This window comes from Solanum verrucosum, unplaced genomic scaffold, assembly GCF_900185275.1.
Source record: "Solanum verrucosum unplaced genomic scaffold, falcon-dt-bn FXZP01000194.1, whole genome shotgun sequence".
NCBI lineage: Eukaryota > Viridiplantae > Streptophyta > Magnoliopsida > Solanales > Solanaceae > Solanum > Solanum verrucosum.
The window spans coordinates 294,227-366,315 of NW_026020416.1; the positions used below are offsets into that span (position 1 = coordinate 294,227).

A 72,089-nucleotide genomic window follows, 5' to 3' on the forward strand; every position below is an offset into this window, starting at 1 on the left:
TTCCAACTCAAATTCTAGCAACAAGTCTTGAAATCGCAAATCGTGATCGGGCACAAACAACATTGTCTCTTTATTAAAAAAATTGTACTATTGGGACTCAATTTCAATTTATGAATACACATTAAAAATAAATTAAAATAAGTATAAAAATTAACTAAGTTAATTTTGCATTAAAACATTTATGTTGTAGTGTGGACAGGCCTAATATCGTCTATCCCAATTATTTTGACTCCAAAAAGTTCTCATCCATAACAAGTACTTGTGACTAGGGGTGTACAAGTCAAACCGTAAAGTCAAATTGAACCAACGAACCAAATCAAATCGAAAAAAAAAAACGATTTGTGGTTTGGTTTGGTCTGATATTAAAAGAAAAAAAGTTAAATCGAACCCAAACTAAACCGACATAATATGTATATATATATAATTTTATTTTATTTATAGATAAAAAATATTATTTATAATCTACTTTGTTAATATATTTTTAGTTAGTTTATAGTTTTCAATGTTTATATATTTTATTTCAAATTTGGGCTTGTAAAATTTTGTAAATATTATATATATATATATATATATATAAAATTTTATTTTATTTATATATAAAAAATATTATTTATAATCTACTTTGTTAATATATTTTTAGTTAGTTTATAGTTTTCAATGTTTATATATTTTATTTCAAATTTGGGCTTGTAAAATTTGTAAATATTTTATTTTGTATAAAGATCCGAAGTTACAATTATATTGTTATAGGTTTTCAAATTCGAAGTTAATAATTTACTTTGTAAATTTTTTGTTTTGTGTTCAGTTTGCCTCTAGCCTTTAATCTTATTGATTTAACATAATGAACGTTGATATTTCAAAAAAATATTTTGAATTTTACCATCTTTTCAAAAAATTCTATTCATTTAACAATTTTTAAGTTTAGCTTATTACACAGGTAAGTGAAAATATATTTGATCTCTTTTTCAAATACCGTATAGTTGTAAAAACCCCAAAAAAACCAAAAAATACCGAAAGAACCGACTAAAGCCGAAACCAAAAAACCAACTTTATGTGGTTTGATTTGGTTTTTAGATTTAATAAACTGACATAATTAATTTAGGATTTTTTTAATGAAAATCAAACCAAATCGACCTATGTACACCTTTACTTGTGACAATATTTGACTTTCATTTTAAACCTGAGTAAAGTTTAACATTATTGAGGCTTGAAAATTGAAAATGATGTTCAGAAAATTAAAAAGGAAAAAAAAATTAGGTGTGCAAATGCATTGAAAAAGACCATCATGAATTTAATTTAGAGAATAAAAAATTCAGATTTGAATTTTTAATAAGGGACATTATGGTCATTTGAACATGGAGAGCCACGAAGTAAATTTGACAAATAGTGTTTGTCCATACAATTTGTTATTGCTTGACAAATATTTTTGGCAGATAACTCAAATTCCCAAATACTAGAAAAAACTAGTATTTGGGCCAAATCTCATTAATTGGGATTTAAAAAAAATTCAAATTCTACACCAAATTTTTATCTTTTACATAAACACCCTCTTGTTCTATTACATATTTTTTTTTACGTGAACACCAAAGTTGTCACACCCCGAGCTACCCCCGAGACGCGGACACGGGATCTAGGACCACAAGTGATCCCAAGTTAACCCTGCTGGCATGATCATGAGCATACTAAAGATAATAAACTGATGCGGAAGCTAAATCATAAATAAATCTAAAAAGATGGGGAATACCCATATACTATAACTGAATATATCAAATCTGAGAGTTTAATACAAAAGAAATATCAAACTCAAAACACTAAGCTGAATCTAACTATGTCTGAAATAAGCCTCTAAACTGACTAGAAATGTTAGGACATGCCCCAACTAGATCTAGCAAAACTGAAACTAAAGACTAAAAGCGATAAAGATAAACATGTCACTAGTCCTCAAAGAATGAGGACTCACCACGGATGCTGCTGAACTTAAGATCGGGAATCGATCTAAGCGTGATCTGGATGCTGAGAACCTAAACCTACATCACGAGAAGATGTAGCGCACGTATGCGTCAGTACTTGAATGGTACTGAGCATGCATGATAGAGTAAAGTTGAAGAACAAAGCAATAAATCAATGAAATAATCTGAACATGATATAGATACTGAAAATACTGAATACTGAGCTAACTGATGCAATGACCAAATTTATAACATGCTGAGACTGAATACTGACTGTACTGAAATATGGTCAATGCAATAGAGTCTGACTGAACTGTGGGAGCTACTAATAACCGACATAAAACCACATGAGCTAAATGTGGAGTCTGATGTATACGCCCCATCGAGAGGACCCAATATACCCTGCCAGAGGTATAGAGGCATGCTGGCGTGATCACTAAACTGATGTTGCCCACAGAGGGGACTTACACCTACGTGGCTCGTAGTTCTGGGACTATATGGGTACGCTGAACCCTAGTCCAACTCGGTATTATGCTACTCCCAATGAATTAAGTGGTTAACTGGTTATGACTGAATTTCTATAAATACTGGATAGCTCGAAACTGAACATGTAAACTGAGAATGCAACAATTAATCTGATAATGATGCATTCATAAACTGAGGCATGTATAATTGAATATATTATGACTGGAATACTAAATAGCTCAAAATACTGACATGTAGATACTCATACTTGAAAACTCCTTTTTAGAAAACAATTCAACATCATATTATATCGATGACTTGGGAAGTCATACTACATAAACATTGATGGTATATCTAGATACCATACTATTCATACATTGATGACCTACTCAATTGTCATACTAATCATGTTTTAGAAGCTCTTTCTCAAAACTCATCTAAACTTTCTCAAAAACTCAGTTTAAAACTCAAGTGTTGTCTTAAAGAAAAGCTTCTCATGATTTATAACTCAAAATAGGGTTTGTGCTGAAATATACTGCTAATGTGGTATAAAACTGGAGCATGTATATCTGAATAACTGAAATATCTGACCTAGCGTGTGTAATTCAAGAACTAATGAAATACATAGCTAGGGTTCTGAAATTTATGTAAGAAACTAAGCAATAACATGATAATATGATTTGGAACATTTAAATAACTAATTCATGATGATCTGTTGAAATTCTAGAAACCCTAGGTCTGTTCATGGAATCAAGAATCTGACTGAATTCTAGGGACCTAATGGGCGAAAGGAACCCACTAGTGAAATCCCACATACCTGGTGACGAATTCCACGGAGAAATTTTTCGATTTCGGGGTTGGAACTAATGGACCCTTGCTGCGTTCTTGAACTAGGGTTCTTGACCTTTTTCTCCTCTCTTGATTCTAATTTTCTAAGTTTTGATTAAATGTTTTGACTAAGGTAAGTTCTAATTATGTTTCTAGGCTTAAACTGACTAAAACCTCATGATTTAGGGTTTAAACGACGTATCTTAGGGGTTAAACGAAATAGGAAAAGACCAATAGACCCCTGCTTAACTGCTGTCGGAGTGATCGACGGATTGGACTGACGGGCCGTTATTCAATCGACGGTCCGTAGATTGGGTCCGTCGATTGAGTCTGCCCAACAGGGCTTCACTAAAATGAGCATAATTTTTTACTCGGAGGTCGGATTTTAGCAAACTCGGTGGCGTTGGAAAGATAATTCAATTATCTATCATATCATAGGTCATGGGGCACCTAATTCCTTTTGTGCTAAAAGGTATGACCATCTGAAGTTGACCTATCAGAATTTTCAGCTAACTGGCTGTTGGCCCTAACTTACGATTAGACCTATGGACCGTGTATCGATTGACAGTCCGTACTGGTCAACCGTCAATCGGGACTGAAGCTGGGCTTTTGGGGCATCGTTCCATGGACACGAACTACGGTCCGTGACCTGACCTACGGACCGTAAGTCCGGCCGTGGGTCAACACTTAGCCAAATTTTCTGGCTGAGTTCTGGGGAAGTTTTCTGTCACGAACCACGGACCTGCAGGACGGACCGTGAGTCCATCTACGGTCCGTGGATGGTGTTCGTGAGTTCTACCTGCAACACCAGAAATCTGCAATCTGGTCTATTTTCGGATACGGGGTGTTACAAAAGTAGGGATGAAATATTCAGTGAATATGAAAGTGATGATATGGTTGTTGATGAAAATGATGAACAATCGGCTCAGGTTAACAACGTCGTGTGCTTTGTCTACTTCACGTTGTATGGAACGATGCTTGTTGCACTCACTCCAAACTACCACATTGCTCCAGTGTCATGGACACTACTTGTTATTTGTTGCAACAAAAATCCAATTGACTTGTAATACAAATTTATGGTTAGTTTTGATAGTTTTTAAAACTTAATGAGTATAAATCATATTTTTTTTCATATGTTTTCCAAATACTATGGTCAGATGCATGGTGAAATTTTCAGCCAAATAATATTTGTTAAAAATATTTGAATATCTCTGACCAAACGCTAGCGAAATTTGAATTTGTGTAAAAAGTCTATATTGCACGACTCAATATGAAACCCAAGCCAACTTAGTAGGCAACTCTTTTTATTGAGGGAGAATAAAAAAATACTTGATGACTTTAAAAATGACTGATAGTTAGTTAGTTGTGTAGAGAAAGAGAGGAAGAAGTGCACCGCTAAAAATAGTGCAACGGAATGACAAAACTCCAAAGAGGTTGTTCTGTTTTGTATTCCAACAGAGACAAGACAGAGTATAAAGCAGACGAAAGAGAGAGTGTTTAAACAGGAAGCACCGCTATTCATTTTCTACACTAAGCTTCCAGGAAAGGTAAATTTCTCCCATCATAAACCCTAATTTCATGTGATTACAATAAATAATGACAACAGAATTGTAAAACACAATGGAAAAACTTGAATTGAGCTCGATTAGTTGATTTTTTTGCTGTTTCCGTATGAAATATAATAAAAAGTCTGCATGTGTTGATTCGTTGAATGAGCTGAATCTTTGCTTTGCTTTGCGTTCATTTGATTTGTTGTTTGGATAGTTCAATTTGAATTATCTTTTGTATGATGGAAATTCATTTATAGAAATGTTGACATATCATAATACCAAAATTCAGAAAATTTGCCGCTTGAGTTTATGTTCTCTACTTGTGGTTGCAGTTATCTAAAACCTGAGGTTTAATTGTGCATGTATTCGTTTCGTTTGGATCATGCATAAATATTAGCGACTATAGTTTATGCTGTTATTTGCTGATCCAATTTTTGTTAGTTGCATTGCATAATCAGGTCTTTCGATTTGGGGAGTTTGTGACAAGCAGCATCATGACGTCCTCCATACATGATCTTTCAGGTATTCTGCTGTATTATTTGCATTATTCATTGAATAGTGTTGTAGCTTTTAAGTCTGTAATTGTGGTACCTTTTTCATGTTAGCGTGATTAATTCTATCAATCTAATTGGGACTGTAACTGGATGGGTACTATGATATGGTATGTCTTTAATTAGCAAGTGACGCCAACAGACTTGCCTTCATCTAAGAAAAAAATTCCCTACAAGAACATCACTTTATCATATCACGTTGCTTTATTCTAAAACCATAGACAAAATTTGAGCCTGTTCCCTCTTTGGTTCTCTGATTTTATATCACTTTGCGCATTTCTTTTGTTTTGCTTCATAGAAACACTTGGTGTGCCTTTAATTTATTTGATGTGATTTACGATTGAACATCTTATAGTCTCACTAATTCTAGAAGGTTTATTTCAGAAGAGTGAAAAAGTTTGGTTTATTCTATTCCTCCATTAGAATGAAGTCATAAGGGAGATAAACACGTTGCAGGAATTGTTTGACTCATCTTTTCTGTTTTGGGGAAAGTACAATAAGTAGTTGCTTAGTAGTGTTAAAGGTAAAGGTAAATTAGTTCATAGGATGATCTTTAGTGAAATAGGATGATAGTGACAACTTAAAGGTCCTATGAAATAATTTACCTTTAAGTTAAATGAACTAGGATGATGGTGACAACTACTAGGTCAGAGTTACAAAAGAACTAGGACTGAAATAATAATGCACTAAAGAAAAATGGAACTAAGCACATGATTCATCGATCTAACAAGCTGCAATGGAGATTGAACAATGCTTCAATTAGTTTCCACAACTGGAGAGAACTCCAAATCACTATGCTGGAAAGCTAATATAAGTGCTATGAATTTTACAGCTCTTTGACAAGGTCAACTTGATTCCTTTCCAGAGGTATTTTTATTTCTGTTAATAAGGAGAGAGAGGCTTTTTCAATTGATTCTCTCTTTTGTATGGAGCCTCTACTTCTCAGTCCTTCCCTTCTGATCACTTACTGGATATGGTTAGTGCGGCTTTGGATGAATGGAATGTGTCTGTCATTTCTTGCCTGCTCTTTACTGAAGCTCTCTAGACTCCTTGTGAATTCTTCGGACCCATCAACTGATTTCCTCTACTAAAACAGTTTAACTGGGCCAAATTAAATACAAACAAGTAGTCTAGAATAATCAATAGCCTGCATCACATAAGACTTGGTTCATGGAAAGCTTTGGTGGATGAATGAAAACGACATTAGCCCCTGAAGATACTAATCATAGTAAAACAAGGAGGAGATGATATTAGAAGCAAGTTTACAGCGTAGTAATACCTTAATTCCCAGATTATTAAGATGAAATGAAGCCTTAACAATGATTTTTGAACATTTAAGAACATAAACTTCAAAACAATATTCCTTTGATAAGCAAATATCAACGCCAAAAGAACCAGAAGATACTTCACAAAAAATTGAATTTTTTTTTATACAATATGAAGACTCTGAGAGAGAGAGAGAGAGGAACAATTTGTCTCGTCTTTGGATTTGATTATCAAGCATTGTAAAACTAAAAAGCCAAAAGCACTTATGGATGGTTGATCTATTTCTTCTTCCTATTTTTTTCTCATCAATGAATAGATTGAATTTTGGTTCCAAGAAAACCATTTCTTCCATACCTTAGATTATTCGCTTCCTGTCCATTTCTCTATATAAATTATGTCAATGGAAAGGAAAGAAGTGTTCTAGCATCCTGATTAAAGGAGTTGAAATGAACAGAAAAGGAAAAAGGAATAATCAGCAAGAAGGGATCAAGACAGCAAAGTTCATGTTTAACCAATTGGTTAAAAACTTGGATCCACGTTCATAGTAGTACACAATGCTAGTAACTAAACTACTTTTTCTGCAGATCAGCTCAACTTTATCTCTCCTCACTGATCAACTAACTCATGATTTCAATCGTTGATAGAGGTTTCTGCTTATGGGAGTTTTTCTTTCTTGCATGAAAATCAGCTTTTATTCTTTAGCCTATCATAGATGAACTTGTATTATCTGTGGCTAATATAATATTTCCATGTGTTTGTTAAATAAATTTCAGATAATTGCGAGAATGAACAACCACAAAAGCAGTCAGAGATGCAAAGCCGATCTTCATCCCCTGCAGCTGAATTGTCTGTTCCTGGGACTGTGCCACCAGACATGCACTACTTGATACCTTCTCAACTTGGAAATGCTGATGCAATGGTATTCTTGCTGGTGGATGCAACACCCCCACCCTCTTATGTGATTCTTTAAGTTCTATAGCTGCCCTCGTTGTTCAGTATTAGAGTTCTTGTTAAATCTGGTACAAGAACTCAAAAGATGATGCATGTGAATGTATTGATGTTGGTTTAGGGAGTATTATCTTCATGCTGTTAGTTGTTACTTGCCTTCTTCATCTTCTTTTGTTTAAGTTGATACAGTGCATGCACAACATATGTTCTATAATTAGGTCATAAGAATGGAGAAGAAAGAGAAACAAAGTAAGTATATACATTGTGTCTTTGCATATATTATTTTAATTCACGTGGTCCTCTGAACTCTTCATCGGCTGCTATAACTGGAAGCAATTTTCCACAACCTTCTTCATCTTGAAATGCAGATTGAAATAAGTTTTGCTGGGAAGCATAGGAAACCAATAGTGCAGGGATGCAAGTCTAGAGATCAAATTTGTATTTTTTTTTCCGTACGATATCAAATTAATAAGCATCTAATCTTCTCCTCCCTTTGTGTTTTTTTTTTTAAAAAAATAAAAATAAAAATTCTACAAGTATCTTGGTCATTAGTTTCAAGATTTTCAAACAGTTGAAATGTGAACAATGATATGATGTTTGCCTTTTCCTGTAAATGTCATATGTCATCCACTATTTAGAATGTTCATCTGCCACTACTATTTTTAGACTAATTCCTCAATCATCAAGGTTAAGTTTTTTCATATAAAATGGGACTAAGAATTTACAGTCATTTTTCATGTATTGCAGGCGCAAACAGCTTACCCTTATCCAGATCCTTACTACAGGAGCATTTTTGCACCCTATGACGCACAACCTTACCCTGCACAACCTTATCCAGCACAGTCAATGGTAATGATTTTCTGATTAGTTATATTTTTCATTTGGTATCTGGTGAAGTGTCGACAAAGTTTATAAGCTTAACTGATCCATGGTTTGTCAGGTTCGACTTCAGTTGATGGGAATTCAACAAGCTGGTGTTCCTCTACCATCAGATGTTGCGGAGGAACCTGTTTTCGTTAATGCAAAACAGTATCATGGCATCTTGAGGCGCCGACAATCTCGTGCAAAAGCTGAATCAGAAAATAAACTTCTAAAATCTAGGAAGGTATTTTGTACAAAATGCATTTTGCCATCATTTTACCTAGTTGCTACATTTGACAGCTTATTGGTTCAATGACTGATTTATATTTCCCAGTTCATTAGCCTACCAGAAAATAAACGTCCTAAAGCTAGGAAGGTATCTTGTACAAAATGCATTTTGCTATCATTTTACCTAGTTGCTACATTTGACAGCTTATTGGTTCAATGACTGATTTATATTTCCCAGTTCATTAGCCTACCAGTTTTACCAACCTGTAGAATTTTTATTGGGGTCCTTCTATTTTGAGGTCAGTACACAATGGTAACACGTTAAACCCCAACATTTTTTTATTTATAATGTACTGTATCACAACAATAACTAGCAGAGAATAAAAACGTCAGTAGAGAAAATTGTCAAAAAGCAGTTCTATTCCATCTGTTTAAGGTGTAGTGACAGTTTATGCCTCAAAACTCTCTTGGTGCACATAAAATTCTTAGGTTTTTTGTGCCAAGGTTTTTGCTGCACCATAAGGTGTTAAAATTAAAAACGGTATGTTGATGAAATCGTGATCAAACTCCAATCTAAGAGACGAGAGGTATTCAGTATCAACTAGATGTATTCAAAATCAGGATGTTTTTGGTTCCTCAAAAGGAATTATCTATCATTGGTAGAGATTACCCTCGTTGAGTATCTTCAAACGGAAATTAATCTCTTTGGTTAACTTTATATGTAGCATTAAAAGAAGTTGCAGGCCTAATGTGCTATGAGCTAGATTGTACCTAAAGTTTTTAGGTACAATTTTGACTTTTAGCTATTTACTAGGAAATAATTGATCAAGCCCAATCCTGATATTAGGATTGTACCTAAAGTTTGTTTATTATGCTGCTCCTTAGATATTGGAGGGACTAAATGTCCTCAAACTCAGGGACAAGTGCAATTGTACCTAACTTGTGTATACTTTCTAAACACTTCTGACTTTTTGGTTTTTGTGCCTCTCTGTTTCAGCCACAGAAATGTAGTCAGAAGTGGCTCCTGCTGCCTCTAATTTTTTGATGGTCCATGTATTATTTTTTTAGTTGTACAAGTGTCCAGAAGTTGAGAAATGCGATTGAAGAAATAAGATCATATGATTCTTGAAATTTCTTTCGAGTATGGAAGAATGATATATCAGGAACATCTTGAGCTTGATCAACAATATCTTTTATTTCCTAGTAAATAGGTATAGTCATTATGTCTAATTGCATAGTTTGTTGATAAGGTGGCCGGACTGCCTTATTAGAGTTGTAATCTCTTTTTGAGGATGTGTTTCAACTTTCAAGAACCAAGATCATGGGGGTCTTACTGTGCAAAATAATCTTGCAGCCCTACTTGCATGAATCTCGGCATTTGCATGCCCTGAGAAGAGCTAGAGGGTGTGGGGGTCGATTTATGACTGCAAAGGAAAAGGATGAATCTGATGATAAGTCGAAGGCAATCGCTAATACTGACTCCAACAAAATTGAGGTTACTTCTTCAGAAAATGCTTCTTGAATTATGGCGTTGCAAAGCTAGCAGCTGGATGTGTAATTCCAAGATGCTGTTCTGAGTCTTCTTTCTGAGTTTGGTTTTTTAGATTTATCGTTTTCCGGTTGTAATTACTTTTAGCTGTTTCTTTCGCTGAGACTTTAATAGACACTGAAGGTAATGGTCATTAGGTGTAGCATGTAAAAGTGTTTTTTTCTTCATAGTTATTAGGAAGATAATAAGTTAGCAGCAGTGCAGGTCAATTACATTTGACTCATTACTCACTGTATTTCAGAGTTGATATTATTTGTAGTTGGGCTATAAGTCGGGTTTGCCCCTTGTCTCCTGCTCAAAGTTTCGTGTAATAACTCGTTCATTTTTGTCCGTGGGATTTCCATATTTGTGTATGGACTTAGAGGTGGTTCATCCATGTCTACTTGTAACTGTCACCCCAATACCTGATTTGACCGAAATATACAAACAAACAATAGTTGCTATATTCAATAACAACAAATGTGCCTCAGACGAGAGGGAGTTGCTCGGATGGTAAGCACCCTTCACTTCCAACCCAAAGGTTGCGAGTTCGAGTCACCAAAGGAGTAAAATGGGTGGGAGCTCAAAAAATGTGCCTCAAGTTATCATCAACAATATAGTAATTTTTCATTTGAGCTTGTCTTAGTCTCAATCAAATTTGTAAGAATTGACAGAAACATGGAGTTTTTATAAAAAAAAAAATCATTACACTATATCTTTAACTTAAACGACATTCTTAAATTTCTTAACATAAAATATCCCCCAAGTATTTAGAACTTCACAACGTTCATTCTTTTATTAAAATTTGTCAAACAATTAACAAATTTCAGAAAAAAAAACATGTGCAATTCATACTACTCTCAGTAGCATTTTTCTCCATAATTTCATTATCCGTTGAAAAAAATCCCCCCCAAAAAAATTAAAATTATCTGAGACCTTTGTTTGTTGAAAAGAAATAAAGTTAGGACGGTGTGAACCTGCAAAGGGACATAATGTGCTCTTCTTTTCCTTAATCAACTGAACGAAGCTGGAGCTTAATTTCACACCATCTTCACCTTCTGCAAATTAAAATAAAAACGCAATTAGATCAATAAATTTTTGATGCAATCTAATAGTCGAAGTAATCAAGATTCTGATTTTCATATCTGACACTCGAGTTTCGTTTTTCATTATTAAAAAATGGATGAAATTTGTTTTTAGTTTTAAACACATGAGGGATGCTTTTTATTAAGAAGGATAGTTCATGATGTAATTTAAGTTGGGGTATAGTTTAGAAATGTTTTTGGCCAAAAACTCTAAAAACATGACTAATAATCTAATATAGTCAAACATAAAAATCATATTCTCAAGAAAGCCATTATTAATGGATAACCAAAATTAACCCGAATATTGGTTTGGGTGGCACTCGTAAGTGACCCTAACCTCTTTTTTTTCTCCCAACTCTCCCAAATCAAGTTTCTTCTCTCAAGGAAAAAATTGGGTTCCAAGCTTCAAGCTTGGGTTTCTACTCCATGTATGTGAGAACTTCAGCAATGGGTACCCATTCACCCATTGAGTTCCAAAGAAACCTAAATTTCTCAAGTTATAATTTCTACAAACCTAGGGTTTCTATGATTTTCATGGATTTTTATTGAATTTCATTTTCTTCTTCATAATTAGTCTTCAATTGCATGGTTTTGATAATAATTTCATGTTTTCGATGGTATTTTCATAATCCAATATCATGCAAGTATTTTTCATGATTTAGAATTATGTTAGTTCATATGCATGTCTTAGATTGTCAAATTTTCATGAAATATGATACTTTCAGATAAAGTAGCTTCCAGTATCTTTATTTAGATATCATAATTTAGATGCTTTCAGATTACATGCAGTTATCATAATTTATGAGCTACTCAGTATGATTCAGTATTATTAGATTATACTGTATCCATATTATGCATGTTTTCATTGGGAGTAATACTTGGCACAAAGCGAACTTTAGGGATTAAGGTTTTTTTTTAACGTTTGTGGATCTTTAGTAGCAATTCTTATGTCCCAGATTTACGTGTCATCATCGGATTAGTCAGTATAGACTTTAACTAGTGGATCTATCTTAGCTCAATTATCAGGTTCGTTACCTTGGCAAGTATTGGACACTCTCTTTTCGGTGTGGATGTAGTACACTGAAATCAATGTAGTAGCTCCCATGATTTATGTTGATTTTAGTACTTTTCACACTCAGTATATTTTCAATATTGCATGATCAAGTATTCTAATATTTCTGTTCAGTTTCACGTTATTTACTTGATCATTGCATCCTCATATTTATAGATTCAGTATGTTCAAATATCATGTTATTTTATTCATTCTCCTCATACTCAGTACATTCAAAATGTTGACCGCACACTTTCTGTCTTTATTGTTTGATAATATATGTTCGGACGTTTATCTTTTGGGACATGGTTAGTACAAATTTTGATCACCACAGTAGTACCTAGGTGAGATCTATTCGAGGACGACCCTTTATGTTTCTTTCAATATTGTTATATACTAGTTTTCATACATTTGGAGTTAACTAGGGGTTTGTCCTAACAACTCATATTAGTAGAGGCTTTCAGACAGTCAATTTAGATTTTGTGTATGTTTCAGTTTTGTTTAAATATACCTGATTCAATGTCTTCTGCATTCAGTACTATTAGTCTTATTATGTTACTCAGTGCCATGTCATGCCATGAGGTTAGCCTAGGGTCACTTATAACTCTAAGCATTGTGTCGCATCTAGGGGTAGTCTCAAGGGCATGACAAAAAGTCAGATTTTGTATTTGGGTGATCTCAACGAAACACATGTTGATGATTCTGAACATCTGTATCTGCATCACAAAACGATGCAGGTCGAATGACATCAATATTTTGAATGTACAATATGTAATAAGGTTGAGTGAACCCTAAGGTGGGAATTGTCCTAAAGTAGCCATAGCACAATTACTGAACTGAAGGGTTGAAATGTAATTCAACTAAAGTAAAGCATAAACATGAGATAAAAATCATTTAAGCTTCACAAATAAACTGCAATAAGAACAAATATTGAACTAAACTGGAAAAAAATAATAATAATATATATATATATATATATATATATATATATATATATATTCTTTACTATGGGGAATTTCTCTAACCGACAACCATCACTATGAGCCTCGTGATGATGCAATGTTTCACCCACGTTGTCAAAATTGCCCTATACTTGCCAGAGTATAGAACAAAACTCAACTCATGGATCCATATAAAAGGCCTTCTCAAGAGGCGTTGGTGCGATCCTATCCCATGTTGGTTACGTGGTATATAGGGTTGGGAGTTATCGAAACTCTCACCCAAATCAATGCTCATTAATAGGGGTGCACAAAACCGAACAAAAAATCAAACCAAACCATACACCGAGTCAAATCAAAAAAAAAATCCGACTAATGATTTGGTTTGGTATTAAAATAAAACCCGACTTTACTTGAGTTGGTTTGGTTTTAACTAAAAAAAGTCAACCCGAGACCAAACCAACCCGGCATTATATATATAATTTTTAAAATTTATTTTAAATATAAAAGTTTTTACTTTGATGTAATTTCTAAATATTACTTATACGTTTTCATAATTTTATCTTTTAACATATTTTTCAAGTTTTTTGAGACTAAGAATTTTAAATGGTCCAATAAAGGTTATAGTCCACAGATATTCGTAACTCTAATAAATTAATTCAATACTAAGAATGACAATAATGTTGAATATTTGTTCTTTATTGTTACATTGATTTAGAAATTTAAAATACATAACCTAATTTTTTTATAATGTTTATCCTGTAATTTTTACTTATTAGACTTAGTTTAGCATGATTTAGTACTTTTAAATTATGATCATTATCATTACGACTTATCAATTTGCAATATTTTATTTATATGATTTCATTATTATTTTTTATTAAATATTTTAGTGCCATTATTCATCTCATATTTTGTGTTATTTTTTCTAAGACACACCTTAAATAGTTGTATTTTGGTTGGACTAAAGAAATATTTGGAGCACAAGTTAATTATATTTGTATGAATACTTTATCGGAAAAATCCCAACAAATTGAGGTTTATTAGTTTGGTTTGGTTTAAAAATTTGACACAAATTGTTTGGTTTAGTATTTGGAAAACCTGAACTAACCCGAGGTTGAAAAAACCTGAGGTTGAAAAACCCCAAAAAACCCGAGTTATATTAATTTGGTTTCGTTTATAAATTTAAAAATTTATCACAAATGGTTTAGTTTGATATTTGAAAATCTGAACCAACCCGGTCATGTACACCCAAACTTAGCACTACTCCCAAAAACATATAACGGGATGCTAATGTAAAAGTAATCTATGAGTTGAGATAATTTTTCAAAAAGCTCTCTTCAAGAGGTAATTGAAGCTCTAAGACTCGAACCATCCTTCGTTGTGAGTAGTACTTTATCGAGGAATTTAAATTTTTCTTGAGTGTTAAGGTCACTAGATGTGGCACCTTGAGTTCCAAAAAGAACTAAAGAGAGTTCATTCAAGTCATTTCTAAGTTCTTCTAAGTTTTGGGTCAACTTCAAATGACCATTACTTTTAGCACAGGATGAGTTAGGTGGCCCATAAGATGTCAAATGAAAGATCTCTGAGTGCTCTTTCCAACGCCACCAAGTTTTCTAAATTTTGAGCTCATATGAGGGAGATATGACCATTTGAGTGCAGCCTCTCTAGATAGGGTCTTTCCACCCTAACTAAGGAGGGTATTTTGGTCTTTTCCTTACCTAATCAGATTTAATTCAATTTTAGTAAGGTTTTAGGAGTCTAAACTGATTTGGTTTAGATTTACAATCCTAATATATGCTTAGGGTTTTAGTTGAGAGTTCAAGAAGAGAAAAGAGGAGAGGTTCATGACGTTTGTCGAGATTCTTGAGTTTTGTTGCGGATTTTCGCCATGGGTTTGATCCCTAAGAGGTATGTAAGTTTTCATAGTGTTGGGTTCGTTCACCCACACGCCACTCACGAGTTTCTTTTACGAATTTCATCCATAAGTTGAGTATGTTGAGTTCTTGATAAGTGTTCTTGAAGTTTCATTCTAAATCTTATTTTGTTGGGATTTTGATGAGTTCTTGAGATAAGTGTTAGTGTTTTGAGGGTTGTTTCGAGTATATTACATTGAGTATTCGATTCTAAGTGATTGGGGAAGAAACCATTCGATTCTAGTCGAATTAAGGTCAAAAAACGAATAGAAAAATTTGTCGAAATTGTCTGGGGGAATGGTGGCGCAATGCGTCAAGGATGCGCCAGCAGTGAGACAAGATAGTGCCACTGAACTTTAGGGGCCGCACCCCGTGCTAGGAATACGCCAGGGTCGCTTGCCCCCACTATTTTTCCGTTGGTTGTCCCGTTTGAGTTCCTTTGAAGTGTATCTTCACCCCTTATGATTCTAACTACTCTAAACTACTTCTAAACACCTAGAAATAATTCATAACATGAATCATAACCATGAATTAATAATTTAAATTCAAGGTAGAGTTAAGAGTTAAGTCTTGAGAGTTCTTTCGAATATTTTGAGAAAGTCCCTTTGAGTCTTTTTGAGGAGTCTTCTTCGATTTCAAATGACTTGTTTCAAGGCTTGAGCAAGTGAGTATAAGAATGAGGAGAATGTATTAATGAGTCTATATTATCATCACGAGATCCTTCATATCATGAATCAAAACTCTTGAATTCATAATTCAAATTCAAGAAAGAGTTAAAGAGTAGAGTTCAAGAAAGTCTTTGAGTTCAATTGTGAATCCTTTGAGATCAACTATTGATTTGAGCTAAGTTTTGAGGAAGTAAGTATGAGAATGAGAAGAGTCATATACATGAGTCCCATATTGTTATGTAGACCCTCAAGTCGAGTCATTCATGCCCATAAATTCCACACGAACTTCGTAAACTGAGCATGTTTGAGAGGAGAAGTATCTTTGAGTCCTTGAGTTGAGTAGTTCATGCCCATAATTCCGCATGAACCCTCTGAGTCGAGCATTTTTGAAACGAGTATTATCATTGAAGTTCTTGAGTTCTGAGTATTGAGCTCTATGTATAGTTATGGAAAACCTTGAATTGAGTCGTTCAAGTCCATAATTTGACATGAACCTTATTTTGAGAAGTCTTTTACAAATTTTTCTAAACTTGTTTTAAGACTTGAGCACTTGAGTTGAGAAAGAGTAGAGTTGAGTTCATTTTCTTTAAAATGATATATGGGAACTAAGTATTCCTAAGAGTAAATGTTTTCACATTTAAAAAAGGAGGAAACTGAGATTTCCAAAAGAGTTTTGAGCAGTCGAGTACCATCTCTTTATAGAGAAAGATTTTGAGTTATAATCTCAAACCACAGAAAGATTTATGTTTTTAAACATATGATCTAGTTATATTTTGGGAGTAGTATTGAGTACCGATATGGGGGAGAGTTCAGACAACTCACAGCCTTCATAAACCATGTAGCCAACGTGTGTAGAAAGGGTCATACTTTTTAGATGATTCCTTAATGCTTTTTAGCATAGACTAGTGGATCCATTTAGTTGAAGAGTTCTATAGCCCGACAAGGTATAAGATAGTTCTGGCAGCGTGGGACGTTGTATAATCACATAACTCATAGTGATAGTTGTCAGTAAGAGAAACCCCCATAAAGATATTTTTGTATTCTTATATACACATAATTTACTTTGTATTTTCATTTACAAACAGAGTTTATCTTGTATCCTTGCATTCAAATTGATTTACTATTGTATTTTTCAATATATAGATTTGCCTTCTACTGTTTTGAAAGCTTTCCATAAATTGCATTCTTTATTATTGCTTTATCGAGAGTTGAGTATCTAGAGTTGTGTATCTACTTGTTGAGTTGAGCCTTATTTCAATGAGTTGAATCTCTTATCATTGAGTTGAGTTGAATTATGTTTCCTTGAGTCGACTTGAAATATGTTTCTTTGAGTTGAGTTGAGTTGAGTTGAAAAGAGAAGAGGTACGTATGTTCTTTTCCACCAGTACAAGATTATGTTTATTCTTTAGAATTCCCTTTACATGCTCGTACATTCCATGTATTGAGCCATTTATCCTGCATCGTTTCATGATGCAGATACAATTATTCAGGATCATCAACAGACGTTTTGTTGAGGTCATGGGATATTCTAGTCAGCTTTTGTGAGCCTTCTTACATTCCGGAGGACTTCACCCTTATCTTACAGTTAGTAATTTCAGATGTCGTGGGTCTTGTCCCGATATCCTTCTGTAATAGTAGAGGCTTCATAGATAGACAAAGTTGAGTAATTTTCAGTATGTATCTTCTTTGAGTTGTTTTTACAAACTCTAAGTTATCTATTGAGTAATGTTTAAACTATTTTAAAGTTGAGTATATTGAATATAATTTAGTTTTAAGCTTTTGTATGATTGAGTAGTCTTCCACTTGTAGTCAGCCAGGATGAGGGTTCGCTTGGGGATCAACAATGGTTCTCGAGTGCCGGCCAGGTCCAGGGTGTAGGCTCGGGTCGTGACAATTGAAGTTGTCTGAAAACTCTTTATACCTTTTTTGAAAATAGTACTCTCTTTTCAATGTAAAAATGATACATTTGATACCATTTAAGTTCCCTTAAACTTTTGTGAAAATAATGTTTTTAAAACACTCTCTCTTGGACTTACTTTGATTCTCAACATCAGTGTAAGAAAATACTGGCTCGAAAATACTTTTAAAAGAACTCACTATATATAGGTTCATGTGGAAATGCAAACATAAACAACAATTCAAGAATATAATCTCAATGCATAAAATATTGCAATTCATAATATAGAAATTTAGAATTCGGAATAAACATATAACTCATATCAAGAATTCCATAAAATTGAGGGTATAACCCTAGATTAAACTTTCACTGACTAAATTGAGATGTAGGGCGTGAAGACGAACTTAGTCCAATACTTTGATTAGTATTACATACCTGGATGAACAAAATTCTTGGCAAAACTGGAAGAACACTTGAAAACCCTAGTTTTCTCCTCTTGGATCCTTGCTTTAAGACTTGGAAGCATTAATGAGAGTAATGGGATCGATTAATACTATTTAGATACTTATTTAGGTGTAAAAACGTCAGGATTTAGGCTAAGAAGAGGTGGAAAAACACTGAAACACCCCTCTTAAAAATTGTCAGATCAACTTTACGACTTCGGTCTATGGGACCTTCCTACGGGTCGTAGAACTTTCTATGTTCTGTAGGACCTTCTTGTAGAACCCATGGCTCCTCAATTTTTCTAAGTCTAAATCCATTCTATGAGAACTTCTTATGGCCCGCCGAAGCTCTTACAGCCCATCATGTTGAACCTCAGACACTTATCAAAGACTTGGTATTTTTTCAAAAATCAAGCCCCTTCCTACGATTGCCTTCTCTGGACCGTAAGACTTTCTATTGTCCATAGACCAGGTCGTAGAAATTGGCACCAAATCATTTTCTGCAACTTTTCCCCTTTTAGTCCAAGTCTTAACTTTCGATGTGTTACAATATCTCCCCCTTGGGAACATGCTCCCTCGAATGAGATCAAATTAAGTATGAGAGGAGTAGGGAAAGGTATAACAGCCCCATATAACTCAAAGTACACATAAAAGCTCATGAACTCAAAACACAAAGAATATCTTAATTGAAGAAGTACAGTAGGATGAGTTATTACCTTGGACTGAAGCTGAATCAGAGGAAAAAAGATGAGAGTATCTAGTTTTCATATTCCTTTCGACTTCTTATGTAGCTTTTTCAACAAACTAATTTCTTCACAAAATTTTGACGGATGCAACCTCTTTGGTTCTCAACCTGTGAACTTTACGATCAATAATCTGAACTAGAGTCTCCTCATATGACAAGTTGTCCTTCACACTAACACTGTATATAGGCATAGTAAGTGAAGGATCTCTCAAACACTTTTTTAGCATGAAGATATGAAATATCAGATAGACAACTGCTAACTCTGGTGGTGGCTTCAACTCATAAGCTACATTACCGATCTTCTTGAATATTCGGTAAGGACGAATATATTGGGCACTGAGCTTCCTTTCTTACCAAACCTCATAACACCCTTCGTGGCTGAAACATTCAAATAAACCCAATCATCAATCTCAAACTCCAAATCTCTTTTTCTAACATTTGTATAGGATTTCTGACAACTCTGTGCTATTTTTAACCTCTCTTGAATAATCTTCACCTTTTTCCATGGCTTGATGAGTCAAATCTACCCCTATTAACTTAGCTTCACCAACCTCAAACCAGCCAATAGGAGATCTACATTTTCGCCCATAAAGAAACTCATAAGGAATCATTTAGATACTAGAGTAATAAATGTTATTGTAAGCAAACTATATATAAGGAAAGTGACCATCCCAATTACCTTTGAAATGCATGACACATTTTCTCAACATATCCTCTAAGGTCTTGAAATATGCGATTTGCTTGACCATCTATCTGCGGATGTAATGTGGTACTAAGGTTTACCTTCGAACCCAAACTTTTCTAAAAGGACTTCCAAAACTGAGTGGTGAACTGAGTACCCTCATCTAAAATGATGGACAACGGGACTTTATGAAGTCGGACTACCTCCTGAATTTACAATTTGGTGTAGTCTTCTACTAAATCTATAGCCTTAACTGACAAGAAGTGGGCTGATTTAGTCATTTGATCTACAGTCACCCAAATCGAATCATGTTGCATACGAAATCGGAGTAAACCAGTAATAAAGTCCATATTACTCATCTCACACTTCCATTACGGGAGGGCTATGCTCTAAGCCACACCACATTGCCTTTGGTGCTCAACCTTGACTTGTTGGCAATTTGGGTACTTAGCAACAAAATATGAAATACACCTTTTCATACCATTCCACCTTAAGATTTCTCTCAAGTCATGGTACATCTTCATAGAATCCGTATGAATCAAATATCTAGAACTATGAGCTTTAGTCATGATACTCTCGTAGAGTTCATCTATATTTGGAACACACAACCTTGCCTTGATACCTCAACACAACATCTCTCCCTTGTTCAAAAGTCATTACCTTCTATTTATGAACATTTATTTTTAGGTCAAGTAGGATGGGGTCTTTGTCTTGCTTCTCCTTCACTTCCATCACTAAGGACGATTCCACCCTCACTGAATAATATTTTTATCCAGGCTTATTAATAAATTGCATGAACGGACTCCCAAACGGGTAAGTCTATACACTTCCTTTGCCAACTCATTCTTCCCTTCCTCAACATGAGCAGTGCTACCCATGGACAACCGCCTTAGAGCATCATCAACAACATTAGCCTTACGTGATAGAGAATACTCATGTCATAATCTGTGAGTAACTCTAGCCACCTTATTTGTGTAAGATTAAGCTTCTTCTGACTGAAAACATACTGAAGACTCATGTGGTTAGTGAACACATCCACATGCACGTCATAGAGATAGTGATGCCATATCTTGAGAACAAATACTACTGCCGCCAACTCAAAATCATAAGTCGGGTAATTCCTCTTGTGGATATTAAGTTGTCTAGAGGCATAAGTTATAATCTCACCATTCTGCATCAATACACAACAAAGCCCAAGATTGGATGCATCACAATAAATAACAAAACCATATGTTCCCTCCGGTAGGGTCAACATCGAGAAATAGTCAATCAAGTTTTCAATACCTGAAAGTTTTTCTCACAAGCCTCAATCTGGTTGAAACTAAATTGTCTTGTGAGTCAATAGTGATGAAATAGATGAAAACTCCTTGATGAACCTTCTGTAGTAACACGCTGAACCCAAGAAACTCATTCTATCAGTTGGGGATGTGGGTCTGGGCCAATTCTGCACCACCTCAATATTCTGAGTGTTGACTCGAATTCCCTCACCAGACAATATGTGGCCTAAGAATGCCACAGATTTAAGACAAACTTCACACTTAGAAAACTTGGCATATAACTCTTGATCCTTAAGAGTTTGAAGGACTACTGTAAGATGACTGACATGATCTTTCTTATTCCTTGAGTAGATCAGGATGTTGTGATGAACATGATAACAAACATATACAAATACTACTTAAATACTCTGTTTATGAGATTTATGAATGTTGAATAAGCATTAGTCAAACTGAAAGATGTAACAAGAATTCATAATGACCATAGCGGGTCCTGAAAGCTATCTTCGAAATGTCACTTTTTCTCAATTTCAAATGATGATAGCCAGATCTGAGGTCTATTTTAGAGAAGCAAGTGACACCCTGAAGTTGGTCGAACATGCCATCAATTCTAGTAAGGGGTACTTATTCTTTATGGTGACATTGTTCAACCTGCAGTAATCAATGCACATCCTAATAGAACCATCTTTCTTTTGCACGAATAAGGCTGTAACGCCCCCAGATGAGACACTTGGTAAGATGAAACCCTTATCAAGGAGATCTTTCAACTGCTTTTTTAACTCAGCTGAATATGGTGAAATAGAGATGAGTTGAGTATCCAGAAGAACGTCAATTCCAAAGTATATCTTGTTTTCGAGAGGGACTTTGGGACGATTGTCGGGAAATACTTCTGGGAAATCACTTACGACTGGAATTGACCAAAGAAGTGGTGTCTCAACACTAGAGTCATTAACTCTGGCTAAGTAATAGAAGCACCCCTCGGAGACTAACTTTATAGCCTTAAGATATGAGATGAAATGACCCTTAGGCACTGTTGAATTACTTCTCAACTGTAAGACTGACTCATTAGGAAATTAAAACTTGACTACTCGAGATCTATAATCGACTGATGCATAACAAACGTAAAGTCAGTCCATGCCTAGAATGACATCATATCTATTATGTTTAATTCAACTAAATCAGTTATTGTCACTGTGATAGATGAAGATAGTACAATTTTGATAGACTCTTTCTGCTAGAATAGACTCACCAATGGGTGTAGAAATATTAAACCACTCAAGAAGTTGTTTAAGGTAAGTTTGAAACCGCATGGCTACATAAGGAGTTACAAAAGATTAACTCACATTTGGATCAAGTAAGGCATAAACATTTAGATAAAGGACTTTAAGCATACTAGTGACAACATATGACGAGTTGTCCTGATCCTGGTGACTAGCCATAACATACAAACAGTTTGTTCCTCCATTTATTCATGAAGTAGCATCCATTTGGGTGACCCTATCGGCTGGAGCTATTGAAGAAGATTAGGCTTTATTTCCCCCATTACCTTCCTCCCCCCTCCCCTTTGGGAAATCTCTCAGGAAGTGACCTACTTGACCACATCTAAAACACCCATTTGTGCCATCACGCCACTCTCTTGGATGGTTCCTTCCATACTTAGCGCAAGCTGGGCTTCGAGTAACTCATTGTGCTACGCTACCCTGGGATTGAGAACGTTGTCTGCTAAAATTTTGGAAATTCTGATTCATGTGGTAATTCATATTCCTTGGTGTAGGCACACTAGATAAAGATGGATAAGGTCCAAACGACCTCTATTAAGAGGAGGACCGATTCCCATTTCCGGTCTTCTAATGACCGGACTCATGGTTTGTTGTCTTGGCCCTTATATTTTGACAATCTTTCATATCCTTCAGCTTATCCTATTCCACCAACCGTACATGACTCATAATCCTAGAAATGTCCATGTCCCCTATCAACATAGTCACCTTACCCTCCCTATTTAATAAGCGGGAGAGTTCCGACACAAACAAACTCATTCTACTCATCATTTCAGCCACCATCTCTGGAGCATAGCAAGATAACTCGGTGAACTTAAGGTTGTATTCTTGCACACTCATCGACTCTTGCTTTAGGTTAAGGAACTCTCTTACATTTGCTTCTTAACTCTCAGGGAAAGAAACCTCTCAATAAGGTGTTCTTGAGCACAATCTAGCCTAAGAATGGTACACCTTCTCCCCTAGTCTTTTTCCATTGGTCGTACCATATCCCAACAACACCCTTGAACTGATATGTAGCCAACTTCATACGCTATGCATCATCAACATACATAACCTCAAACCCTTTCTAAAGCTCATCCACATAGTTTTTGGGATCTTTATTGAGCTTTGACTAGTGAACTCCAGGGATTTATCGTCAACAACTCCCAACTCTTAAAGTTTCAGCCCCATCTTGATAGTCCGCTACCTGGCGACCAACATGTGCTGTCACAGCCTGAGCCAATAACTGGATGACATTTCGAAACTCAACAGTAGTGACGTTAGCCTGAGGTGGTTACACAACAGGTGCACTAGGACCTCCTGGTCCAACTAGTATAGATGGATCCTGAGGATTCACTTTTCCTTCTTGTAGGACATCCTCTAACATTTATTCATGGTGATATAATATGAAAATACATGTAAGCACGAATTATAAGAAACCTTTATAAAGTTAAACTCTATCGCACGAACGAGAGTATGAAAAAAAGACAATTCATAATGTTTTATAGGCTCTCTATGATCGATGTGGTGTGTTTCATGTCGATAAGAATGATTCTACTAGACACGACTTTATAGAAACACTAAGACACTTGAACTCTGTGCTCTAATACTAAGTTTGTCATACTCTGAGCCTACACTCTGGACATGACCGACACTCGAGAGCCATTGGTGGTTCCCAAGCTAACCTTTGGCATGACTGACTACTTAACAAAAGATTTACTCAGGTCAAACAACTATTATAAGTTTAAAACAACTGAAATAAAACATCTAAGTCAAATATTGAATCTAAACTATCTGAAAACATTCAATGTATAAGTGATAGTTTTAGCAAAGCATCTGAAAAAGGAAATCCTGAAAGACTCTCAGATATTGTCTATTTATAAAGCCTCTACTGTTTTAAGATAGGCATCATGAATAGACCCACGACAACCTTAAACAACTACTAAAGCAAATAATGACTGGAGTTCTCCGAAAGCAAGGAGACGTCAAGCTAATAAGAAGTTAGGTGATCTCAATGAAATGGTCGTTGATGATTCTGAACACATGTATCTACATCATAAAACAATATAATTCGAATGACATTAGTTCATTGAATGTACAGTATGTAACAAGACTGAGTGAACAGTAACTGAACCAAAGAGCTAAAATGCAATTGAAGTAAAGCATAAACATGAGATAACAATCATTTAAGCTTCATAAATAAAATGCAATAAGAGCAATACTGAACTAAAATAATATATATATATATATATGCGGGTTGGGTTGAAATTGGAGATATTAAAATGGGTTGAAATAGAAATCGGGTTGGGTCTTGACCCGCCCAAGTTTACTTTGGGCTCAAATGGGCTAAAAACGTGTTGGGTCTTGACCAGCCCAATTTGACCAGATTAATCTCAATAATTTTAACATAGTGATATTTAACTTTTATAATCACAATTCAAATTTCAGTTCAAGATTTTTTTTATAAAAAAGTAACAGATGGATAGATAAATCCTAAAAGATGTTAAATATATAATAATTCATACCTTTAATATAGGAACATATCTTAGTAAAGAGTTTTAAAACGGGTTGCAATTGGAGATTGAATTGGGCTCAATTGAGGATTCTCTTAAAATGGGTTAGGCTTGAATGAGTTGAGATTGAACCCAATTCAAATTATCTTGAGCCCAACCCTTAAAATTCTGGGCGGGTTACCTATGTTTGGGTTCATTTTATATATATATATATATATATATAACACTCTTTAGTTTACGGTGAGTTTCTCTAACCGGCAACCATCACTATGAGCCTCGTGATTGTCACACCCCTTTTTCGCGCATAGCGGCGGAAGGGTTTTTCCAATTTAAGTGACGGTATTGATTAAGGGATTATTTTATTTTTTTTAGAGTCGCCACTTGAAATTGAGTTATGGTGTTCCAAGTCACCTTTTTGTTTAATCCCTAATCAAAAGGAAATGACTCTTTATTTGGTTTACGAACTAGAAATTCGGGTAAGGAATTCTGTTGACCGAGGGGAAGGTATTAGGCATCCCTCGAATCCCGTGGTTCTAGCACGGTCGCTTTTATTGACTTATACTTATCTTGATATATTTTTGGATAATTTGTATAGGCTATGATATTTGCTCGCATTTTTATTGTTGAATTTTTATTTGGTCTCAATCCAGATGCGTAACCGCATTCTTGGTCTTGACATTTAGAGACATAACTGTCTTCTTTCTATCACACCTAATAATCTATTTTTTCTATAAGTCTCTACTTTAGATTAATAAAATTTAATTATATTATTGGACAAGGTACATCACTGCATCCTTGATCATTATTTTTATGTCTCAAAAAAGATGCGCAACCGCATTCTTAATCGAAACAAATAATTTTAACGTACCTAAAAGTTTGTCTAATGTTAAAAAGAAAATACTTAGTCCTATTTTTTGTGAATTCTAGACAACTAATCTTTTATTTTATTATTATATTTATTGATGATACTTTTAATTAAATTAATCCACATGTTAACATATATATTAGAATAATTTTATCAAGGTGTGTCACCACATCCTTGAATTTCTTATAAGTGTTTCAAAAAAGATGTGTAACCACATTCTTAATTGAAACAAATATATATTTTTTACATGCCTAAAACCCATCTAATGTTATAAGAAAATATTAAATAAAATCAAATAAAATACAACAAATCTAAACTTCTAGGATACAATATAAATTTTGGATTATCTTATATTCTTTTATTTCTATTCACCCTTAAAGTTAATGTTAAAATTAGGCCTACACATATTATATTTTTATTTATTTTTTATCTTGAAGTTAATGACGAAATTAGGTATACTCATATTGTACTTTTTATTAATCCAACAAAACAATGACGAATTGCTAAAATAAATCTCATTCTTTATTTAATAAATAAAACAACAATAATTTTGTGAACCCAATAATTCCTACTTTATCGTTATTAACATCGAAATCATGAAAAGAACAACATCATGACCCATTCATTTTAAGACATCACAACTAATGAACAAAAATAGATAAATAAAAATAACCATCAATAAAGTTACTTTCATTCATTAAAGAGATATAACACTTAACACATTCTTCATTTTTATCAAATTATGAATAAAATAAAAGTGTAAGAAAACTTATCATAATAATTACATCAAATTCCATGAATAAATTAAATAAGAAGATAAAGTAAAGTTGAATACTGCAAAATCTTAACCGAAGCTCGATTAGAACACCCACAACTTTTGTAGGTTGTTTGTGATGGTATATGTGTTTGTGTTGATATGAAAAAAAAATGGGTAAGGAAGAAAAGATGTGAATGTGTTGGTGAATTTTTTAAAAGAAGAATAAAATAAGGATGTGTATTTTTTGGTTTTTCTATATGTGCCGATTGTGTTTTTTCTTGTTTCTCTTTTTCTGTCCGTTTGTGTTGCTGTGTCCGTCTTTTTTTTTCTGATTTTTTTCCTTTTTCACGTCTGTATCTGTATGTTGGGTGTTTTGGTTGCTGATTTCCTCCTTTCTTTTTTGTTGGTCCTATGTATATATCTATATGAGTAGTAGTAGTGTGTAGGTATATAGTGGTGTAGTATATGTACGTGTGTGTAGATGTGGGGGGGAAGAGTGGGGTAGTGGAGGAGTATGTGGGGTAGTGAGGTAGTGTGGGTAGTTTAGGTTATTATATTTATTAAATTAAATATATATATATATAAAAACCATAATAATAAAAATATTAATTAATTATTTTGAATTAATAAAATATGAGAAAAGTCAAATAGCTAGTCTAAAAATATAATTAAGAAATACTAGCTTATTTATTAAAATTAAAAGAAAACATATATTTTTTGTAGTTTTTCAATCTTTTAAAATAAACTTACTAAAATACAATGAAAAATAAAATATTTAATTTATATATAAAAGCAATATTTATGTACTAAAAATGGTGTAATACCTTAAATTCGGTCAAAAATTACGTGTCTACAGTGATGATACAATATCTTGTCCATGTTGCCAGAGCTGTCTTATACCTTGCCGAAGTATAGAAAAAAAACTCAACTCATGGATTCATATAATTGGTCTTCTCAAGAGGCAGTGAGTAGTCGCCCTAATGTTGGTGTGATTCTATTCCACGTTGGTTACGTGGTTTATGAGGTTGAGAGTTATACGAACTCTTACCCAAATCAGTGCTCAATACTACTCCCAAAATATATAACTGAATTCTCATGTAAAATTACTCTATGGGTTGAGATAATTTATCAAAAAGGCCTCTTAACCTCTGGAGTTGTATTGAATCTATTTGAAAACTTTGTATACCTTTTTTTGGAAAGAACAAATGCGTGTTTTCACGCATAAAAAGAGCATGACACAAAAATTTAGATAAAAAATAATTAAAAGAAAAATAAAAAGACCAAAATAAAAAAATTCAAAATTAATTTCACTTCTATCTTCTTTCCCCACCTCCTTTCCATTTCTTTTTCTCTTACGTTTTTCCCCACCCAGTCCCCCTTCCCCACTGCTTTCCAATTTCTTCCTTTCTCTTTTGTTCTTTCCCACTCAGTTCTCCTTCCTCACGGCTCTCCAATTTTTTCTTTTCTTTTCTTTTTTACCTTTTCTTTCTCCCCAAATTAGGAACAAAATCAAGCTACAATTTGTGAGGAGACAAATCTTATAATTTTGATGGGTAAAAAGTAATTGTTTCATATTTTTTATGAAATCATGTAGAGTGGATTGTGTAAAGTTGTATATAAATATTAAGATATATTTAAGTATTTTTTGTTGACATAATGGAGAAAAGAGGTTTATGGTGTTTAAGTGATGGACGAAGTGGTAAAAAAATTGTGCCTGAATGATTAAAATATAGAGAAGAATGGTGAATTTTAGTGATATTGATGGTAAGAATGAAAGGTTGTGATGGTGAGATCTAATGTTAAAAATGGAGAGAGGGTGGTCAAGAAGAATGAAGAGAAATGGAGTGAAAAAGAAGAAAAATTGATTTTTTTAAAAAATAAATAATAAATGATGTGTAATTTCAAATATGACATGGATGAGGACATGGATGATGATGCATCATTTTTGTTGAGAGTTTTAAGTACACTCAGAATCAAGGGGGTTTAAAATGTTAAGTTACATTGAATTAACGGGTTCAATTGACAAAGAGTTAAGTAAAAGGATCCAGAATACAAATGCATACAAGTACAAGGGTCTATCATACCATTTCGCCATGTAAAAATAATACATTTGGGACCATTTAAGTTCGGTTACACTTTTCTGAAAATAATGTTTTTAAAACTCTCTTGGACTTACCTTGATTCTCAACATCAGTGAAAATACTGGCTCAAAAATACTTTTAGAAAAACTAACTATATATGGTTCATGTGAATACTTTTAGAAAAAACTAACTATATATGATTAATGTGGAAATACAAACATGGACAACAATTCAAGAATCTCAATTAATAAAATATTGCAATTCTTAATATAAGAATTTAGGACTCTGAACAAGAACATAGCTCATATAAACAATTCCATGAAACAAAGGATATAACCCTAGATCAAACTTTTATTGACTAATTTAAGATGTAGGACATGAGGACGAAGCTAGTTCAACACTATGATTGGCCTTACATACATGGAAGAAAAAAGTTCTTGGCGAACTGAAAAAACACTTGAAAACCTTAGTTTTCTCCTCTTGGATCCTTTCTCTAAGACGTGGAAGCGTTGATGAGAGTAATCCGGTCGATTAATACTATTCAGAACCTTATTTAGGTGTATTAACATTGGGGTTTATGCTTAGAAGGGATGGGAAAAGACTGAAATACCCCTCTTAAAAATTGTCGGATAAACTCTATGGCTTCGGTTGACTGTACTGTTGATCCGTAGGACAAGTACTGAAGACCAACTTTGGGGTAAACTTCTAAGGGACCCTTCCTACAGGTTGTAAGACTTTTTACAGTCCGTAGGACCCTTTCGTAAATCCCATGGTTCCTCAATTTTTTTCTAAGTCTGAAATCATTCTACGGTAACTTCCAATGTCCCGTAGAAGGTCCTACAACTCGTCTTATTGAACCGTTATAGACACTTATCAGAGACTTGATATTTTTTCAAAAATCAATCCCCTTCTTACGATTTCCCTATACATAGTAAGACTTTCGATGATCTGTAGACCGACTCGTAAAAATTGGCACCATATTATTTTCTGCAACTTTTCTCATTCCAACCCTAGTCCCAATTTCCAAGGTGTTACATTAGGTCCTGCATCGGGTGTCGAGGTTGTGTTCCGATTTAGAATCTCTCAAATTGGGTGTCAGAGTCGGGTCCTAAATTGGGTTTTAAGGTCAGATATTGATTCATAAATTAGCTTCTACATCGTGTGTTAGGTTCAGGTCTTAGTTTTGAAGTCAAGTATCGATTTGAAAGTTGGGTCCCGATTTGAAAGTCAGGTTTCGTATAAAGTGTTGGGGTCGAGTGCTAATTTGAAAGTTGAGTATAAATTCAGGTGTAAGGTCTCGATTTAGGTATGGAGTCTTGAATTGGGGTCAGATGTCGGGATCGGGACCTAAATCAGTCTTCAGGGTTGAGTATTGGTGTCGGGGGTCAAGGTTGGGTCTAGTTGGAATGTCGGGTTTCAGGTCGGGAGTCGAGGTCAAGTCCCAAGTCGGGTGTTGGGTTTGGATCTCAGATCGATCATCAAAATCGTGTCTAGGTTTGAGTGTTGGGGTCGGGATCAGGTCTCAGTTCAAATATAGATTCTCGAATCGAGAGTCGGGGTCATGTCCTTGGTCGACTCTCGAGGTAGGATCCTAGATTGATCGTCGGGGTCATATCCTAGTTCAGGTATCAAGGTTGGGTCCCAAATCGGTTATCGAGATCGATTTTAGGATCATAAACTATTGTTCTAAAAAGTATTTTCTATTCTTTAGCTAAAAGTAAAAGATATATTCTGGAAAATATTTTTCATTCACCACCTAAACACAAAAAATATTTCTCGAAAAGTATTTTTCACCCACCAACCAAAAATGAGTAAATAAGTTAGAAACCAATTTGTTTTCAAAGAAAAAAATTTCTGGAAAAACATTTTTCATAGAAATTTTTTTCCTTCGTGTGTTTAAATATGGTAAAGGTAGCACATGAAGTTCATTGTTTCTCCCCTGTAAAGGCTACAAACTGATATTTTTGAAAATTGAATATAATAATTGTAGATCTACCAAAATGTTGAAATCGTGAATATGACAGGTCAATTTCATCGACATAATAAGGAAAATAAACGACATGATATTTTGAGACAATTTTCTATGATTTAAAATGAAAAAATAATACAACTACAGTTCATAAGCTTCAGATCTGTAGGAAAAGAGATGACCAACTAAGACAAAGAAAGGAGAGCAAGTAGAGAATGAGAGAAGAAGAAGAATTGGGGATGATAAATATCCAATATTTGTTAATTCTTCTCGAATAAATTCACCGTGTGTAGTGAAAAGGCATGTAGCCTCTCACGTGACCTCTAACACATGTTTCTCATGTGACAAATAATTTGAATCATGACATCTACCTTGATTTAAATGACTTATATATAACATATTGGTCCATCGACTTAAGGCCATGGACCAATATTATTAATTAGGTAAAAGATAATAAAAATTATTGAGACCCATGGGTTGTGGGTAAAGTTGATAGAATATTAGTCTAATAGAGGTAGTTTGTTATTGTTACTTTATTAATCAATGAATCAATCAAATTAAGATATGAGATGTAAAAGTTCGCATTTCTCTCCCACCTCCTTCTTATTCTCTCTCCGTCTTGTTTCCTTCGCATAATCTCAGATTCCAAATCAATATTCTTGCCACAAATTAGGTGATGATTGTTCTCTCCCTGCTTCGATCTTTTATGCATTTCACGTCATGATCTGGGTACTCGATGACATGTTTTCTTTTTTAATGCTCGTATCTTTGTATTTTGGGATTCATTGATTCTTCGAATTATCTGAGTTTTCTGTACCTTGATTCCGCTTGCATGATTGCTCCGATTACCATTTATGTTGTATGTGTCTGTTGTGGAATTCGAACGGCTTGTATTTTTTTTAAAAATTATTTATGGGCTTCTGATGCTACCAATTACTTTTATAGTTCTCTTTCCTAGTTGTTCCTTGTACTGCTAGCACCCTATTTCCTTTCTGATGTTTTGCTTTCCCAGAGTGTCATCCTGTTTGGATTGATATGTTTCCTGATTTATGGAATGTACATTATGACAAGAAATGTTTCCAGGGGAAAATGTTTTACCTTGGGAATTCTTTTTTGTGGGCCATTTTTAAGTGTTTGTTTGGTGTGAAGTTGGTTATATAGGTATAAGGATAGTGTCTTGATGATAGTTTTGAGTATTGAAGGTTGATAACAATGTCTAATTGACTGTGTATCGAGTAAAATAATATGAGAGTTGGGATATTTGTATAGGAAATGACTTCAGGTAACCAAAAGCAAAAAGGCATTTGCCTCAAGGGATTTTTACAAATACAAATATGTGAAGGCCCTTGTCACATCCGTATCTTCCTTAAGCTTTTCAGCTGACTGACTCATTATATGTTGGTTCCTTGTAAAAGGTGGTCAAGTTGAAGGAGAGAAGCTTAGTAGAGAGCAATGAGCCAGCGCCCGTCTGCACTTACAAGACCAACTTCAAGTATGATCTCACTGCACTATCAAACGTCTTCTTATGTGCTAATTTAGCTCTGTATGAGAGTAGTTACTTCACTGCAATCATCTTATTGTGTCTTATGTGTTGTTCATGATGTATCTGGAAATTGCATCTAATAGACTTTTTTTTGTAAATTGACGCATCTAAGCTTAAGAAAACTGCAAGTTTGCAGTCGTTGATACAAAGGTGTAAATAATTACTTCTCAAATTTCTGAGATGATAATGCCTTTCGATTTTATTGGAGATTGTGTTTGTATTCTTAAATTTATCCGCATGCTCAGACTTCCTCATTGGTTGATAGCAATATAAAGATGCTCCTAGGAGAATTTCAGGCATACTCTTTAGAAGTCAAACACCTCTTGTTTAGTTCTGGTTCCTTTTGTTCATCTCTTAAGGTTATGGTGCGAGCTACAAAGGCCTGGTCATTCAACTAAGTTGTGAAGGAGAACATTGAAGAATAGCTGTGTCCATAGGACACTAATGTTGAGACCGAATAGACCTGTGTCTTCAACATGGGTTAAAGTGGTCAAGATCTCTTGTTTTATAAGGGAATTGGAAGCTTCTATGGTCATGTTTGCTGTAGAAAGGCTTGTTGCCACCTGTTTTTTTCTTTTAATTTTTTGTTTGGTAGATTATCCAACTCGTCTTAGAAGAAGTTCACATGAAAGTTGAAATAATTACACTAAAGAGCCATATTTGTTAGCCATGTAGGTGGATCCCCATGTCTGTACTCAACCTTTGATTGTTAGAATGGTGGTAGAGCTAGGAATTTCATCAAGGGGATTCAAGAAAAGCTCTCTTGTGTCTAGGGGATTCAACAATTTTTATATATACACATAAGAATATTTTTCACTTGTAAATCCTGAGGTCTCAGGTTCAGAACTCAACGGAGACAAAAAAACACTAGGTGATTCTTCCCATCTGTCCTAGCCTTGGTGGACAGAGTTACTTGGTACCTGTAGCTGGTGGGAGGTGACAAGTATCCCGTGGAATTAGTCAAGGCGCGCGAAAGCTGGTCCGGACACCACGGTCATAAAAAAAATGATTTTTTACCTGTTTACATAGTACAACTTTCCAGTGAAGAGGGTTTAGTTGAACCCCCTCGGCAGAAGTGTCTCCGCTACTGATGTTAGAGCATTTTTAAAGGCTGAAGTGTATATGCTTGTCTTTTGTTATTGCTGTTTACTTCATCCAGTAATTGAGAAATTACAGATTCATTTAATTGAGAGTGGACTATAATGAAAGACACCTAGCTTAATACTCCAAAATTTAATCGTGCATGCTGAAACTTCTTACTTTTCTTAAATTTTCTTCTACCTATTCCTTGTAAAGTGGTCTATGGGATCCAGTTAGGCGTTGGTCATTTACAAAGATAAAACTGCTTATAAGAAGGAAAAAAAAGTTGCATCCTTTTTATTTGTTTGATGGTTATTGGGCCATAGTTTCTACAACTTTACATGCCAAACATTGATGGCTTCACTATTGATAGTTGGAAGAAGTGGTCCTTTGTGAGATAAATGAATGAGGATTTGGAGTTATAAGTTTTAACTTTGAAGTACCAATTTTCTCTTCCTCATTGCATAAAAGATAGCCCATATGGTGTATTGACAGACTCTTGTGCTGTTTGAGATAGTTCTATGCTTCTATTTCTTCCAAATAACTGTTATGTTTTGCTACAAATTGATAACTCAGTCTTCATTGGTCAAAGTAAGCTATTACCATGTCCTTGTATAGATAGATACCTCCAACCTTTTCAATCTTTGAATAATTAGATTTATCTTTTACTTTTTGTGTGACTGGTAATTGTAAATTCACAGGCAAGAGAAGATTGAAAGACCTTTTGCTTCAAAAAGATAATCGTGTATGTGCTGATTGTGCTTCTCCAGACCCTAAATGGGCGTAAGTTTCAGCACCTGATGCCTACTTATCTTTCTATTCGAATAAGTGTGGATACTTTTCGGATAATAGCAGGAACATGAAATGCAGAATCCACATATATAATGATTTTATAGTTGTAATTTATGGGCCTCTCTCTATATATAGACGTAAATGTGAAGTTCTAATATTGTTTTTTTTCCTTTTGGAGGTGGGGAGGGGGTTGTCATTTCTTAGATGTAGCTTTCTTTATTATTTCTTTCTGTTCTTCTATAACTCTTGCCATGTATATAGTCAAGCTGTTCCCTGAGGACTGTATGTTCAGCTAGCAAAGCTTCCCTCATATAGAGATCAACCATATACAGTTATCTGTCAGGTTGAGTGGAAAAAGGAAAGAGCGATTAGATGAAAGACTATTTAGTTCAGTTTAACGTCTGACGTAAAAGGTTAGCAATTAAAGACCTTTGTATTGGCCAATCATTGTAATGATATGGTGAGAAGAAATTCATTTGTTATGATTCTGGTAAAAGACAGCTAACTCCTTCCTGATATAAGCTTCTGGGCTCAACTACCCTATTGGTGTAGCCTATTCCGACCATACCTAGCCTACATCATAATTCAAGCAACTGGAATATTATTACATAAAAAGCTATGGTGACAAGTACAAGATATTAGCTTGACTTTTCCTTTCACCGTGACTTAATATTGAAAGACATAGATCAAATGTTAATGCTACTTTATGAGTAATAAAATTCATAACTTTCTCAGTGTCAAACTGATAGTGTATAAAGGTCTTTATTTAATGAAATTATGAACCAGATGAAGATGTCTATACAACAAAAAAACTATGCCCAAGTTCCAACCAAGTTGGGGTGTCATTATATATGCAAATACAGATTAAAAAAATTTAAGCAATTATTTATGAAAAGATGGAACATGTGGACCATTTTCCAAAATTGAAACAAAAATGCAGGCGTCAAAACTTGGATTGCAAATTTCAATCACCAAGAACAAGCTAGAAATTAAGAAAATGAGAGCTTGAGGGAGTGGTAGGAGAATATTAAGTGATAACTGTAAATTGGTCTTAGAAAAATAAATAATTAGCGGGTATTTTGTTGTTTTAGGTTTTAGGTAATAGTGTAAATAATTGTACAAAAAAAGGGGCCTCACTTGACTCATCAGATTGGGAAAATGGATGGATTGCATTGAGCCTCACTTGGCCAAGCCGGTTCGAACTATGGCTTGTTCCATCGCCCTCTTACCAGGTCTGGTCAGTCCAACTTCTTAGTTGACATGACCCTTTTATCAGGTTTAATTGAGACAGTTCGGAAGATGATGGCATTGCTTCAACCTTAAAAAATATTTATTAAGTAAACTATGTGCAGTTGCTCTAGTTCTATCTGCCTCTTGTTTCGGAAAACTACTTTTAAGAAAAACAGCATAAGTGACGAGGTGGAAGGTTATTTTCTTTTACTGGTCAAAAATCTCTTCCTGGCCATTTCTGTTCCAAGTATCTCAAAATAACTTTCTCCTCTTCTATTTCTCTCCCTGAATTTTATTGTGCTTGCATTGTATTCATCGATTCCAGGTCGACCAATATTGGCGTTTTCATATGCTTAAAATGCTGTGGTGTGCACAGAAGCCTTGGAACTCACATTTCAAAAGTAAGTTTTTCACGGGTATTTTCTTCTTTTCTTCAGAGTTGATGCTGGCCATGATTTACTGCTTGAACTAAGCTTTTCTTTTTAAGATATGTATGTAACTTAGTTCTATGGATTTACTTTTCCTAGGCAGAGAACCTAATTTTTTTCCCAATGTCTTCATAATTGACTGCACAATGATGTTCTGATGTTCCAAATTCTATAGAGATTGCTACTATAACCATTATCAATGTAGCACATCACCAAGTTCTTATAGCCTTGAACTATTTGTTTGTTGTAGTTTAACCAAATTGAGCTTGCTTCCTGTCACTGTCAACGGTAAAGTATTTTTTTCCCTTTCTGGTTGATATCAACACACATGTTTGGTAGCTTGCAATTTGTTCATTAAAAAGGAGAATAGGGTAGCAGTAAGATTGACGAATGGCTGGTCATCTTCGGTTTGACCCATGATTTACTGTTATTGGCAGGTTTCCAGCAACAATTTCCTGCTAAATTTGATTTTAAGTCGTTGAAATATCCAAGTTATCTCAGATTATACTTTTTGATTTCTTAAATCAGTTTGCCAAGATTACAGAAAAACTTAATTAGTATTCTACTTTTCATGGCACATTTTATGTTTAGCTCCGTCCTGACAGTGTGATGCTTTGGTAATTGTCTTCTAGCAATCTAGCTCCATATAACTATCTGTTGCCTCAACAATTTAGTGAATGTTTCAATATTTCTCAAGTATAGAGAGTTATATTGACTTGAAAGGTCTGTTACTCACCTTTGTTTTTAAGTCGAGACTAGGACCGGTAAAACGCTAAATTTCTCAGTTTCATTTAGCTTCTACATAGCAGGGAGACAAGAACATATACCTTAGCAATGTTTTTTTTACTAAAAGTCATGCTATATCTCTAAAATTGTCAAGTGTGTAGATTCATGTTTGCATTTTTTTCTGTCATGAGAAATGACAATATCATTCTTGTTAATACAAATTTTGATTTTTCCCCTCCTTAATATGACTACGATTGACTGATGTTGCAGGTTTTGTCTGTGACATTGGATGAATGGTCTGATGATGAAATTGATGCAATGGTTGAGGTCGGAGGTAATGCTTCAGCAAATTCAATCTATGAAGCTTATATTCCTGAAGGCATTTCAAAGCCAGGAGCAGATGCTAGCCATGAGCAGCGTTCTAAATTCATTAGGTTAGTTCAGATGTGGAAGTGTTTTTCTTTCTATTCATCTTTACTTCTTAAAGCAATTTGTATCACTGAATATCAGCCTTCATGACCCTTTCCTTATTGATTGTTGTGTTAGTTTTCTAACTTCTAATAGGTCTTGTTTTCATTGATGTAAACACATTTCTTTTCAAGGTCCAAGTACGAGCGACAAGAATTCTTGAAACCAAGCTTGCGTATATTGTCAAATCAGAAAAAAGGATCTCTCAAAACAAGTTTATCTAACAAGATCACAGACAGCTTTCGAAGTTCGAGTTCAACTTCACAAAAATCTGTAAGTTCTAAATACAATATTCATCCTCTTTCCAGCTAATTCTATTGCACAATGTTTGATTTATATGGAATATTTGATTATTTCTCTTTGACAAACTGAATGAAATATCTCAGTATGACATCTTTCTGTATCAAGGTTGGTTCAATAAATTAGTGCCATAAAGCCAAATTTATTATGATGCTTTAAATTTTTTTGATATAATTTTATATCGATACATAGACAGAGAAAAATATAGTATCACCATTTTTTTTCCAAAACTGATTGTAGTTTAGTGTTCTTACAACACATAAATAGAAATATTATTATTTATATTGAGAATTGTTTTTATTTACTATTATGAAGATTCGAGTTCTTTAATTTGAAGTTCTAAAATATTTCTATGGTTAAAAATAGGCAATATTTCCCTTTTTCTCTTTTAATAAAGAATTTGTACTTTTTATTTTTTGTACAAATTTCAATATTGTTAAAGTGAATACAATTCACTATTAAAATTTGACGCCTCAAAATTTTGGGAGCCTAAGCATAGGTCTTACTAACTTCCCCATCATGCATGTAATGTGTCAAATAATGTTGTCTAAGACATTCCTTTTTAATGTGTAATGTACTAAAATGCTCTTTTAATCTTGTGGTAAAAAACTAAAGATATGTGTAATGTATCAAAATGCCCTTTTAATCTTGTGGTCTTAAACATGTCATGTGGGTTGTTGAATAAAAGAGTTGCCAAATTAGGAAAGAGGCATATTTTTTTTTTGAAACACACTATAAAGTAAAGTAAGACAAACAAATTAAAACAAAGGGAGTACTTCATCACAGGTGAAGTTTAATCAATATGGAGTTATTTCACAATAATGTTGAAAATATCATTAAATGTTTATTGCATTTCCATAACCAATTTTATGTTGTTAATGTTCAATTTGGTCACAGGAAGGCATGGTAGAATTTATTGGAATGCTGAAGGTTAAAGTAATTAAAGGCACAAACTTAGCCATCAGAGATATGCTCTCAAGTGATCCTTATGTTGTCCTGAATCTTGGGAAACAGGTTAGTCATTTTTTGACATGTGACTTAAATTTCGAAATGAAGAGAAAAAAAGTTCAAAGTCTTTGTTTTTTTTTTTTTGATAATCGAGAAATCCGTCTGTGACCCGCCCTTTGGACCAATCACAGCCTTCTAAACTCGGTGGATAATGGGCCCGCCCCTCTACCCTTCTCCACTTAAATACTGGGCTTCGCTTTGCATGGTGTGGGGCTTGAACCTGCGACCTAAGCCACAAATCCTCCACCTTTTGCCACTCGAGCTAGGCCTTGGGGGCCAGTTCAAAGTCTTTGTTTTTGGTCATTTGGTGAGAAAATGGTCAAATACCCCCAACCTATTATCGGATTCTCAACTACGCACTTAAACTTCACGGGGGTCCTATCATCCCCAGAACTGTTTAAAACTAAAATTGTCATCTCCCTAAATGCTTATGTGGCGAAGTGAGTGTATTTCACTCTCCCTGAGAGAGTGAGCACCGAAAATAAATATTAAATTCCTTATTTCTTTTTTTTTCTTCTTCAGAGAAACTTCTTCCTTCTTCATGATCAAATATGTCCATCTCCCGCCCTTCCTAAGTCGGTGCCGCCACTATTGTCTCCACCGGATTACCATAGAAATTCAATATTCCTCTTGATTCTAATTTGTGTATGGATGTAGGAAATTTTGAAAATCAACTCTTTATCGATATTATTGGAGTTGTTAATCATCCTTTTATATGCCAACCTACGAGGTCAATTCGGTTGGCAAATTTTTATTTAGTTCTTTGGAGCTCCAATTTTGTAATTTTAATCCAAACCCACAAAGAATTTTGAATTTTCGATGAAACCCAAATTTAATTTTGAGAACAAAAATGTTTCTGGCTATGGCGATTGAAAATAACAATGGAGTGCTTGTTTGTACAATCAAGAGGTGTAAGATCAAGATAGTATGCACTTTAGGCCCTGCATCTTGATCTGTTCACATGGTCGAGAAGCTTCTTCGGGCTGGCTCGCCAGATTCAACTTTTCTCCATTGTTATGTATTCATTGCTCCAATTTGAGAAATTTGACATATGCATTCATGGAAATGATCCTAATACCAATCAAATAGTGGACGAAACAACATATGAGAATCAAAATCCTTGCCGACCTTTTCCTTTTCTAAATTACAATCGTCGCCGCCGGCGATGACGATGATGTGGAACACATCGTCGGCTTCTCCTTTTCCCTGAGATTTCTGTTGCAATAAGTCAACATTGATAGAAATCATATACACTAAATTGATTAATGTATGAGAGATTGTGGTGATTGGCAGACTTTTGGTGTTTATAGTAAAGGTGAAAATATATTTGAGTTTGCAGAGATGGTGAAAAAAGAAAAGAAAAGAGTAAAGAATAATGAAAAGATTGAAAAAAAACTTTTTTTTATGGAATTTCCACATGTCAAATGCGTGAGTTTCACCCATCAACATAAATGTGGTTGTGGCTTTTTAAGGATATAATAATTTCAATTTTAAACAGTTCAGGGGGTGATAGGACCATCGTGAAGTTTAAGTGTAGTTGTCGTCAAAAAAATAATATTTAAGTGTAGTTGGGAATCCAATAATAGATTAGGGGGGCATTTGGCCATTTTCTCGTCATTTGATTAAAAGATTGAATTGTGGTAGAATTTGTTGAAAGTTGTCTCTATATTTTGAAAAAATCTTTGCCTGTTTTACTTGGCAAATAATTATTAGACCTTTTGATGATGCATACTCTTACTTATACATAGATTGTCGAAGAACTAACAAGTAGAAGTTGATTATATGTGTCTCTTAGCTGGTTCTTTTGTTCAGAAAGTGCAAACAAGTGTAGTAAAGAGCAATTTGAATCCAATTTGGAATGAGGAAGTAATGCTTTCTGTTCCACAAGATTACGGAGCTGTAAGACTGGTAATAATTCTATTCTACTTGTCTCGAGAATAATGTCTAATAACTTTTTCATCTTTTCTGTTTTTCTTCATCTTGATATGCTTATTGTTATTTATATAACTTTTTAAGGATTTATTTTGACGATACAATTATAAGCATTTTGTAAGAACTTCCTTTTATTGATAATACAAGATTAAATATAGAACTTCTACTTGCTGAATGGATTATTTTATGGAACTTAAGGGTGTCAGAAGGATGAAAATGATTATGTAAAAGAAAAAATATTGCAGTTATTTGGTTGTTTTTCGATGAGCAAGTTTTATTTAATTGTTTTTCAGTGTTAAGGAGTTTTAATAAAATTAGTGACGTAAAAACAAACTTTATTAATAGGTGTTAAGTATTTACACAACAATATCATACCAGTGTAAGTAACACATATACAAAGCTAGTAGAAAAAGAAAAATACATAATCAAATTCAGGGAAAATGAACAATAACAATAAATATGGATTGTCTTTTCTATTTATTTATACTTATTGTTTTAGTGTAGCATTCTTAAATGCATAATTTATTTTTATTTTTTTTGATAAATGTAACTTTGTATTCACAAGAAAATATCATCCAAAAAATAATGAGATGGTTAGTTACAACCCTCATTGGGCATTGCAAAAAGAAACAAACAACTCAAGACTTAACAATTTTCCTATGAAGTCAACTAATAAATCTATATCCCACCATAGTTTGTTTACACCAAAAATAAAAAAAGTTAATGTACTTCATTTTGATCCTTCTGGATGTTGTTGATTTTGCCTTGAAAACACCTTGCATTTCTTTTCTTCCATAAGGTCCACCAAATAGTGGTTGGAATTAGTTTCCACCAGTCTCGCTCATAATTTCTTCTTCCAATTGTCTCTCAGCTCCTCAGCAAATCAAAAGTGTTCGTAGGCATTGTCCAGTTTTAACTTGACATAGTAATATTATTATTTATAATAGTAAAAATTAAGTCAAGTTGATAAGATGTCAGCCATGTGTTTATAATACATTATTTTGGATGTTGTTGTAAAAACTTAATCGATTAATATGAAAATTTGAGTAGCTTATTTAAAGTTCTAAAATATTTTGTTAAGAAGTAGATAGTTTTGTTCTAAAAGAATATATAAATATAAATTCTGTGTGTATTTACAATCTTCAATATTGTCTAAGGAAAATAAAATGTGGGTGACTAAAGCAAACACTAAACTAACGTCTCTCTAGAGCCACCCATGTTCCTATCAACTAACGAGGCAACACCAATCCGAAGAATATACTTGCATAATTTTGTGAGACCATTTATTGTGAGATATGGAGATAATTATTGAGTGAAATTGCATTGCCTTTTTCAATTATAATTTATTGACACGAATAGGACCTCGACTATAAGGATATTTCACATGGGAATGAAGGGAGGGAAAAATAATTGGAGCTTCAAGAGAGTGCTCTAGGAAGTTGCCCAAAGCAGAAGAGGCCTTTGAAGAGTATATGAGAGCCAAGAGGAAAGCTAAGAAAGCTATTGTTAAAGCTTGAGGGGACGCCATATATGGGTTGTTTCGAAAGTTAGGACATGAAAAAGGGAGAAAGAAATATCTAAACTAGAACTACTTGAGAGAGAAACAGAGTAACGACTTAAACAAGGTGAAGCGTATTAAAGACGATTCTCAATAAGTGTTGACTGGAGATTATGAGATTAAGAAGAGATGGAGGGTCAATTTTGGTCAACTAAACACAACTACGAGAACAATACTTTAGATCACCATACATTTATGTATGATAGAAATTTAGATACACATAAAATTAGGCCAACAGAGTGGAAGATGGCATGAAAAATATGAGAATTGGGAAAGCTTGTGTTCAAGATGGTATCCTATTGATGTTTGAATGTGTGTTGGAGAGATTAGAGTGGGATGGGTTACCAAGCTATTCAATGCTATATTAAGAAGTGGTTGGATGTCCGATGAGTGGAGAAAGACTACCTTGAGTACCATCGTAAGAGCTCTTTTCCTGGTGTACTGTACTCAACAGCATTTATCAAGTCAAAAGGATGCCTGATCTTTAGTGAGCTACTTAATGACTTTTGCAAAAGCTATTTGGATAAAAAAAATTCGTATCAAGCACTGAGCATTTCTCGGTCCTCTATTTACTTCAATCTTTTGTTAAACTGAATACTGCATACTGCCAAAAATGACCCTGATGCGTAATTAAAATCTCATGTGCAAGAAGAAATTTTGTGGTACCAATGGTACTATTGGAAATCTGTGGTAAAATGAGAGTGTTATCTCAGGAGACCTTGTTGTTGCTATCTAATCATCATCTTTGTCACAGTCTCAGCCATTGCTTGATCTTATTCATTCTTTCTAGGAAAAATGTTGCTTGGTTGCTCAAAATATTTCAATCAAGCCCTATGTTGCTTTCCGAATTATGTGTACTATTGGATTCTATGGCCTATGCCTCTTTAAATGAGCTTCTTAGGACTAGCATTTGGGGTTTCAAAAAGTGAGGTAAATCAGTAAGGGGTCGTTTAGTAGAGTGTATACAAATAATGCTAAACAAAGTGTATTAGTAATGCTTGCATTAGTAATGTTTGTATTAGTTATGCTTGCATTAGTTATACAATATATTATTTCTTATGCATTGTTTGGTTTGGTGTATTAAAAATAACATGTATTGTACAAATAACCCTTCTTTTTCTGTCCGGTATCTTTATGCCAATGCATTCCCTTGATGCATGTCAGATAACCGAGACTTGTGAAATTCTGGAACTATTTACTGTAAATGCACCTTTTGTTTGTGGCAATATTATTTCCTTACTCTTTATTTTGCATTCATTTTGTTATCCATTGTTCACCATTACTCTCATCTTTCTTTTTACTTTGAACTGCAGCAAGTATACGATCATGATACATTCTCTGCTGATGATATAATGGGGGAGGCCGAGATAGACATCCAGCCTATGATAACATCTGCCATGGCATTTGGGGATGCTGGAATGTTTGGTAACATGCAGATTGGAAAGTGGCTAAAATCAAATGATAATGCCCTGCTGGATGATAGCACTGTAAACATCGTGGATGGGAAGGTGAAACAAGAAGTAAATCTTAAGCTACAAAATGTTGAATCTGGAGATCTTGAATTAGAATTAGAGTGGATCCCTCTTGACCAATAGGTGTATATAAGATTTTAGAATTTTTTGCTACTTACCCTCCCATTTGTGTTTTTGAAATAATCACATGTATGAACTTTTGAATCAGAAATATTGGATAATACATGCTGTTGTATTCTCTCTTGCACACTCAGGTGTTTTTCTTCCCTAAATTATGCACATGGACTAAATCATATTGGCCAAATCTATGCTTTCGAGAAGTGTGGTGGAATGACTGAGATTCCTATTCATTAGTGAGAACAGTGAGTTTCGAATACTGAATACTTAAAAATTAAAAAGAGAAAAAAAAAGAGCTTTTGGACTGTCACAGCATATAGGTAGAAAATTAGTCCCCCAAAGTGAGTGGTTTTAATTAATTAATTATTTTTTCTTTTCTTTTTTCTCAATTTTTATATTTTTTCTCCCTTTCTTTATTTTTCTTTCTTTTTTCATAACTCTCATTATTTTACTAATGAATCGAAAGTTGAGTAATCCGCAAATATGATCATCCTTTTTTTTTGACATGTAAATGAACTTAAAGAGTTTTACTTTCAAGTTAGTCAACAACATCTGTAATCAAAATTGATCATATATTTAATGTAAGAAAAGTAGTATATGTTAGCATCTAACTGACTGAGTAATAATCTATGGGGAAGGATATTGTAGTTTTAAAATAGTGTTGCTCATGAGGCATAAATTATTTTTTAAGCTCTGAAGTATGTGTTGCATCTAAGACAAAAGTTATAAAGTATCTCATAAGTTAGACATGGTGAAATAGTGTAAATTGTTGTTCATAATGCATATGTTCTTTTTTAAGAAAATCTCCAATCTACGTTTTGCTCTAACACAACAATTGTTGTGTTCTCCATAAGTTAGACTTAGTGAGGATGGTGTAAACAGTTGTTCATGAGGCACACCTTGTTATTTGAAAGTCACTGGGCTATGTTTTGCCTCTAAGGCAAGAATTATAGTGCATCTCATAAATTAAGATACAATATGATAGTGTTAAGTCTTGTCCATGGAGCATAACTTGTTGTTTGGAAGTCCTGGGCTAATAAGTCTTGCCTCTAAGGTAATAATTATTTGGTATCTCATAAATCAAGATCTCTTGCCCATGGAGTGTAACTTATTTTAGTGGCGGAGTCAAAAATTTAATTAAGGGTGTCCAAAAATTGAAAGTTATTTTCATAAAAAAATTCTTATGAAGAACAAACTACAAGAGTAACCCTTATAGGGCCATTGACAACTAATTAATTTTCTGAAAGAGAGAAATAAAAAGAAGAGGGAAAAAGTATATCTCACTCATCTCAATAATTAAATGATGAATTATTATGTACACATAAATCAAAATGAAAGCGGATTAAGTGGAATTAAACCCTTATCCTTATCGTGACATTATTATTATAATAATCACTATACTTTTACTTCATCATTTATTAACGACGTTAGGCACTGACGTTGACCCTAACGTTGACAATGAGGTTTCTCTTTGATTTCTCCTTCGTAGCCTAACGACGAAAACAACCGCCGAAACGGCGAGCAAAACGACGCCGGCTGCTCCACAAACCAAGCTGGAAACCAATAGGACTTCTCTCACGTGATCTTTACGGTTGCTGTCACGTGACATTTGATCGCCGGAATTATTCCACCACGTCAAATTCCTAGCCTCCGGTAACGAAGACGGCGTTTTCTCTCCGGTGCCGGCGAAGAATGAATGCAATTCTGGATCGGTGGATTTTGCAGTTGGGTATGACGAGTGTTGATATGGTAAGCCGTGCTCCGATGGACGGAGTTCTCTGCCGTGTAATTTGGGGGAAAACATGGAGACGATGATGATGACGATAAGGAGGAGGGAGTTGTGTAAAATTTGATCCATTTTTTCTATAGCTTTAGCTTTGGCTTATCCTCACAACACTTTCTCTCTCTAAATACTGGGGGATAAAAGGGAGAGTTTGCTTCTCATCAAAGGAACAAGGGAAAAAGTTATCAAGTGTTTGTATGAAAACTTATAAAGTAGTCCTACGTATGTATTAGTAACAAAATTAAGAACATATTTGTCACTAACTTTTAGTATCACTCTACTACTATTATACTCTTTCCTTCCATTTAACAAAAAATAACCGGTTTTCTCTTTTAGTTTGTTTTAAAAAGAACGATAGAAGAATAAATATATTAATGTCTTTATTGTCTAATTTGAAATGTATATATTTTTTGGACTAACGGAAGAACACATGTCATTAAATTTTATGAACTTGTGTTGCTTGTTGACTTGACTTCGAAAACTCCAAATTTATAATCGACATCATTTGAAATGTTAAAACGGGGCTATAGTTAGACATAACTATCTATTTAGCTATGTAGAGCATCAAGAAATTAGGGATATTCGTCATTTTTTTTTATTCATAGTGTTTAAACCTTTTCAGGAAATACCGCAGAGGCTGACATTAGTAAGTTGTATGAGAATCATAAAGAAATAGTATAGTAAAGGATGAACTAGTATACATTTTTGGATGAACTTACATACATTCTCAGTAGAATACGTTTGACATATGATTAATGGACTTCAATCACCTCTGATAGTTAAATGTATGTCACTGCTCAGATATATAATTTTTTAATATTTTTGGCAAAACTTCATATATTTGAAAATTACATAAAAAGTATTATTATAAGTCTCATAAATGACAATTCAAATTCTAAGAGACATATTAAAAAATTAGGGGTCACAGGAAAATTTGTTGAATCTCAAAATTTAAAAAGTGTCGTATAAATTGAGAAAGAGGAAATTTAGTTATTTCGAATCACGTTTAATTTTCTTGCCTTTCAATTAAATTATCGACATATCGTTTAAGACGTTTCAAAGAGATTGATTACTTTTTTAATTACTAATTGTTTTCTTAAGCGATCAACTTGGTCACATAAATTTCGAAAGAAAAACTATTTTTTAAAATTATTTAATTAGAAAAGGCTCATAAATATCCCTCATCTATAGGGAAGACTCATAAATACTCTTCATCTACCTTTTGATTTCAAAATACCCTCAACCTATTTTTTTTTGGCTCAAGAATACCCCTAACTTATTGAAAATGACTCAAAAATATTTCTCTTCCACCTTTTTGTCTAAAAATACCCTTAACCAGTGTTTTAGGTTCAAGAAAAACCTTCATTTCATGATCAACCAAATTTAATTGAATTAAATTCTTTTACTAATTAGTTAATGATTTTATTTTGTTCGAAAAAATAATTTTTTATTTATTAAAATTCTAAATATTAGCTCGTTCTAAAATATTCAAAATATATAAGTGTAACTATATTTGAAATAAAAAATAAATTTGTTATCTTATCAAAGTTTATAATAATGGAGTGCAGAATAAAGGAAATAATTTGGCAAATTAATATATTCATAGACTTGACGATTTTTATCACACTTAAAAAATATAGCTATATATTGATTACTTCATTACCTAATCATAGGGTATAACCACCTTTCTAGAAATAATACTAAATAAAAAAGTGATATAAACAACTCTACATTTTACTAACATAATGATCGGTAATGATACTTTGAGAACATTTGTTGCATCATATGTTGATCTCGTGTTATGTTTGCTTATGATAACGCTAATGATACATTCTTGTATTGATAATTTTTAATAAATTATAATGATAAATTTAAGGGAATAAATTAGAATTTGAGTTGTGTTGAGTTCTGACAATGTTATAAGAGCTATAGGAACTATTAGTTAAACTCAAGAGAAAGAAAATATTTTTTTAAAGATATGTTCTTCTTACAATTAAACCCTCGTCTTGAGGGTCGAGAGAAAATATGACAACCAGTCTAGTAATGCTCTTTACAAGATTATCTTCAACTAAAGATTTCAAGCATAAACAGTTTAAAGAAAAAAAAATCATCTAGTTAAAATAACAAAATTACAAATTTTTATATGGTAAAAGTTTAACTGATATTAAAATCATAAATATTAGATATATAAATAAATAACAAAGGCTAATGATATTTTTAAACTAAAAGGTGAAAGGGGGTGTTTTTGAACAAAAAACAAAGATTGGGAGTATTTTAAATTAAAAAGTTGAAGAATGAAGGATATTTTTGAGTCATTTTCAATAAATTAGAAGTATTCTTGAGTCAAAAAAATAAATTAGGGATATCTATTTAAACCAAAATGTGAAACAAGAATATTTATAAATCTTTTTTCACTAGAGAGGGATATATTTATGAGCCTTTTCAAACTTCCAAATAATGCATTATGGTAGCTGTTATGTTACCCCAAGACAAGTGTCACTTTGAAGGTTATTGAAAAAGTGAAATCATTGGAGCCAATAAAATTATAGTAATTGATGGAACAAATCACGGCATTGATTGAGGCTATGTTCATCTTTCCATGAAAACAAGAATAATTTTCAATTAAAGTTTGATTACACAAGGACACTAGATGACTTCAAATTGATGTGATGGGATGAATAAGATATTTAGTCAAAACAATAATAGATAAGTATGCACTTAGGATCCAATGGACATCTTGTTATGTATTTTCTCATGTTGGTATAGTGTTGACTCAAAATTTTCTTGATTAGGTACATTGTCTCAAGATGTTGTCTTTGGAAACGGAGGAAATATTTTCAATGACTTTCTCAGGTTCAGTTGATCAAAAAAAAAAATTAAAAATATTTTCTCTAGAAAGTAAATTTCTTAAAATTAAGAAAAAAATACTTCTTCTCTAATGAAAAATATGAAAAACAAGTTATACAAAAATAATATAGTGTATTTGGTACAGTGTATAAAAATAATATTCAATAGAGTATATTAGTAATGCATGTATTAGTTATACTTGTATTAGTTATGAATAGATTATTAATGCATTGTTTGGTTTGGTGTATTAAAAATAGTATGCATTGTATAAAAATATTTATTAACAAAAGTATCATTCACAATTATGGTGGAAAAGATGTAAAAGGGGTAATTGAGTCTTTAACCATATTAATGCATGCATTAAATCCTTTGCATTACTAATACCATGGATTTCTAGGTATTAGTAATACACTCCTCAATACACAATAGAGTGTATAACTAATGCAAGTATTAGTTATACATACCATGAAAATATGCACAAACAAGGGATTACTAATACATATATTAATGCATGCATTATTCTTGCTAATACACTCTACCAAACGATAGTATTCTCCCCATCTTCCAACATACATCATCTCCACCTCACACTATTACCTCCGCCTCCACCTCCACTTTCCATAGTATTGTCTAGATTATATACAAATACTTTTAGAATAATATTTTTTATTTGTATACCGAACACAACAATATAACTAAGAATCCATTTATTCTCCTAGAAAAAAAAAATCATCAAAAATATCTTCCATCATAGGAACACACCTTGAGTATACATTTTAATTCTGACTGTATACTTCACAAATAGGTTTATATAATTGCCGCCAAGTGAAGACGATGCAACAAGATCTTTTAATTAGCTCTAGCAATTCCAATGACAATCATTAAGATTTCTTTTAATTGATGTATTATGATAATATGATTAGTTGATTAATATGAATGATTTGTGATGAATTTAGTTTGATGACATGATGCTACTTCCTCTTAATATTTTGTATGTTTAATGGAACGTTAATATTTCTTAATTATGATAATTTGGTTGTAGTGTTAAACATATTCAAATTTATATTAGAAAAAAGTTGGCTCAAGAAGTTGTTTTTTGGTAATTAAAAAATCAATTCTATAAAATAAATAAAAATAGTGAGCGCTAAAATTCACTAAAGATGAAAATTACAAATTAATAGGGGTTGCTCAAATAGCAAGCACCTTCCACCTCTAATTCTATTATGAGTTCAAGTCATCAAGGAATGAGAAAAATGAAAGTTTCTAAGGACTAAAAGAAAATTTCAAGATGAAACACAAACAAATTAGTAGAATAAAATTGTGGGGGCTAATAACCCCCTTGCGCCCAAAAATCACTTTAAGTTTTTTTTTATTTAAAAAAAAACATTTTCATTAAGAGAAAATGTCCAAAAGCCCCCCTAACCTATAACCATATTCTCAATTACACACTCATACTTTACGGGGGTCCTATTACCCTCCGCCTTCCAAATTATTTTAAAATGAAATAAGTAGCCCCTTAAAACACTATAACCAGATATGTGTCTTGTGGTGAAATACACGCGCTTGACATGTGTATTTCAACTATTGATCTTTTTTTTAAAAGACGTTTTTTCTCTTTCTTCTTCATTCATTTTTTTGCCCTAATTATTTTGTGGGAACTTTGATTTGGAAAAAATATTGAGGGTCAAATTGGGGGTCTTTTTATTTTGTCTTCTCCTGAGGGATATGTCGCCGCCACCGACATAGTTTGAGAATTTCGCTGCCATAACTATCTCCACCTATGCCTTTGTCATTTCTCCATGCGCCTTCACCATTAGCTCCTCCACCTACTCAAAGAGCTCCCCACCACTTCTTTCAAAGAATAAAGCTCGAAAAAGAGACTATGAGTCTAATCTAAGCCTACCACCAAAGGAAAAAAAAGCTTAATCAGGTGAAGAGACTCCGGTTAATGTTCGTGAGTATTGCCACAATTTTATAAGTCTGTGTGATGGGTTTTTTTTTTTTATAATCAAGAGAAGGTAATTGCTTGTCGGAGAATTTAGAAAACAAACTAAAAAACCATGAGGGATTATGATCTACAAGTAAAAAATATTTTTTCTTTTTAAGGGTTCAACTGCATTTGAACCCAAATTGATTATTCAAATTTGATTCAGATTATTTTTTGGTGATTGAAGATGGATGGAGATGGTGGATTTGATTGTTTTCTTTTTCAAACTTTTTACATGAGAGTTGTTAGAAATTTACAATAATGAATTCGGTGGAGATGGTGGTAGTGGCGCGACGACTTTAGGATGATGAGAGGTGGAGAGACTTGGCATATGCTACTATGGAGAAGAAAGAAATGAAATTTTAAAAAATAATAATTAAAAATACATATATTTATGAAATAATATATTTAAAACAAAATTTTAATATTGTTTTGGCTGCTCACTCTCTCAAAGAGAGTGAAATACACTCACTTTGCGAGGTAAACATTTAGGGGGTAATAATTTCAATTTTATAAAATTCAAAAAAGTAATAGGACCCTCGTGAAGTATGTGTGTAGTTGGAAATCTGACTATAGATTGGAGGGATTTTTGGTCATTTTCTCAATTATTTATAGTGATTTAAAACCAATGTTATTTATCGTCACAATGACTTTGAAAACTCTCTCATTTATCTGGTGCAAATCGATTGTGAGAATATTAGCTATGGATAAAATTACTGAATTTTATGTTCACTAAATTCACTTATTGTTCCATATAAATGCTACTCAAAGAGGTACCATGATTCTTTTTCTTTAGATATTTCTTGAAATTGTATATATTAATGAATTTTTGGATATAGTCTATCACTTTCATGTTGCAGTTATTTGGCCATGGATATTTTTCACAATATCTCAAAATATTTATTCACTTTATTCTAAAATACTTGTTTGGTCATATAAATAGCAAATATAACTTGAAGTTATATTCAGAATTTTGGAAAACACTTTTTACTATCACATTATTTTTTAAAACGACCTCTAAGTTTTTATTTTCTACGAAAACCACCTCATTTATTTTACCCAGCAACCAAATTAAAAAATTCAATGGTAATGTAGTTTACTTTTTGTATTATAGTAATGTAGGATGATTTTATTAAAGAAACTTAATTACTAGCTAAAAACATGAATTTACCAACACAAGTTCAGTCTAAGATCGGTAAGTCGTAGCCTACCTGAAAGGACGACAGAGCGTACTCCAACACTACTAAATCAGAGCTTTACCCTTTCAAACCACATCCAATCGCTACCACACAACCAAATAAATTATCACAACATCAATATGGTCGTTTATTTGCACCCAAATCACAAAAAAAGAAGATGTCCCAAAAATTAGTCAAAAACAACATTGTGGGACGGCACCGAGAATTACAAAATTGACTCTGTCAACTGATCCCATTTAGTTCTAAGAACTTGTGTCCTAAAATTGGGTAAATTCCAAACTCAAAATCAATCCAAAATAGATCATGCAACAAGAGGACAAGCAATCACCATTAAAGCTAAAAATTAAGAAGATAAGAGAAGACTTACGGGTTGACACGTGCAATTAACGAGCTACAATCATCCCAAAACAATCCCACAGAAACCCCCAACAATAACAAGCACTTCCCAACAAAATACCCCAACAATTCCAATTCTTAAGAGCAATATTCAATCACATACTTAAGAGAAATAAATCTCAAAAATGGGTATAACTACCAACTAATGTCGCAAAAACAATCACTTTGGCCACTTAATGTCCCTGCTAAAGTGACTCACCTACCTCTTAAACAATTGGGATTTTACGATGGAGGCCTACTAAAGCGTCTCCATACCCGCTTAAGCAACCACTGGTTAAGTGAATCTAGGTTCGCTAAAGCGGCTAGCCACAACGGGTAGACCTCGCTTAAGCAACACCCAAGCCACTAAGGAGGCTTCCACTTAAGCAGTTTCAGGGCTGCTTAAGCGACCGCATCGACATAGTGCACCAACCAAAGTGAGCAAAGTGTACCGCCCCGAAAGAAGCTACATTAATTTCCAGTGTTTTTGGGAGAGGGGTAGATTCATATTGCACATCAACGAGTCTCGAACGTTGTGTCAATATTCACCCAGCCTTGGAATATTATTTGGGACTCTTATAAGCCAATTAGTATCATTGACAAGCTTGTCAAAACGAAATCCAAGGCCTTCCACAAAGCTGAATTGGATTTGATTGGGGAAGTGTCTTTTTTTTTCCATTTATGGAAACATTTGACTAGTTTTTCCCACCTACTATTGTACTTGTGTAAAGACACTCATATTTAATATTTTTCTCTTGGGACCTTGATCCTCTTTGTTTGTAAGCTTATTTTCAGTTTGTGTATGTCTTATAAGGCATCTCATTTTATTTTAACACTTAGATAAATATCAAAACGAAAATTGGCACTTGCCTCCCAAAATTGTTCTTATTTTTGCTTTCTTGTTGGTTGATTCGTGTGGACTGTTTGTGACGTTTTTGTTATTGCACTTGTGTGTTAATTTGTTGTTAGGACTGAACCTTAGAGGTGTTGTGCAAGCCCAGCTAGGTTGTCCCACGAGACCTTTGAAAATAGGTCTGTAACAAGTGGTATCAGAGAGTAGGTTTGAGCATGACTTCGAAGTCGCAATGTAATGAAGAGGTTGTTCATGAAAGAGAGCAGGAGATTCAAAAGGATACTACAAATAAACGTGATAAAAGTATGGTAATGGACTCCTCTTCCAACCCACCAGTTGGTGGAAAGGGCCATGGTCAGGATTGGGATGGTTCTGATACTAGCCAACTCAGTGAGAAAATTATCGGAGTTGAGGCTGGTTTGTTGGCTTTGAATAGATGACTTGTTGTTATTGAGAACAATGTTAGTTCTATTGAATCAATAGCTATTGAGGGTCTTGATGAGGTTAAGGGTAACCTTATTGAGCTTGGGGAAGAGAACAAGGAAGGGCTGACCAACTTTGAACTCAAACTTACTAAAACTATATCCTCTTTACATAGAGAGTTTGAGGCTTTGAAGGCGCAGGTTGAAGAAGTTGCCATTGCGGGGGTTGTTGCCCCGATACTGTTCTTGAAACCCGTATTGAAGCTCCTAAACCAAAGGAGTTTCGTGAATAAATGAATGTCCAAGACGTTCAGAATTTCTTGTGCCAAATGGATGCTTATTTTGAGCATGTGAGCATTACTAGTGAGGCTACCAAAATTCCTACGTCAGCAATATATTTGAGTGATACTGCCATGTTGTGGTGGCGAAGGAAAAGGCAGATATGGAGAGATGGGTCTGTTCCATTGACAATTGGGGGCAGTTCAAGGAGGAGTTAAAGTGTCAATTTTACCCTCAAAACGTGGTACATGAGACACGTCGGAAGTTGAGGGAATTGATGCAAACTTTTGTCATTCGTGACTATGTGAAAGAGTACATAAAACTCACTCTTCAAATTTCAAACCTGACCAACGAAGACTGGTTTTATTTCTTGGATGGTCTCCAAAATTGGGCCAAACAAGAACCTCAAAGGCAAAAAGTTAATGATGATGATAAAGAGATTGTAGTGGCTGAATTGTTAACCAATTTTTGTGCCGATGCAGCGAAGTTGAGGGACAATTGAGAAAAACTATTCATCTCAAGGTGGATAACAATCGGAACAAAGCCAAGTTCGTTCCCAATTTAGGCAACGACAATAGAGGTAATACTCGAAACTATCCTTTTAATTTCCCCATTAATTATGAAGGTTGTAAGAAAGGAGTTCCAAATTGTGATGGTTGTTATATTTGTAGTGAGACTACCCATGTTGCTTGTTATTGTCCTTCATTGAGTAAATTAAGTGATATGGATGATACTCACAAGCAGCAAGAAAGGGCAACGATGCAAATCGGCAGACCGTCTAGGAGGTTGGTGGAGTAGACAAGGGGAAAAACATGGCAGTTGGTTTGTTCAACCATATGATTCAACCATATGACCTTGTTTAATCATATGACACTTGCAGTGTTGGCTGCCCAACTGGCTCGCGTAAGGCCGCGTGAGTCATTGGTCTTTAATGCCAAGTTGAATGGCAAAAACATTTGCATCATGATGGACACCGGTGCAACACATAATTTTGTTACAGAGGAAAAGGGCCAAGGATCTTTGTTTGACTTATGTTTCCAGCGATACATTGTTGAAAACTGTCAACGTCTTCCCCACTACTGTCCATGATTTTGCTCCTAAAGTCCCCATTGATTTTGGAGGATGGAAAGGGGTTGACGGACTTCACAATTGATCCCATGGATGTGTTTGATATCATTTTGGGGTTGGATTTTTTGTATTAGATTAACATGTTTATTTCACCGCATCTCAACCAACTTCACATCAGCAATGCTGGAGGTTCTTGTGTGGTACCCCTTATTTGGGTACCACAAAATGAAATGCATTTGTCCGCGATGCAGCTTGTTAAGGGTTTTAAGAAAGGTGAATCAACCTTTCTTCTTTCCTTTATCGAAGGTGTAGAAAATTCTATTGAGGCAGTAGCTCTGCCTCCTTGTATTGAGCAGGTCCTTCTTGATATTAAGGACGTGATGTCAGAAGAACTCCCCCAACAGTTGCCAACGCGAAGGGAAGTTGATTGCAAAATTAAATTGATTTTTGGGGCAAAGCCACCTTCCATGATGCCTTATTGCATGGCACCCTCGAAATTGGAGGAATTAAGGAAGAAACTTAAGGAGCTATTTGACACTGGACATATTAGGTCGTCTAAGAAACCATTTGGGGCACATAATTTGTTCCGAAAGAAGATGGAAATGAAATTGTGTTTGTTCATTAATTACCGAGCCCTCAATAAAGTCATGGTAAAGAACAAATAGCGTAATTCTTTGACTGCTGATTTGTTTGATAGGTTGGGACAAGCCAAGGTGTTCACAAAAATGGACTTGAGGAAGGGCTATTACCAAGTCCAAATTATCGAAGGAGATGAATCGAAGACAACTTGTGTTACTCGTTATGGGGCCTTGAGTGGCTGGTCATGCCATTCGGTTTGACAAACGCTCCAGCGACATTTTGTACTTTGATGAACAAGTTGTTCCATCCCTTTTTGGATTAATTTGTAGTCATTTATTTGGATGATATTGTTGTCTATAGCAACAACATGTCAGAGCATGTTGAGCACTTACATAAAGTGTTCATAGTTTTGAGGGATAACGACTTACGTGTGAAGCGAGAAAAGTGCAGTTACGCGCAACTCAATGTCCAATTCCTTGGTCACACCATTAGCCACAGTAAGATAAGGATGGACAATGATAAAGTTGAGGAAATTCGTGATTGGGAGACTCCAACAAAGGTACCCGAATTACGATCCTTTCTTGGTCTTACCAATTATTATCGACACTTCATATTTGGTTACTTCGCTATTGCTGATCCACTCATCGACTTGTTGAAAAAGATTCGTGAGTCAAAGTGGTCTGGTTTGTGCAATGACGCCTTTGAAAAGCTTAAGGCAGCCATTACCAAAGAACCGATTTTGGCGCTACTCGATTTTACTAAGCCATTCGAAATCCAAAGTGACGCATCTGATTTTGCTATCAGTGGTGTCCTTACGCAAGATGGCCACCCAATAGAGTTTAAGAAAAGAAAATCAAATGATGTCGAAAGGCGTTGTTCGGCACATGAACAGGAGATGACGACTGCAGTCTATTGTCTAAGGACTTGGCGTCATTATGTATTAGGTGTTCATTTTGTTGTTAAGATGGATAACATCGCGACAACTTATTTTTAGTCCCAAAAGAAGTTGACGGCCAAGCAAGCTCGTTGGCAAGATTTTTTGGCTGAATTTGATTTCACTTTTGAGTACAAGCCGGGGAAGGCTAATGTTGTAGCCGATGTGCTTAGTCGCAAGGTTGCCTTGGCTGCTATTGTAAGTTCAACTTGTAACGATATTGTTGAAATTATTAGGAGGGCATGCAACATGATCCAGTTGCAAAACAACTTCTCGTTTTGGCCCAACAAGGAAAGACGAAGAAGTTTTGGAAGGAGAACAATTTGATGTACACTACGGGCAAACGTGTGTATGTTTCGAGATGGGCTAACCTTAGGCGTTCTATGATAAAAAAAAAGTCATGATACTGCGTGGGCTGTTCACCTGGGGCAGAAGTGGTCTTTGGCATTATTGGAGTCTTCTTATTATTGGCCTCGAATGTGAAATGATATTGAGGTTTATGTGTGTACTTGCCTCTTTTGTCAACAAGGCAAAGTTGAAATGAAGGCGCCTGGCGAACTTCTCGAGTCGCTGCCTATTGCTGAAAAATCATGGGATAACGTCACCATGGATTTCATCACGTGCTTGCCGAATTTGAAAGGGTTCGATACTATTATGGTTGTAGTTGATCGCTTCTCCAAATATGCAACATTTACTACTACAATGGCCAGCTGCAAAGCCTAGGTGGCAGCTCGCTTATTTTTGTGAGATGTCATGAAATATTAGGGTGTGACCAAACATATCATTAGTGATTCACTGGTCCATTTTGGAGGGAATTATTTGGTTTGATTGGGTCGGAATTGCACTTCTCGATCAACTTCCATCCAAACGGATGGGCAAACGAAGTGGATCAATGCACTTTTGGAGTGTTATTAATTTGCGGCACTATTTTAGTGCCAACCAAAAGGATTGGGCGAAGTTGCTGGACATTACCCAATTCTTCTATAATTTGCAGCGAAGCGAGGCGATAAGGAGAAGTCCATTTGAGTTAGCTACTAGGCAACAACCTATTACACCACAATCCTTACCTGTCGATGCCGATTTGAAGAGTCCGGGTGCTTATCACATGGTGAAAGCCTGGGAGGAACATGTCGACCTTGGAAGGTCTTATCTTGATAAAGTAACTCGGAAGATGAAAAAAATTATTGATCGAAAGTGGCGATTAGACAACTATGAATCAAAGTTTGATTAAACTCAATCCTAGGCACTTCAAGTCGATGCAGAATGTGAATCAAAGTTTGATTCGCCGTTATGAGGATCCTTTTGAGATTATTGCCAAGGCAGGCAGAATCTCACATGGGTTCGATATGCCCCATCATTTGAAGTTACATTTGGTCTTCCACGCTAGCAAATTAAAATCATATTTTGAAGACATGGAAGACAAGGAACAGGGGCAGTCCGATCGCACTAAGATTTTTATTATTCCACCAGCCGTGGACAAGTAGATTGAGTCTATTATTGATCACCAATTAGTTCGTGGCAAATGTTGGAACATTTCGAGCGCACAATTGCTTATCTATTGGAAAGAAACATCACTGGAGCAGCCAACTGTTGACACCCAATTTTGACCCTCATTTCTTCTAATTCAATATTTTCGAGCTTCTAAATTAATAATGTATCAAATTATACTTTTTCGCAACTATTTTTACTACTAGGACTATTTATCTACTAAAGTTTAATATTTTACGAAATTACTATTATCATTTTTTATCCTTTTTTTTAAAAAAAGAAATAATGATTGTCGTCATTTTATTTCAAGTTTCGTATTAATTATAAGTTAATATTTTGTATCTATATTTTTAAATTAACATTAATTCGTAATATTGATATTATTTTAGTTGTCATCTTATAACATATTTTTTATGAGTTATTAAGATAGAAGCCCAAATTTATATAAAGAAAGAAAGGAAAAGGCCAAGAAATTCAGCCTTAGACCCATCAAATCAGCCCAATTTCGTTCCAACACTTTACCCAAATCTAACTCAATCTTCAGCCTAATGAAATGCAATTTTGCAGCTCTAAATTTATCGCTCTCTCTTCCTCAATCGTATCTTTCACTCTGTGAAAGTTGTATTTGGATTCATCTTCATTTTGGAAAAGTTTGACCTCATGTCTCAAAATTGCAAAGTTTGTGTACTTATTTCGAATGATTTCCTGCAGCAAATCACTTGAAATCTGAAGACTTTGACCAAAAGTTCTTGATTTTAAACCCTTTCGTAAGAATAGGCAAGGGTGAGACCTTTGGATTTATCTTTTTTGTTTTCTTACTTGCCATTTTTGGCTCACATTTCTGCTCCATCTCTACCGTTGTTGTCATCTATTGAAATGGCTTTCAACGTTCAAATTCAAAGTCCATTTTTCATCCAAATCCCGCCCAAAATTTCAATCACAAAAACCTTAGTTTATTACCTTTATAAATAGCAGCCTTGACATTTCACTAGGATGGAGCTTTTTCCGTCGCACCATATCACCTTTGACCGTTATCTTTTGCTCTACAATATCGTCTCTGTGTTATCTTTCTATCTCAGTCGTAACTCTATTTTCAAGATTGCTCGAGTTCATCGTTGTTTGGATATAGACTTTCGACCGAAGCACCTTCGTTCACTGCCCCGTAATAGGTGACATTCGCATTCATTTTCTCAACTTTGTCATCCCTGTTATGAACTATCAGACTCATTTTATGAAAAATCATGTCTTAAAAAATATTTCACTTATTATAATTATAATATTTATTGAGGCCAAGAATATATTTTTAATTTTGTTCAAGGAGGGTATAACTTTGTAACTATGTTTGCTTTGTGTATTAAATATCATGCTTCTGTTACTTGAAAGTTTTTAGTTAATGCAAAAAATATCAATAAGAGTGTTATTTTTAAACCAAGCTAATGATCAAAAAGAGACAAACGTTCTCGGTTTGCTTATCTTTATTTATTTTTTTAAATAAAAACTTATCTTTGTGTATTATTCAGAGTTGATTTTCATTCGATATCTTTATATGATAAGCAATTTCCAAAGCTCATATATTTCTACGGGTGAACCCCCCGGACGACATGTGGGTCCGCCCCTACTTGCAAGCACATAAAATAGCTTCTCCCAAAAATTATTGGATGCGCAAGAGCTAACAACCAAAACAATGCACATCTTTAAAAAACATTTTTCTTCTGCTACTCCATTCGGTCCAAGTAAGGAAGAGTAACAACATTAGTAATTCATATATTTTCACAAAAATTATAACGCAAAATAAGTTCACTATTTCTATCGAATCTACTCTTCTCAAGCATCATTTTATACAATTAATTTTCTACTTCAGATAAAATTCTCATCATATAAAATAAACTAATTTAACATGTAACAAAGAAATCAAGCAAGCAAGTTACTTGCATTTTCATTCATGACAAAAAAATTTAACACAACTAAATAATGATTGTATATCTTTTGCCAAAAAAAAAATCTTAATTAAACCACTCATAATATTCTCAAAAGAATTTTTTTCTCCAATATTTTCTAATAATTCCACATCAACTAAATTGATGGAACCTAAGTTAAAGTCAATATTTTTCCACATGTGAGTTTGAGAGGAAATTTTCTTCTTCCGATAATTTAAGTAGTTTTTCAATCACCAAGAAAAATAAAGTCTCCTCCTCCATTGACTTGGTTATAAATCACAAAAATATTGTTTTCACAAAAATATGTATGATATCATAAAGGCTATTACTCAATCACTTACATTGACCATAATATTCACTTGAAAAATAACCACAACAATAATATCATTTGTTTTATCCAAATGAGTTTTTGGCTTAATTACTAGAATTATCAATTTTGTCAACTCTTTTCTCGATAATTATTGACTTTAAATGTAATATAATCACATTTCTCAATATGAAAATAATAGAAATATTAGTATATCAACGACATACCTTATGACATGAGCTCAACTTACCTCTAATGATAGGACAAACACTATTGGAGAACCTTCAATTCCAACATAGTAACATATTGAATTGATTTTTCCGTGAATCATAATAACAAATTAAAAATAAAATCTTTACGATTGTTGGAAAAAAAATTAATCACAGAAATTCTTGAAGTTCGAGGCATGTTTATGGCACTGTTTTAAAGGATATTTCACTGCTATAAGGTGCATTTTTCATGATTCAATAAGCTATTCTAGCATCAAAATTAGGAGCACAAAAGGAAGAATTATGAATGACAATAGAGCAGGGTGGAACAGATTTAAGGCTATGCAGGGCGGAGTGATTTTAAGGTTGTGCGGGATGGGGCTGGGCGGTTTGCGGGTCTATGCAGATTCAAACTTAATTTTAACTTTTTACATGTGTAATAAGAGTGATAGAGCATCCTTCACGGATAAAAATACACAAATCTCATGACAAATTCATTTTTTTTTATTCAAAACTAATATCAATTGAAAGTTTCTTTAAATATATATTTATATGATAACATATTTTAGTGTTTATAGTAGAATCAATATTTTAAAAAAGTATTTTGAAATAAGAGTGATACAGATCGATTTCTTGTCTTTTATTATATCAATTGAATCAACGCTTTCTTTATTTAAAAAAGAATTTTGAAATATTGCGTTTTATGAATTTGATTTTATTTTAGTTTCTGACAAAAGATTGTGTGATCATTTGGCAATGGCCATTGCTATTCTTCAAAGTTGTTAAACATGAAGTAAAACAAATACAATAGTAATTTTAATATAGCTTATTCAAGCAAATGAAAATGCTTCAATCAAAATTAATACGGTTTCTTAAATGCTTCCCAATTGACTTTTAAAAAATAAATTTTAAGTCATTATCTATAAAATTAATACAACTTAATCAGAAAATAAATTTATTTTTATGAATTTTATTTTTAGTATCAAACTTAATAAAAAAAGGAAATATTTTTTAAAAAAATTATGGAAGGCGGGTGGGTCTATGCGGGGTTGAGTGGAGCGGATTGAAAATGAAAAAAGAATGTTATGTAGAGCTGGATAGATTAAAAATTTTACGGATTAAGCTCAATCTACCCCACATCCGTCCCGCCTTGGCTCATTGCCATCTCTAGGAAGAATGAAAGAATATTATTCTCTCTATTGTCCACAGTATAAAACAAGAGCATAAGATGAGACATATAGTCCAAAAATAATGATGTTTACCAACTTTTAAATAAAAAGGAATCAAGAATTAGGAGTAAATGTTAGGAATGACAATTTATTTGGGCAATTTGAAGACAACTCATTCAAGGAGAAGATAATGTTGTTAACCAAATAATTGTTTAATGTAAATGCATTTCCTTTTGAGATATTAATAATTGTTTTTCCTAACATTATCTATTCCATCATGTATCCTATAAATGATTAATAAGTCATCTCATATATATAATGAAATAACACATTTCTTAAAATATCTCGATCTATGAAATAACTTTTTCTATCCAGTCTCCATACCAAACTTAAAATGACAAGAGAGCATTTGATACACCGGGCTTCAATGACAAAGCTTAAAAGAATATTTGAAACTTAAAAAATCACATATGAGCTGGAGTTTGCTTTATTTTCATGGTCAGCAGCTAAACTGGCACTCTAAATAAGGGTTAAGAATAAAGAATATATAAATCATTACTTGTACTATTTTGTGTTAATTACAAACTTTACTTTCTTCCAAGTTCCAGTGTGTGGGTCATGAGTCATAGCTAGTGAGCATAATCGTTAAATTAGATTACTCTTTTAAAAAATGCGAGTCTTCATTGAAAAATAATTAATCTTTATTATTGTCTCGTTTTATTTTAGTTGATCACTTTTTATTTTGCACAATGTTTAAAAAATTATAAATAAAAAGATTACTTATTCACCCCTTAAAAAACCTTTTGGCAAATAAATATAAACACTTTTAAAAAGAATTAATTACAAGTGTATTAATATTTTTTTGATTTAGTAAGATAGACAACTAACATAAGACAACTATTTTTAGTATAATATCAACTAATATGGTATAAAACCAACCCAAAGTACCAATATCACTGTACATGTGTTTTCAGAATTCAATACTATATACTATTCATCAACAAACGAAAGTGCCTATCACTACATCAAAAATGGTTTTTAGAGGTAATTAATTAACAATAATAGTTTAGTTGTCGTTAAAGACATATTTTTAGCGCCATTTAACACTCTTTATAAATGTCCCTAAAGCCTATAGCGACACGGGATCCAATGACAATTAGCTAATGTCGTTAAAGATTTTATCACTCTTTGTTAATGTGTGTATATTTATTATCGCTAAAAGTTGTTTTTGTTATAATGTATGTGCTTATGAATCTTAAATATTAAATGGGAAATTTTAAAAAATATATGACCCAGCATGTAATATTACATCACGTGGCTTAATTATAATATTATACAACATTGTACATGGAGGGAAACATTTTACATAAGAATAAACCTTGTATAAAAGTGTATAAATATTGTTTATACAGACAATATGTAGCGTAAATATTTTCTCCTTTTCTTGAATGAATAACTAGATGAGTGGGTGCTCGGACACAACACTAGTCAGATGATATAGTTTAATTTCCTAAAGAATGTACCTAGAGTATTTAGATTGCGTCTTTAATAATTACTCTAAAGAAATTTTTTAGACGATAAATTTATTTAATTTTGTTGAGTTGTGCTGAATTCAAATTTTGATGATTAAAAAGTGGGGGCGTGAGACGATGCATTTTGTGCAGTACGAGGCGAGGTGTAAGTCTCGAGACATGGAGAGTAAATCTCATATGGGGTGTACATCTTGTTGGGTTTTAAAGGTGTGAACAGGAAATGAAGGGTTGTGACTCTCCTGAAGAGTTGTGACTATGCCGAAGGGTTGTGAACTTTATGAAAGGTTGTGACCTTTCTAAAGGATTGTGACCGTTTGAAAGGTTATGCCTTTTCCAAAGTGTTGTGACCTTTCTGAAAGGTTGTCTTCTTTTCAAAGGGTTGTGACCTTTACCCTTTGTTGGCTATAAATAGAGAGGTTTTCTCTCATTTTTCTGTATCGAATTCTTCCCTTCTTTTGCATATATTTCTTACAAAACAAAATCAATCGATTGTGTCTGTGTGTGTGATTCGTTGCTGTCATTTTGAGTTCGTTGAAATTATCAAAGTTTGAGGTACCACTACTTCTTTAATGTTTAATCCGTTTTATCTTGGGAGGAATTAATCCGCAACCTCAGGTACTTGAGGGGATTAAATTTCTTAAGGACACACAGTGGGTTCTGTGGACTCGGATAGTTCTTTGTTTTTTTCTTTTCATCTTTTATTATTTCTAGTTTGCTAATCTGAATACATGAGATAACAAGCTTAAGAAATTTAATGTTGGTATTTTCTGTGGTAAGGAAATTACTTCTATTTTTTGTGTTCTTTTTATGGGGAAAGAAAAAGAGAATTATTTTATCATATGATAAAAGAGATTTGGGATGAATTAGTACTACTTTAGTATGTTCGAGTATTTTCTTTGTAGTAAGTTTTCCTTGGATGGGTAAGATTATTTTTGTTTTCTTCCCAAGTGCATTCAAGCATTGCACCCCTTCAGTTTTCTTTTCAATGAGAAAAGTTATTTTGTGCATAAAGGCTAAGATGTGCACTTTAATTGTTATTCCTATATTCTTGGTTTTATATAACTATGAGAAGAAGTAAATGAACAGATATTGTCTCCTAACAATATTTGAACATGAGTTTAGTTTCTCGTTGAAATTCAATGTCTTCTGAGGAAAATTGGAATATGATGGAAACTGAGAAAAGAAAAAAAAAATTAGCAAGAAAAGTGACTTGCATGAAATTATTGCTGACAAATAGAATATGATTCAATGAGAGTAAAAATCAGGTTCTAGCTTTATTTTCCTTGATTATTATTTTCTTTTTCTATCCTTTATAAGTTATGAAATTTATTTCATAAATGTTAGGATAGATGATCATTATGTGATGATCTCAGAATATATCTTTATTATTATTAATATGTATTCTGTTTAGAGGAGGAAAAATAAAATTTTTGTAGTTTTCTACTCCATGTGAAATTTGATTGTGTTTGACTTTTGGAGATTTTTTTCTTCTTCTTTGATTTGAAGAATATAAGAACTTCACGAACAAATCAAATTGTGCATTGGTTTGAAGAATATATATAAACTTCACCAATTTGTTAAATACTCTGTTTGAATGAATATTTAGACCGGAAGAGTACAAAATCTTCGTCAGGAATATTAAGGCTAAATGATTGAAGAAATAATAAAATCTTCATCATTAGCTCGAAACAGTGTTGTATTTGAGGTTTCTGGAGATTAAAACCCTTTTGGTTTACTACTCTGTCTGAATGTGAAATTGATTCGAAGAATATTAAAACTTCATCAGAATTCAAGGTTCATTCGGTTAACGATTAGAAGAATATAAAAACTTCATCATTAAACTAGAAACAAGTTGTATAAAGATTGAATCTTTATTGTTAGTATTCTAAATACTAAGTGGTTTGTCTAGTTGTGACAAAAAGAGAAAAAAAAAACACTAGTGACATAAAATTAGTGGTTTTTATGCCTGCAATGGGTGTTTATATGGATTAAATCTCCAAAAGAAGGCTTCGTGTTGCCAATGTGTAAGCATGGAAAAAAATATGTGAAAAATAATTTCAAATACTTGAAAAATATTTTTGAGAACATATTTAAAATGTGGGGGGTTCTTTACTTGTGATAAAGACAAAATTAGACTTACTATCTAATTTAAATTTGAAAGTACAAGATATGAAATTTAATGACAATCTTATATTATGTTAGACCCACAAAATTCTTGGAGTATATTTGATATTGTGGTTGTTGAGTCTCTCTTTAGTAGTATATGATAAGACTAGTATGAAACCACAAAATTATATTACTCATTGAAAAGAATTGTATTCTTTGATGAAAAAGTTTCACTTTAAAATATTGTGATTTTTCATGAAAAGATATGTCTATTAATTTTTTGTTTTATAAACATGAACATTGGTGAAAAATAATATGTTATGTTTGTGTTGTAAAACAAACATTTGGGTCATATTTCCCTTATTGGACCGATGAGAATATGATCACGGGTAATTCTATAACAAATTGAATGTTATGGAAAGGTCCTTCTGAAAAGGACATATGACAAGGTATTGACTCTAAAACAATGTCTGTATTTGAGAAAGTTATAAAAAAAAAGTAAAGAACAAATTATCTGTGGGAAAAGGTTACCTCACAGAAGGTCTTTTCAAACTTAGTATTTATGTTTGTTCTTACTTGCTTGAATCAAATTGTTTGTGACATAAATGCTTGGGACATGTTATCGCGCCCCGTTTTTCGTAAAACGGGTTTTGGTGCACGACCTAACAACTCTTTTGGGCTTTGGGTGGATTGAAGAGTCGCCACCTAACGAATTAAGGCGCGTTAGGGCACCTATCTAACCTAACTAAGTCTAGCTAAGGTCAATGAACCAGAGATTGGGTAAGGGTTCAAATTACCTCGAGGGGATGGTGTTAGGCATCCCTCGAGGTCCACAAATGTGGGTCCCGACCGTATCTCATGCAATTTATGTGGGGGTTACAAGTAGCAATTAAGGTCACTTCATTTATTATTTATTTAATTAGCATGGTTACTAAGTGATAAATAAATTATATAATTAAGACCATTTTATTTATTTATTTAATCAATTAAACATGCATAACTAGGTGATAACACAATATTAAACAATTAAGACACTTAAATTACTTTAATTAGTTTATCATGCACAACTAGGTGACAACATGAAATTAAGCAATTAAGGGCATTTTAGTTATTTTAATTAATTAGCTAAGCATGCAAGACTAAGTGATAATATAATAAAAAACAAATAAATATAAACAATTAATAAAGAGATAAGCAAGGAGACAGAAGTTACACCAAAAATAAGCAAACAAGAATTTTATTTTATTTAAACTACCCCAAATAATTATAATTATAAACACATAAAGGGATAAAAGGATAAGGAGACTCTGAAGGACTTTATGGATCAGCACTCGACTTTCTTTATTTCGGTTGGCTTCTCGTAGGGACAGACAAAACCAAGGTTTGTCCTTAAGACCGAGTCGATGTCGTCATCTCCATAGGGCCCAAACTACCCCTTCCCCACCACCGCATGCATTTCGTCTCTAAGAGGTGCCTAGCGTCCCCGCTTAAGGTCCAAGAGGCATTAGACTACTATTCATAAGGTTTTAGACTGAAATAAACTCCTAATAGGCTCACCTAGACAACAAGTCAAACATGTTGGACGAACATTTAGCACATAAAATCTCATATTGGTCTCTAAATTTTAATATACATGCTGACAAACACAAATAATGTGAAAGGATTCATACTAAGTGTGTGCATACGAACAGATATTGACAACATAATTATAACAATTTATTTTATGAATTTCGGAGGGGCAGAAAATTGATACAAGTGAAAAAGCGATTATTATTTAATTTTAAGAGAGACAACAAGCCATTAGAGAATGCGGAAAATACACTAAACATGAACGGCGCAGAGAATAGTCATGCATAAATTCATTTTATTCAGTTGCAGCATGCCAAAAAAAAAAAGTTAATTGGTTTATTTTAATTGGTAGAAAAAAAATTGCAGTGCAGATATTAATTAATTACAGATTAATTCAAGTAGAAACATGTGAGCAGAAGTATTGAAAAGTAATGGCAGATTTAATCAGGACATAGGATTTAAACCAAATTTTAACATGCTTGATTTATTTTACTGACCAGAAAAATAGTTTGTTGCAGGAATCAACTAACAGTGAGCAGGGAGTATACAAAAATATTTATTTTACTTACTTAATCATGCTGAAAATTATTAGAGAAAACTTTTTTAACAAGCCGATTTGATCTTATTAATTAAGTCCTATGGACATGATATCTAAGTGTAAACATGCTGAAAATAGTATCAAAATATAGGCATGACATCTATTTCATTTAAGCAAATTATTAAACCCTATAGGCATGATATTTATTTAAAATGTAACAAAGTTTACACCTATATGCATACATACTACACTTCTAAAATTATTTAGATCCTATAGACATGATATCTATTTAAACAGATTATTAAGCACTTTAGGCAGAACTTTATGGCAAACTGAATTTATGTTATTTCTGGACATATTTTATTGACATGATATTAATCTAGACCTAAAGACGTGACTTTTAAATAGATTGACATGCTAACCGCATGACCCAACTGATTTTCTCAAATTAGATTGAAGTCATAGAAGAATGATGTCAAAATAATATCAACCAAATTCCGAATTTGAATAGCATTAGCATGTGAGACAAGATTCTACGAGTCCAAGATCAAGCAAATTTGAACATATATTCATGATACGTTGATTAATCTGATAAGGTTATAAACAAATGTTGATTTTTTAAGTCAACATTAAAATATATTCTAATATGCTTGTAAGGTTTACGATTTAAGCAACGTAGGCATGTTTTAGCAATCACACATAGCAAAAATAAACTAAACTAGAAATGAAAAGAAACAATTAGCATGTATATCCCCCTCCCCCTTAGACGATCCCTAAGTTATTTCATATATATAGCGAGATTTGAGAGTTATACAAATTATTACAAAAAATAACAAAAATAAAATAATGTGCAAAACAAATTCAGCGTGGCTACCGCTTCCATCCCATGGCGACTCTACAATATCTTGAACTTTAAGCTCAAGAACCTGCTAAAAGGGAAAATGTAACACATATATATATATATAATGGCAAAACAATCGTAATATCAAATAGCAACAAATTACTTTCGTGTATATAAGCAGCACACATGACATTAATTACTTCATAATTATGAGTAGGAAACTGATACACAAACATATTTCAACTAATCACAGAAGTATAAAATCAAGTGTAGAACACGGATTGATAAGATGGACCTGGACGCTTCCTTTATTTAAATAAAATCCATTTTTGGATTTATGCATACAAGTAAATAACAATGATACAAAACAGAAAGTTAAATGTATAGAAATATACTAACCGGTTAGGCCGTTTAGTAAATCAGCAATAAAGATAAACTTAATTCGAAAACGACCCAAACACAGCAAATCAGCAACACGGAGAGGAATTTTCGTTTTAACCGAAAGCACTTAATTCATTTTAGTAGAGTATAATGTATTTTTTCTTAGTATTTTAGTATGTGAGCCAAAGATAGTTTGCCTCTAAAGTAATGAGAGGATGCCTCGTTTATATACTAAGTGAGAGGGCACAATAATAAGGGAAAGGAATAATTTATGAGCCAATTATAACATGTTTCCTTAAACGAAAGGAGTATAAAATCAGTCCCATATTTATTTATTCTTTTTATCAAATATAAATAAGTAAGAAATCTGGGTAAGCTTAAATAAGGTGAGAAAATAAATTAATAAGATCACTTCTCGGCCAAATTTCCTTAAACAAACAATATAAAGAAATCAACCGAGGTCCTTTACCAAAAATAATCAAAAGTAAACAACAATATACAATATAAGTACGGTAAAGAATCAACTAACAAGTCATCTTATTTACTAATATTAAGGATAGTTATTTAAGAGTAGGAATACAATTTGCATCCCTAATCTCTTGCCATAACAAAACAGTGAGCAAATTGGTAAGAATCAATTACTTCAATCATTGATGACAACTAATATGTCCAAATCAGCGAAGAGAGGAAATGATAAAAGGTAAATTACATATATTATCGATAGTATCAAAACAATCTACAAGAGGAAGTATTAAGGCGTCAATTGCAGAGACCAATCAATAAGATAGAGAATAGGCAATTATGCATTACCATAATCAAACTCCAAAATCAATTCGATAATATTCTACCCTAGACAATTTATTCTAATTCTAATTTCACCGTGGTGTAAGGTCAATTAAGGATAACCATAAATAATAGTACTAACAATTATTAAAGATTACATGGGATCAATTATATTTAAACTTATCAAACTAGACTCCAAAATTAAATTGATCAATTAAGGGTGCAAAGACCACAATTAGGCTAGACAATATATTACTCCTAATCTAAATTTTAAAAAAATAGTGTAGAATCAATTAAGGGGCAAAAATATGTGGAGATCATTGAACAATTCTACACCTAAACACACAATCAAGCAAAAGTCACAGAACAAAGCATGGGTCCTCTCTTAACAAAGCATAGCATGTATATTAGGGGCGGAAAACTAACAACAACAATAGTTCATAGCATCGTAAAATGACAACCTACAATAGCATTATTTAAGAGGGAACAACTTTCACATGACAATAACACGAATGAATTATGCAAAAATAGGCGATGATAGTTTAAAAGAACAGAAACGAACCTGGACGAATCTTAGTAGATCCGTCTTTGGTGAGCTCAAAATCTCTAATAAGAGACTCCGTCGGAGCTCGATGTTGTCGCTGCTGGTCGGAGTTGCCATGCTGTCCGACGTCATTGCTGGTTGTTGGAGTGCGCCTAGTTGCTGCTCGCTTCTGACCAGAGTTTGTCTGCGTTGGCTGCTGGCTGCTGCCTGGTGGCTGTTCAGAGGAGCTGGAGGCGCCGGTTGCTGGCGATTTTCGTAGGCTATTTATTGTCTCTGTGTAGCTGCTGTTAGCAGCTGTCTGCTGCTAGATAAGAGAGGGAGGGGGAGAGGGAGATGCGGCGCTAAGGGGAGGAGAGGAGAGGAAGAATTGCCGATCAGAGCAGCCTCCGATCGCTGCTACCGGAGGAGAAGATCGGGGAAGAGAGAGAGAGAGGGGGAGGCGGCGGCTGATCTCCAAGGGAAAAGAGAAAGGGTTCAATTTTTAGGGTATTGGGCTTTTGATATTAGAATAGGAAAGAAACAAGTGATTTAAACTTATTCATTGAAACAAACTAAGATAAGTGGTCAGGATTGAATAGGACAGGATTAACGGTTAGGATTAAAAGATAGGGCTTTAGGAATTGAATAGAAAATGTCTAAGATTTAAAACACAGATGGCTATAATTGAAAAGAGAATTGGAATTGGATAGGCTAAAATTGCAAGTATTAGAATAAAAGTGGTTACAATTTAAATGATTTAGAGGAAATTTAAAAGAAATGCTATCCAATTTAAATACTACAAAATATTATAATTAAATTACTTAATTTTAAAACATTTGAGTTATTTCGAGTTTTACTAATAATTTAAAAATATTTTAATAGTATTTACAATAATATTTATACATCATGCATACTAAAATTACAATTTTTAGACAAAATCGACTAAAATTTTAGAATTCAAAATGTGTTTTAATATGTGTATTTAATCGGATAGCATTCCCAAAAGGGTTAAAGGTCGGTCAAAATTGGGTGTCAACAGTTGCCCATTGGTTGCTTGGGAATGAAGGATGAATTGTCGGGCAACCAACGTTGACTTAGTAGCCGATTTTTGTCCGACTAACGAGAGATGTCAGTGGGATCACTTGAAATAATAAAAAGTTGGAAAAGGGTACGACCGAGACTTTGGTATTAAGCTGCCTACATATCTCTGGTTATATGAGAATCAGGTCGTGTGTAGTTCTGGATTCAGGAGCAAACGAAACTCCTAAAGATTGAAAGAGTGCTATGGTATTCGAACGGAACGATATTGGCTTGAATGGATAAGATTAGAGTAGTGAGAAAGGCATGACATAGAGATTTCAATATAAGAGTGCAGAATCCGATGAAAAGCAGTAATATGAGTAGCCAATGGTTAAATGAAAATGGCAATATGAGTAGCGAAGAAATTGATAGGGTCTTTGTTGTGATAGATGTAAGTACAATAATTGTAGCCGAGAGGGAGATTGATCTCGCCTGCAAAATGTTAGTCTCTGCAAATTTGTAGCTTAGAGCAAACGATAAAGGTAAACATGATGCAATTTTCCATATCGACAATGATGTTTGCCATAAGACTATGAAAATGATGTCTTAGGCTATAATGTCTAGGGCCATGATATGCAAAAAATTATATCCTCACGTCATGAAAATATTGTCTGCAGGCCATGAAAATGATGCCTTTAGACTATGACATATTTGGATCATGATAACCAGAAAGTAAATCCTTAGGCCATGATATGATGTCACCAGGCCATGAAAAATGATGCCTTTAGACCATGATGCCTTAGGAATATGAGCAATGAGTAAAGAAAGTGTATCTGTAATTCGGACATCTGTTGATACTTGTAGCTTGTTTGGAGTTTATTCGGACATATGCAATTCTCGAGCACAATGCAGTCTCGGGCACATGCAATATTGGGCACAATGCAACCTCGGGCTCAATGCAATCTCGGGCATAATGCAATATCGGGCACATGCAATTCGGGCTCAATGCAATCTCGGGCACATGCAGATCTCGGGCACAATACAATCTCGGGCATAATGCAATCTTGGGCACATGCAATATCGGGCACATACAATATCGGGCACAATGCAATTCTCGGGCACATGCAATGATGCAATCTTCGGGCACATGCAATATTGGGCACAATGCAATCTTCGGGCACATGCAATATCGGGCACAATGCAATTATCGGGCACATGCAATGATGTAATTTTCAGGCACAATGCAATTCTCGGGCACATGCAATATCGGGAACAATGCAATTCTAGGGCACATGCAATGATGTAATTCTCGGGCACATGCAATATCGGGCACAATGCAATCTTTGGGCACATGCAATTCACGGGCACATGCAGTATCGGGCATAATGCAATCTTCGGGCATATGCAATAGTTGATTTGAGGCATAGACCTTCATCTTATTGAAAGGATTGAGTGTCATTTGTTAACGAATTCGGAATATTGTAGCTTTGACCCTTCGTCCTATTGTAAAGAGTGGGTGCAGTTGAATGTTGATTTGTCGGGCTTGATATAAAGTAGCTTGATTCTTTCGTCTGATTGGAAAGATGTACCAATAATTAGCGATCTGTCGGGCTCAAAATAACTTAGTCATTCATTCATGTTAGAAGGATAGGGCGCCGTTTATTGGCGATTTATCAAGCTCAAAATAACTTGGTCCTTCATCCTGTCGGAAGGATAGTATGCCATTTGGCTGGCGATTTAGGCTCAGTATAGAGTAATTTGGTCCTTCATCACGTCGGAAGGACAATATGCCATTTGACTGGCGATTGTCGGGCTCAAAATAACTTGATCTTTCATACTGTTGGAAGGATAGTATGCCATTTGACTGGTGATTGAGATCAATATAGATGAGTTTGGTCCTTCGCCATTGATTAGTGATTTGTCGGATATATCGGCACATTGATCCTTCAAGTAGTGTTGAAGTTGCTTCTTGTATATGTACCTGTCTTTTCTGCATTCAAAGAAAAATAGTTAGTTAAGGGGAGGTTGATTTGTATCCCTGATTCGACGTAGCATGCTCCTTTGACATCTGCTAGAATGTCTTTTGAAGTGTTGTCAAAAATTTGGAGGTCCCCTCAAAATTTTCTGCCCCAGTGTAGAACCTCTGCTATTCTGATTTTTGATGTAGATTGTAGCTTGATTGTTGTGAATTTTTTTGAGGATCTCAAAAATTCTGCCCCAGTCTTGATTTGCAAGAAAATATGTTTTTGAAGAAATTTTTGAAACCCTTTCAAAAATTCTGCCCCAGTATCGAGATCTAGGAAGGAGAATGCTCTTTGAAGGAATTTTTTAGACCCTCTCAAAAATTCTGCCCCAGTTACACAGTCTAGGGGGAAAATGAGATTTTTATTAT

General features: G+C 33.8%; 3 protein-coding genes across 3 annotated transcripts; 2 read left to right on the top strand and 1 right to left on the bottom strand.

The window, feature by feature from the left end:
• The first annotated feature begins 4,755 nt into the window (after nt 1–4,755).
• On the top strand, nt 4,756–10,168 carry LOC125840903 (nuclear transcription factor Y subunit A-7-like). The gene is made up of 6 exons (XM_049519879.1): nt 4,756–4,789; nt 5,251–5,314; nt 7,383–7,528; nt 8,305–8,406; nt 8,498–8,662; nt 10,001–10,168. The coding sequence occupies exons 2-6, from the start codon at nt 5,287–5,289 to the stop codon at nt 10,166–10,168; spliced, it is 609 nt and encodes a 202-aa protein (XP_049375836.1). The 5' UTR covers nt 4,756–4,789; nt 5,251–5,286.
• Nucleotides 10,169–30,885: 20,717 nt separating this feature from the next.
• LOC125840894 (ADP-ribosylation factor GTPase-activating protein AGD12-like) lies at nt 30,886–43,098 on the top strand. The gene is made up of 9 exons (XM_049519870.1): nt 30,886–30,987; nt 31,730–31,806; nt 33,639–33,720; nt 35,285–35,360; nt 36,384–36,547; nt 36,716–36,854; nt 37,779–37,895; nt 39,702–39,797; nt 42,693–43,098. The coding sequence occupies exons 2-9, from the start codon at nt 31,767–31,769 to the stop codon at nt 42,972–42,974; spliced, it is 996 nt and encodes a 331-aa protein (XP_049375827.1). The 5' UTR covers nt 30,886–30,987; nt 31,730–31,766; the 3' UTR covers nt 42,975–43,098.
• Nucleotides 43,099–44,140: 1,042 nt separating this feature from the next.
• LOC125840904 (uncharacterized) lies at nt 44,141–44,899 on the bottom strand. The gene has a single exon (XM_049519880.1). The coding sequence runs from the start codon at nt 44,824–44,826 to the stop codon at nt 44,380–44,382; it is 447 nt and encodes a 148-aa protein (XP_049375837.1). The 5' UTR covers nt 44,827–44,899; the 3' UTR covers nt 44,141–44,379.
• Between the last annotated feature and the right edge of the window lie 27,190 nt (nt 44,900–72,089).

Coding starts and splice junctions, on each gene's coding strand:
- LOC125840903 (XM_049519879.1), top strand. CDS start 5,287: ATGACGTCCTCCATACATGATCTTTCAG. Junction 5,315..7,382: donor CTCCATACATGATCTTTCAG/GTATTCTGCTGT, acceptor AATAAATTTCAG/ATAATTGCGAGAATGAACAA. Junction 8,407..8,497: donor CTTATCCAGCACAGTCAATG/GTAATGATTTTC, acceptor ATGGTTTGTCAG/GTTCGACTTCAGTTGATGGG.
- LOC125840894 (XM_049519870.1), top strand. CDS start 31,767: ATGAGCCAGCGCCCGTCTGCACTTACAAGACCAACTTCAA. Junction 35,361..36,383: donor TTGGAACTCACATTTCAAAA/GTAAGTTTTTCA, acceptor CTGATGTTGCAG/GTTTTGTCTGTGACATTGGA. Junction 37,896..39,701: donor TCCTGAATCTTGGGAAACAG/GTTAGTCATTTT, acceptor TCTTTTGTTCAG/AAAGTGCAAACAAGTGTAGT.
- LOC125840904 (XM_049519880.1), bottom strand. CDS start 44,826: ATGGATCAAATTTTACACAACTCCCTCCTCCTTATCGTCATCATCATC.